The following is a 70,470-nucleotide window of genomic DNA, read 5'->3' as shown; positions in this document are numbered from 1 at the left end:
CAATTTTGTCTTGGCCTGTCATAGGTCTGTGACTCAATATACATCACAAGACTGTCTACGTAGACGAGAGGGTCGAATAGTTTTTTTTCTCTAAAGGAGTGCGATAGGTGATTCCCGAGAAACTGAAAGAAGTGAATAAAAGCCTCTTTATGTGTTTTACGGCCCCTGTTATAAGGTCACAGGCTCAGAGTAGTCACAGCTCAGTAACGGTTTGACACGGTTGATTTCAGGGATCTGATTGATGCTCTGCAGTAATGATCCCCATATCCCACACTCTGAGGTGTGAGCTTCACTAATTATTAAACAGAATGAAATATGGGTTTGTACTTTAGCAGTAGCATTAGAGGCTTTTGACCTGGGCCCACATGTTTGTTGTTTTAATTAATTTTCTGCTTTTGCAGAGGCTCTGCCTCATTGCATAAAGGTGTAAAAATTGGATTTTTATTGGTGTTACTCCGTTCTCAGATAATAATGTATTTCACAAATATAGGAAGCATTTTTATTAGGGGATGCTCCCCTTACTTACTCGTCAGCAAACATAATGCTTTGCCTTAACTGGGTGTAGAAGAAATTTGATTGATCGTGTGTGTGGGTGGAAAGAGGAAGATAATGAATTCATCAAAGCATTTTTGGCTGTCAGCTCCAAACTTCCTTGACATGTGTGAGAAAATGTCATAAAGTCTGGGTAAGGTCACATACACGCTCACTCACACACAGAACACACTTACGAATAAAATAACATAAAATACACACTTTTGTATAAAAGTTTTTTACTTAAGCTACATGATTGATGACCGTTCATGCATTTTTTTCTTAATTGTGACGAATGCTTCTTTAAATGGGAATTAATGAGCTCTGCTTTTCTTGCATACATGCACCTAAATGGCAATTTGCACCCATAATGCCTCGTTTGAAAATGAAGATATTTAATGGCAGCTGTCAAAAAATCCCAGAAGAAGCATGTGTCTGCCTTTGCTTGTGGTTTCCCTTTGCAGCATTAGAAATAAACAGTAAAATGCAATGTTTTTATAATTCTGTGGATTAGCATCACTGTTCCATTTTCATTGTTAATTTACATTTACAGGAAAGAAAATATTAGATGCAAGGAAAGTCCATATGAAACACACCCAGCAGATACAGATATACACATCTCTATCTTCTCCTGTCTCTGGCATGGTCGTGCTGCCTTTGCTTTGTGCTCTAAACATCTTCCCATCCTCAAAGAAAGCCTCTGATGGGCCTCTTTGACATGCATTGTTTGTGCAAGAAAATTTAGACCCCTAGCTCCTGGCCTTGGCCCTCATCTGCAATCCAGTAATAGGCGGGGCCGCCACTGTGACTAATGCCTAATAGATCAGCCTCTTTGAGTGTGTGCGTGCATACATGTTCGTGTGTGTGCCCGAGAAAGAGAGTAAGTGTGACTAATGTCTAGAGAATGGTATTTATACATTAGGGGGCCATTAGTGGCTTAGACTCCTGGGTGGAACAGCAAGGGGTGAGACAGGCATTGTCGCGGCCCCCATCACCCCTATCACACCCACTGCTATCCTTGCGGCACCCACAGCCATTTTTAGGATGTTGGAGAAACAAACAACAGCTGCCTAAGCACTGGCACATACTAAATGAACATCCAGACAAGCACTTAGATGTTTAATCCGATTTTAGTTCAGAGTCTTCAACTGAAGAGTCTTTTACATGGATTACATGTTCCAGTACTACGCTTACGTCACAATTTTATTCATTTTAAGCTCTTCTTTTTCTCAGAAACATCCATAGAAGATGAAAACTTAATTCATTCATTGCAAAGAGTTTTCTTTCCCTCCAATTCTGGGGAAAAAATTACACTATCAGAAAGACCAAAATAGAAATATTACTAAAACACAAGCTAAACAAAGATTTTAAATCTTGTCAAGCAAGCAACATAACATTTTAAATGTGAGCAAGCAAACCTGTGTTTTCAGGTCTTTTCCCCCATGATATAGCGTGAGTAACACCACAGAAAGTAATGTAGCTAAAGTTAGCTAGATAGCTAGGGCTAGCAAGCTGACCCTGCTGCTGTAAAACTAACATGCAGAGACGAGAAGATTAGTTTGTGCACTTAAATAACTTTTTTCTATGACTAAAGTAAACACCCTTCTTTTATGATGTTTATTTTATAAAGTATAGTCCTCATTAAGCCCAAAAAGGAGGACAACGCAGGGTAATCTTTATAGGCCAACCCTGGGCTTGTGACGTCTAATTCGAAAATGTCAAGATGGCATAAAGGACGATGCTCAGCTTGATGCTTCAAGGTTCTGCACCATCACACAGTATGCTGCCTTAATTTTTTATGTTTAGTTTGTGCCTTCATTGAATGCTTTTGGACACAATTACAAATAGAAAGAGTTACTGATGGCTGCTCCCTTTCCACGAGGTCACCGGACTGGGTAGCTCTGCATGTTTTTGATTTGAAAGTTTTACACTGGATGTCCTTCCTGACACAAACCTAATGGGGATTTGTATCTCCAGCTAGAATCAAACCAGCGACCTTTCGCTTGCAAAGCAAAGGTCTTACACACATTTACGCAATTGGAAACATGTTACAGAGAGCTTTTTTTTTTTTTAAACTTCCTGTAAAAGAGAGTAAATTGGAATAACTAAGACTGTCTACTTTTCAGAAACACACAAAGCTGCATGCTAATATAAAAGTGCTCCAAGTTACACTTCCTCTATATAGCATTCATGCATAAAAAAAGATCTTAGTTTCTTACTGTATTACCCGAGAAGAAAAGTTTTATGTATTGTTATTTCTTTTCATCGTGTTTTTGCAGTCCATACTAGTTGTCACAAAAAATATTATCATTCAAGGGAAGGAAAGGCCAGCAGTTCAAAATACTCCAATAGGTGCATCCAGATAAGGAGTTTGTGTAACACAGGAAGTCAGTAATTCCCCAGTGAAGCTTGGTTATGGTGGTGAAAAGCTGTGTACACTGATAACAGAAAAGAACAGAAAAATGTTGAATGATAGTATAAATGAAAAAACACAAGGAGGCAAAAGAACACAATATTAAAAAAAATAAATTTGTGCTTAAAATGAACATGGCTTCCTGTTTTAATTCTAAAATAAATAAAGCAATAGTTGCTGGCCTGACTCACAATAGACATCAGTTTGATCAGTTAACAGAACTCAGCACATCTGTGTTATTTCTTATCGCATCGCTGCATTATATTTGACTGTTTGCTGCCATAGACTGGCTACTGGACTGGTAATGGATGATAAGGTTGTTGCTCAAAAAGTTAATCTATTACAGATTACATGGTATTTTTTTGAACTGCATTGCATTACTTAATTATGCCCCAGAGAAGGTAATTTGTTACTTTACTTTTGTGTTACTCTGTAACATGTCCTAAAATGTCTGTCACATAGTTACCAGTTAACAATATAAGCCTTGGGCTTCAAACACACTGACATAAACCTTTGTCCTAAAGTGGATGCATCCTTAATGTTTAAGTTTAAATGCAAAAATTAAACAACAAATCGAACTTTAGAAGCTGCTAAAAGAGGCCTCAAAGGGATTCTATTGTAGAAATATATGTAGGTATGGATGGAGGCTACAATGAATGCTCAAAACTGCCTTTATTACCTGCTGACTGTTGGAGCCAGTTTTGTGGCATCATCTTGTCTGGGCAGATGTTTCCAAAAGAGCGAACATCTGCACAGACAGCATGATATGTTGATGTTGTGCTAACATTATAAAGCAGTTGCTTCTGTTCTGAAAGTTAGTAAATTTCATATCTCTGGTCCTCTGAAGTTATAACCTCTCCACCACGTTCCTTCCCCCTGCATACAAACTGAAACCAGCCGATTGTAGTCCAAGTATGCGAAAAGAAAAATCTGTTTGATGTTTTTTTTTTCATTCTATCTACTCACCATGCAGCTTATTGAAGAACTTTTGTAGCTCAAATAAATACATAATTATAACTGTAACATTATTGCCTTACTGAATCATGTGATTACTATGAGTCACTTTGTACCATTATGCCTGGTAATAATGGTGAAATTGGCTCTTTTTCATGGTGCCTTTCATCCAAGGGAGGGTCTGGACTGAATTGAGTGAGTGTGGCTTGTCCTTATCCTATCAGGATTAATGGCAGAGTTTACACATATATACTGGATGAGTTGAATTTAAAGTTGTCCATCCAAATGTAGAGTAGACTCATAAGATTTCTAAATTAGGACTTTTGTTTACCTTAAAAAGCTTGTTGTGGTGCTGGGCCCTGTCACTTGTCTTTATGTTTAATTGCAAAGACATTAGAGGATGTCTTAGAGTAGTATTATGCATTATGCACAGTGAGTTGAACTGGGTGGGCAGTGTTGGAAAACCCAAGTGTGTGTGTAAGAGTGAGGCAGTAATGAAAGGTGTAAAAATACCATCCCACTCCAAGATAAACCCTCTCTCCCACGGTCTGACATTTACAGAGCTCAGGATGGAGCGTGGGAGTACGTGAGGGGTTTGCCCTATGAGGGTGTGCCTGTGCTTGCTGTGCGTATACTTCTGTGTATGAGGTTTCCCTCCATCAGAGAGAAAAGGTCCATTGATGTAAGATGGTGCTGCTGATCCTGTGTCAAGTGCAGCTCAAGGTCAGATGGAAACTCTGGAATTTTCCACCGGTATATAGCTGTTTGTGTTTGTGTGTTTTCAGTGTTTGCATAGAAATGTATGACGTTTTAGAGTGTGTTTCATTCATAACTGAGAAGGGAAATCTGTTTTCATACTGCAGAGTTTTAGAAGCGGGGATGACGCTGCCTAGGAAACCCCGTGTTAGAGGAATGTGTCACAGCGATGCATACATAGTGAGATATACTGTATAACCGCTCTTACACAGATCTTAATGAATTTTAGAAAAATGTCAGTCATTGCAGCTTCTCACTGGTGTTTTGATGAAACCTCCACCAGTGTCTGTCTTAGGGAGTCAGAAAATGGGTTTTTCTAGTGACAGGAATTCCTGTGTAAAGACAGGAAAGTTGCAGCCAGCTGTTTAGCAGTGAAATGTGGACTTTGATTGTAATCACTCTTACTTACACCTTCACATCTGCTCATGTGATAAAAGTGTCTATAAAAAGCAAACATGCATATGTGTACATATTATGTATTTGAATTGCTTCTTGGAAGTCTCATTCCAGCCACTTGCACTTGACCACTATGGATCTCGAAATTCTGTAAGCACGAAGAATCACTAAATGAGTTAAATGGACCCAACCTTCATGTAGTGGTTCATTTAGGGCCCCTGTTACATCCCAGAGACCAAACAGCAGTCCACAATTTCAGAGCTAATGACAGAACATCAGCTGTTTGCTAAGCAGCATGCTTGTCCATTTTTTTTTTTACATTCCCTGGGATTTTGTGCTGTGAATTCATCCCAAATTTTTATAGCAATTTGGGGAAACAACCCTTTGCTGTGGGCAGTGGCTCATCCACAGCAAATTGAAAAGGCTGGAATTTTCCCTCTTGCACTGTTGTCTCCCGCCTAAAGTGAAATTCAAGTTAAAGGGCTGCCTTTTCTGCAAAGTGTCAGGAATCCAGTGCACATCGTGTATGCTAAAGTGCAAGCAGTCAGTGCAAAAATAGCAGTGATCCCAACGGCTGAGGTGCAAAAGGAGATGCACCAACATGTTCAGTAGTTCACCTTATAATGATTGTCAACAAAAAATACCTCTGGCCCCATGTCAGATTTCTTTTTCTTTGAATTGCATTCATTTTTAAGAAACACTCTAATGCAACGAATTAGACACACTAGAAGCAAAAATGGACAATAAATGCTGATTATGAAATGGAGTTTACCTTTGCTAACACAGGATTTTTGAGGAGCTTGAGTGTATCAAAAAGCAGAAACGGAAAAAAAAAGCCCAGAAAGACCTTGTTGGTTTCCTTCTCTCAAACGGCCATGTTTGACATTTTCATGTCAAGCACAAACAGCCTTTAACCATCAACCTTTGCTCCAACACTGCAACCCACACAGAAGACCCACAAACGCAAACTCACCAGAGACCTGTCAGGTCACTAAAATATGACCTTTGGCATGATACATCTGATAAAGTTCCCCACTTTACACGCTGACAGCCTTTGCTGAAGTAATTTACTGGGCTTCAATAAAGGAGCACTCAGCTCTTTTGCCTCTTTTGGCTCAGTGGTTTGTGACAGGCGGGCAAGTGGAGGAGCAGCCCATTCAGTGACCCGCCATAGTTGATGTTCATCACAGTGACACTGACCTACTTAACTGCCATCTCCTCTTGAATGTCAAAGAAATCACTGCTTGACATTTGGAGGAAAGCTTGGTCAGTATTAGCCAGGAAGGACAAATAATAGCCTGCACACCCTCTGATAACGACTACTGGCAGAAAGGAGAAAAGAATGACTTTTTAGTGGGTAGCTGCATTGTTTGCGTGTGATTGGTGTTATATTTCAGAAGCTAGGTTAATTTGCCTGGAAAGTGCGCTCAGAGCATAAACACAGGCTTAGGAGAGGCCATCACCGCTAACGTCTCAACTCGAATCAGACACAGATTGATGGTGGTGAGGCAAAAAAGGCTCCTCTGCTGCGTATTTAGCAAGCGGCGAATGTGGGAAGCAGTGACCCGAAGCAGAGGTCTCATCAGTGCCTGTCCCTGTCTGAGCCCCCTCTGCCTGTCAAAGTCACATTTTAATCGCAAACATAATTTGAATTTACACTAATGAATACAAATGACTCCCAGGACTCCACAAGCTGAAAGTAATAAATTATTATCGATGCTAACAATCGCATTTCTGAAGCCCTTTTTCAATTAGCCGCCCCTGTGGAGACGATCGTGGAGGGCCCACTCAAATGAAGATAAACGATGCCCCTCGTATCGCCGTGCGCCTGCTTCCCTGATTTAATAGCTTTCTAATTCAGTAACATCTTCGACGTGACGAGGCATGAGGCTCTTTCCCAACCAAAGCTTGATGAGAAAGTCACTTAATTGAAAGCAGGTGTTAATCAACCTTGCTCTGATGTGGCGTGTGATTTAGGAGGGAGTTTGACAAAGAGAACATCGTCCTTGCCACTCATTGACACAGACCATCCAGTTCACAAAGGGCCCTTTTTGCTACACTTAACAGCTTTTGGAGTATATCCTGCGCCATTTAACCAAATATCCCATTATCACTGACTAAGACGTTTAAATGTGACCATTCAAATATTTGCAAACTTTATTTAGTAGATTATAAATTCATTTATTTTTGGCTACACAAGTAGCCCCCTAAAATTGCACTAAATTGTAATGTACTTTTAATTTCTTGTGGCACATATGTACCGTTGTTCCTTCTGGTAAAGCTCATCAACAAAACCAAAGTTTATGTCCACTGACAGGTGCTCGTTTACTCTGGCTGCTTGGAGAGGGTGCATGATAATTACGGCAAATTATGGTTGTGGAAAAAGGTCTTTGCTGAGCTCTGTTGATGGACTCGGGACTTGCTGCTCCAGAACATACAAACCAACATCAAGAATGCAAAATTATTCACCTCCTTTAGCCTATAAGGACTGCTATGGCTATGTTGTGGTTTGCTTCTAATGTAGCTGTGTGGCTAAAACAAAAAAGACACTGTTCATGCTTTATTTTAGACAAAATACTCCACAATGCTCTGTGCCCATTTCCTAAAATTCAAATCACCTGGACCTTATTCCAGAATTATCCAGCAATTTTACATGGATCAGTGGCCCTTGTGATATTGGAGACTAACTTTGCTTTCTTCACTACATAAAAGAACTGTACATTGTACAATAAGTCTTATAACAGCGTCTTACAACTTCAAGCCTTTTATAACTATGCTTTTGTGTTGTCTTCTTGACTAGATGTGTCATTTTTCTCAAAAGAAATACATTCTGTAAAGCTGTTAGGAAATTCCCTGCTCATTTTATTAACTGGGCACATGAACCACAAGAAAACGGAGACCAAGCTGTAATTGTATTTAGTTTGTCTTTTGTTGTATGTTTGTTGTTTTCACATTTAACAGGCACAATAGAACGGAGCAGGAAATGAAACAAAATTTACTGGATTCCTCAGTGAATTAGATCATTTGCACAAAGCACCATAGGGTGTAATTATAGACCCCACTTGCAAGTCAAAACAGAAAACCTAATGACGAGCCCAGCTTACCCATTACCTAACCAACTTAAAAGGGGTCCCTTAATCATAATCATCTTCCTTTGACAAGTCTGTGGTTTTTGAAAATCTTGAAAGCCACAAAAGTGACAATCTGCTCCGAGAGCGGATGAATGGCTCTCTGTGTCTCTGTCAGTGGGCCGTCATCACAGTGGAGCCTATGGGGTCGACTCGCAAAAGGGCATGGTCAACAGCAAATCAGAAAATCACATTAGTGCGCATTTATTTAGCCTGAAAATGAATTAAATGCCAGGTTTTGAAGTCCAGAAAGAGCTCAGATTTCTTCTGTGATGGTAGCGTGTGACAGCTGATATCTGTAATGTGGGATAGCATATTAGGTTGTTTCACTGCATTGATGACAATGAGTCATCTGCTGTAGCACACACATAGATAAACATTCGTTTTCTTTTCAATGCTCTCACTCAGCACATGGCTATTCAACAGAAACAAGTAAAAGTGACAGTCAGAGAGGAAGTGTCAGGGATGGCCGCAGATGTAACCTGAATTTTTTATATCATTATAGTAACGACTGCCCGGTCCTTTCAGCTCTGCAACTCTTTGTGGCATCTTTTTGATGACAAGTGCCGGTGTTAGGTCACTTATCACTTGCAGAGCATTCTTCTTGGGTTCAAAGGGCAGCTGTTTTCAACCAGTTAGATTCAGTATGTTTTCATTATTCAGAGCAGAGGCAGTACAATGAAATTTGCTGCATCAATCAGGGCAGCACAGCACAACAACTAGCACTCAGAAGACAGAAGGCTAACTGCACTACAGTACAATACCATAGAACATGAACAGTTTAAAGATAATGTGTCAAATAGGTTTATTATTCATCTGTTATCATCATTGATAAATTGGTGGTGCGTGTCAGTCATCATGTTACTCCATAACATCAAAGACAATACAATATTTTTTTCCTCTCATTTTTGCTCAGTGCTTGTTTGTTATCAGTTATTCTTCCTTCCAGCATACACAAGGATGTCATTAAGTCTTCCAGAACCACATTCAACCATTGCGTCTTGACTCAAGCTACTCAGGAAAAGAGATAAGGTGAATATGCAAAACCATGCCAGATTTTTTTTTTCCATATCATGCAAAAATATCCATCTAGTGTTCTTGAATTTCAGGACAGGACACGGTGAGTGTTATTCCTGTTTTAGGGACACTGTGAAAGCTGAAACTTTCATATCATTTGTTCTGGTCTAGCAGTCAGGGATAGTTACACTCTGATGATTTTCTTCTGCAGTACTGTAACACACCTCATTTCTTCACCTCAGTGTTTACAACAAGTTTCCTGATTTGTGGCTGCGGCTCAGGTGGTGGAGTGGGCAGAGGGTCAGTGGACTGATCCCCTGGCTCCTTCTATCCTTGTGTCAAAGTATCCCTGGTCAAGATAAGAACCCCAGTTATTTCCCTGGCACAGCTATCAGAGTGTGAATATTAGGAAAATGCACTTGGGCAGAGATAAAAGCACTGTAGGAATGACACCTGCAGTAGGAGGTGCTTTGAGTGTTCAACTTGAGTAGAAAGGTGCTATAGAAGTAATACTGCATTTTCCAAGTAAGATCTTTTGTTTTTTGTAAAAATGCATTCATTCTTTTAAGAGACCACATGTGGTGTATTTAAATGTTTCTGAGCAAAAAAAGTTCGAGTTTTTTGTGAGCTGAGCTCTGAATCTAAACAAACACTTAAAAAATCCAGTGGACATCTACATCATTTATAGTAAAAATTATGACTTTACACTTCTATTTAATCTATGTTTGTGTGTAAATTGTTTATTAGATTTAAAAAAAAATCATATTACTTAAAGTGATGCATCATCCATTAAATGCCTTGATTTAAGGTTTTCACCCCATGTAATGTGTGAAGAGATACACAGAGGTGAAATATGAGGCGACAGCGAAGCTTTAAAGGAGGATGGTTAAGTGTGTCTGTGTGTGTATATGTGCTGCAGTACATAACTTATGTCCATTTAAAAAAAAATGCTACACAGGTGGAAAGTGAACTGGCTTGTTTCCGTGTTACACTGTGAGAACACAAGATTTACCGTTTTCTTCAAATTTTTATGCCTTTTAAACACATTTTCTGACTCATTGCCTCTGTTAAGAATTTACTACCATTTTTGTTCCCAGTTTGAAATGTCTGTATTGTCAAACTCTTAAGAAGTGTTCCATAAAATATATCCCACTTTGATCCTTGGCCCTTTTTCTTGAACTCATCTGTTTTCACAATGACAATAGGACCCAGCAGCTTTATTTTAATGGCAGTGTTGAGTCCTTGAGCCTGTCAGTAATTCCTGCCTTGTGTTGTGGTTTGAATTTGAAACTGACTATTTAATAAAATGACACACACTGAATTGAGTTGCTGGTGTTTTTGCTATAACTCATAGCAATAAGAAGGTCTGAGCTGGGGAGTGAAAAGAAATAGGAGGAATGGGGGTGGGTAACTGGGGGATTGTATGTGTGTGTGTGAGTGGATCTGGTATAGATATCGTACACAAGAGCAGCGGCTGAGAAAGTGGAGAGAGGGCGAGCAAGTAAATCTGCTCTGTGGCTTCCCCAGCATCAGGTTTAAACGTGCGCAGAGTGTGCAGTGTTTTCCGAGGGATTTCCATGCTGTCACAAAAGACCCCTGTGAGACCAGCTTATTTACTCTGCAGTAAAACTCGAGAGGGAGTAAACCGTGCAGTAAAAGTAGAAAAAGGGGCACAGTGAAGTTAGATTTAGGGTTGCCTCCGCCTCTCTGTTCTGTGTGTGCCATCAGGGAAAACCCAATCTGCTGCCCTTGTTCCGTTATTTGAGTTGAATTATGTTGTGTTTGGAGTCAAGGGGTAAAATGTGTTGTATAACACACAAACAAGCTTCAGAATAGCTTTTAATTAAAGAGAGAGGTATTACATTGTTCTCAGTTATTGGTTACATAGTGGCTGGTACAGTGACAAGATATTAATTCAGCATAAATAAGCAGTTGTGCAATCAGAGGTTATTATATTTCACAATGCTACGCATAAGCACTTGCTTAACTGTACAAGATGCATTTTCACAGATGAATGCAAAATGTGCTTTTCTTTTGTTCTTTCAAGAATAACCATTTTCAAATATATCAACGAGTTTCAAATAGAACGCGAACTTGCACATAACAGAGGGTTAGCTATCGTTGGAAACCAACCAACCAGCGTGGAGTGAAAAGATGTTTCATACACAGTACAGAGGCTGATGGCTCTGCATGGCCATCCACATGGCAAAAGTACAGTACTGCATATGTCTAACCAACATGCTCCAAACAGTTTGGAAAACTGGGTAACCGATCCAGACATTCAGTTTCCCTCCTCCTCAGGAGTATTGCTTTGTTACATTCCACATTTTGATCATGTTCAAGTCATTTTGTCAAACTCCAGGCTGTACTGTAAGAGTCTGCATGCAATAAGAGAGCTGGTGTGTGTTTGTTAGCAGCTACAGGAACAAAGCTCACAAGCAGTGACATCCAAAGGTTGAGGTTCAAACCAGCAGCTAGAAATCATTTTAGATTTGACTTTGACCGTTGCTTTGTACAATATCTAAAGTGGCAAAATGGAAAGTTTGTAAACCTGGGAATATTTTTTGCATTTTTGGCTGAGTTTGTATTAAAATAGCCAAAGAATACAGAGAAACGATGCTATCACGTAACAACTTACATGTAATAGCCCAGCAACTAATAATTTAAATTACATCTAAATCATTTTTGTACATTTTACAAAAAAAAGGGAATATTTAGAGTTCAAATTTTAGCAAAATAGTGAATTGAAAATTTATGAATTTTCAAAAATTTGTTATGTGGGGTCATTCTTTATCTGTATTTGGGATGAGCAAGTTGTGATAATGTTTAATAAAATGTTCTTTGTGATAGATATTGTATAAAATGAGCACACAAATTAAAAAGAAAAAAAGACTGGAAGGCAGTGTGCGAACACCACACTGTTTCAGAGTTACAACTTAACAAAAAGGTGAGATGTAATGTTCCTCTGGTTTGAATTAACCAAAGTCCACCTTACAAACAGACCAAAAGCTGCTCGTTCACTCCAACCACTATCAGCTGCTCTCAAATCTGTTTCTTGTCCTCCGTCCCTGACCGCTTCAGACAAGTGGGCTGGGGTCAGTATGGAGCAAGTGATGCGTATCTTTCCAAGGCACTTAATGCTTTTCATTCCCTTAGATGATTAATTAAAGACAATCAATAATGTTCTTTTGCTAATACCCTTTTCTGCAGGGTACAAATGCACTTAAATGAAATGATAACACAACCTTGAATCAAACGCTAGTCATCGAGGTTTGAAACAGACACTAACTTTGGTATGATGATCTTACACTTGTGCACTTTGATGACATTACTGCCAAGATGTAAATATTACCGGATTTAAAATAACATGCAACATAAAAATGTAAAGAACATGGAGAAAAAAGATTAGATTTAAAAAAAACACAATGTTTGAGACAGAAGGCAAATCACTAAACCTGAAAAGGCAAAACAACCTCAGTGATCTAAAATAACGTGAGATAATCACAGCACCAAGAACACATACACAGACAAAGTCAGTTGAAATCATTGTAGCAAAGCTGAGAAGTACAGATTGCATATTATAGCCAGCTAAACTAAAGGAAGCCAAAGAAAACTGTATCATCAACGTATCGCTCTGCTGGGCGCGACTGCACGCGGTCGAACATTCACAGCTTGTTTCTTACAGGTATGGTGGAAACATTCTCAAACTACTTTGTGGTCTCTTGGGTCTTCTGGTTGCCACTGGCTGCCGTGAAGCTGTAAAATCCCCTGTAAAACCTCCAACCAGACTTTGTAGCAGAAAAGGTATTGCTCCTGAAATAAGGGGGACAAAGGACACGTCTAATTTTGCTCACCATCTATTCCAAAGCCTGAATTTTAACCCTTCTGCTGGCACTGACCTTGGTTTGAATCATCCCGTGCCGCTGAAGTCTCATCTCTTTCACAATGTTGCTTACGTTAATCTAAAGGTAAAAAAAGAAAACTGTTAAGTACAGATGAAAATGCATGCATGTTTTATTTCAAATAACAGTGATTAATGAAGTGGCTGCAACCATGTTAGTGCTGCTGGGTCGCACTTTGGCACAGCGGTGGTTTAAGAATAGCCAGTTATAGTAGGATCTGCCCCTGCTGACCTATGTGAAAAATTTCACAGCAGTCTATCCGATAATTGTTTTTTATTTTTCCGGAATGTGATAGAACTGTGCCAGTTGCATGACTAAAACCACTAAATGCCAATGAAAACCCATCAAAGTGGATTCCACTCACAGGCAAATCATTCTCGATGAGGCTAAGGATGATGTCAGTACAAATAAGAACTCCTGTACGTCCTATGCCAGCGCTGCAGTGCACAGTGACAGGCCCTTTATGGTGCACCGCCCTCAGGTAGCGGATGAAGCGAACCAGCTGCTCGGAGGAGTGCGGCACGCCGTGGTCAGGCCAGTGTGTGAACTTCAGGTGTCGAACAAAATGTGTTTCGGCAGTCTGGAATGGCAATTCATCAAAAATTTGCACAAAACTTGTATTTATTCATTTTTTACAGTAAGTCAGAAAAGAAAGTGCCCCTCTCTCACCTCACTCTCCACCATACGGATGATCTTGATGTGGAAGTATTCCAGGTACTGTTGGTTCTCGAGGTGAAGCTGGTACCTGCCTACATCCAAAGGCACACCCAGCTTCTCTGGCCAGTATTTGTGACATTTAATCCTTCCCCGCTCTACTTCCTGGGTCATCATGGAAACGACATCGGATTTATTTTCCCAGATCATCTGCCAGAAGGTTTGCACAGTAGAAGGTAAAGGGCCCTGACAGGAGATGTAGAAGAACTCTTCATCGCCAACTTGCATGCGGATGTAGCTGGCATTGATATAGTCCTGATTCTCTCCAACCACAACACGAGTTTTGTCGTCTAAAGGAAGAAAGAGCAAAAATAACACGCAAAAATAGTCTCGGTGTGTTTTTGAGTTTGAGCCACAGCCACTCAGTGGTTAATGAAGCCTTGACTTGAGCATTTTTATCACCAGCATCTCGATGTTTTGAAACCAGACGTGATGAGCGAGCGGTGCATCTGACTTAGAAGTCGAAGACACTGTGAGTTTATGAGGTAGTGATTAATTCTATCACAAATCAGACAGCAAACCTCTGGAATTCATGGTGATAACACAGCTTGTAATATTATTTGTTCCTGATGCTCCTTCATTTATTAAAAATATAAATCCTAGATAATTACAACATCACATACTTGGCAGACTCAGAGAAAATTATAAGTGTGGTACCAGTGAGTTATTGAGAAATAATTTGTTCTGTGTAAATTAAATTGCTTAACTGTTGTACACAAACATCTTCACTCCCTTCTTTTTTAGAGTCAGCTTAAAGTGAGACAATGAAACAATGGAATGCCAAGTCCCTGAGTATCCATTTTTACGAGCTTTAAACCATCAACGAGAAAGATGGAACCCCTAAAAAAGGGAACATAAAAAGTGCAAGGTTTGAATAAATAATAACATTAAATTTTTACACTCAACTTACAGGGTAGGATGTCTCTGTAGCGGTTCTTGTCTCTGTTCTCAGGAGCTTTTCCCACTAGGCAGTTGTCAGAAGGCTTCAGATGCTCCAGAGCCTTAAGTATAAACATGGACATAATAACCACAATAACTTAAGATAATGCATTTTATTTATTTTAATAAACGCTGATTTTCTACAGCATGGATGTTTGTCTGCCGCTTCACAGTGGAACCCATATTGTAGTAAGTTACATAATAACTTCCTTTTTATGAATCCAGTAGTTCACACAAACCATGAACTCTTTGACCAGTTCCTGCTGGTCCAGTTGATGCTGGAGAATCTGGATGAGAGCTTTGACTCTGGAGCCTGAGTACTGGCTGGTCTTTGCAGGGGTAATAAGAGCTAGACTGGCCAGTTCCTCCTCTGATACTATGGGAGGGCCTGAGAAAAATATAGATTAAAAGAAGTGGAGAAAAGGGTCACTTTAACCCTTTAATGCAAACATTTATCTATTTTAACTCAGACTTGTCATTACAGTACTACAGAAACAGGCACCTGTTTGGGATGAGGCCATTTCCTGACCTTTGGTGCTGAATACATCGTCGTCATCATCTTCACTGCTCCAGCCGTCTGACTGGGGTTTCCGGATGTCTTTGCAGGAGTGGTCCAAAAGTTTGCTCACAATTTGTTTCCTGGGGGAGTCAGGGGGCAGGGCAGGGGTGAGACCAGACCATTTTTAGTCTTCGGTAGGAGGGGATGAAATCATGCAAGGCTGAGCTTCCTTTCCCTGCGCCTTTTCCACCTAAAATACAGTATAAACAAAAGGCTAAAATATATTTTTACTACTGCTGTACCTTTCTTTTTTTAAGCCTGCATGGAATAGTACTATACACTTCCTAGCTGTTACACTAACTGACATTTTCTTCTAATGGGGATCACAGTTTACAAGCGTCAACGTTTATCCCACAGTCATCTTTTATTTATTGCTCTTTGCTGCCTCCTTATGGATAATGCTGGTACTCCAGCATACAAAGATGCAGGAGGAGGGGGGTTGAAGAAGAGGACACGAAATATGTAGACAATACAAGAGAGTAGTACTACCTGTCAGAAGCTCCATGCAACATGTCAGTGACATTGAGGGATGGGCAGCAAGCTTGATGAGAAGGGGTGCTGTTACAGCTCTCCTGTTCCACAGACAAAAAGCCAGAGGAGGCAACAGAGGGAAGGAGCAAGATGTTAGCAGCAGATGTTAGTAAAGATGTAAAGAAGGGTACGATTTAATTTTAATAGTTAATAATGTTGCAGTTAGTTTATATACAGTACTGTACAAAAGTCTTGGGCTGTCTTTTCTTTTTATTTTACTAGGAAAATGAGAAATAGGTGTAGTCGGGTATTGAAACATGAGCAACCACACATGGAAAATGCTGCATACAAGACAAAAACAGAGTTTGTACAACTGTAATGAGCTTGAAAGTCAATATTTGGTATCACCACTTTTATTCTTTAACACAGCCTGAACTCTCTCTGTTTTTGGGATAATGGTCATGCTGAAAAAGAAAGCCTTTCCCAATCAGACGCTTTCCAGGTAGTATTAAATGGTAATGCATTGTACGTCCCCCAACACCCCCAAAGCTGAAATGCAGCCACAATGACAGGACCTTTACCACGTTTTACAGTTGGCCGTAAACCTCTGCTGTGCTTCTTTCCTGACCTCCTTTGTACACACTGATAAAGTTTTGAATCAAAACGTTCAAATTTGCACTCATCATGTCATAAGACCTGTTGCCACAGATTTTCAGTCCACTTCTTGTGTAATTTTCCAAAGCTCTGACTCTTCTCCCTGTTCCCTTTCCTCAAGAATGGGTGAGTGACACTTATTCTTCCTTGAAGACGATTTCTAGGCAAGTTTCAGCAAACAGTAGACAGATCAACTGAGATGTATCTCTCATGTTAACCTTGATTAGGTACCTTTTTAAGGTTCACAGGTCAGGGTTAAATGACTTAACATGCAAAAAACATCCCGCTGAACATGATCAGGTACAGGGACTGGAGCGAAAATGAGTAAAAAAGCAGCCAATGTCCAAAGAAATCTCTGATAGGCCTTCAGAAAGCTGGAGAACGATTGCTCAAGACCACTTTAAGAATTACAAGAAAGTCTGGCTACTTTGAAGCAAAGTTTAAAGAAATGAGAAGTTGCTCAAGACTTTTGCACACTTCTGTATGCTTGTTAGTGTCCACATTACCTGTTTACCTGTAGTCTCATCGGTTACAACTGTCAGTAGGTGAGGTGAGGGAGGGGGCGATGTTAGAACAACATCTGCTTCATTAACCACAGGGTCTGACATTGCCTCTAAAACAGCAAATGTAGACAAAATGTCAACAAATAACAAGATTAAAATAATCACGCTTTTTGTTAATGAAATATTACAAATCTCTCTGAGTCTACAGCTTGTTTTAAACATCTGCTTTCTACAAATCCTAATAATAAGAAGGGGCCACACTTTATTTTAGAGTAAACTAATAAGACATAAGAGGCTGTATTTGTATCAAATTACACAGAGCTAGAAATAATGTTTTTATTAGGCAAATTTTACAAGCCATACCTTCATTAGGCATTATTCAAGACTTTGCATGAGCTTATTTGACACTACAGTTGTGCTGTAATGTGTTGCCAATAACCCTCTAAGAAAGTGTGAGCCTCTAATAATAGGAGTTAACGAGGGATTTGACTTTATGTCTCAATATAGAGTTGTAATGACAACATAGTAGCTATCATAGCCTGGTATTAGGGGATTGGAAAGTGGCATGATATTTTTAAAAACGTGTGAGAGTAGACTGTCAACAAAGTACCACCTACACGTTGTAAAAGTCTGGACACCATCAAGATTTTAAGGGATGACTGAACATGTGATCCACTATGCTTTAGATTTCTTCTAATGACCAACGAATGATCCAGTAGTAAGGTGAAAGTCAGAGACAATTTGTAAGTATATCTTACGGCACTAAATCTGGTTTTCAAAGCGATCTTAATGTATATGTAAGGCACTATAAACATACTATTTCTAATTCTAGTTATGCCTAATTAGACACAAAATATGGATTTTTACATCTTTTACCATAAAATTTAGCGCAGCTTAGGAAATGTATTTGTCAGAGAGCATACCAGGGGGACGGTCCACTGGCCTGTTCAGCATGAGGTCAGGTGAAGAGCAATTATCAGGGTTGGACACAAGAGCAGGCTGCTCAGCTAAAATAGCTTCAGTTTGAGCTGACATGTTGGGCGGTGTAGGTGACTCGGAGTAGGTCAGGGGCAGGACGTCTCTGCAGATGGTGAGCTGCACAGTCCCTTCAGCTTTGCGCAGGATTTCCACCACCTTACTGTGGCTCAGTCCAGACACAATCACACCATTCACCTAGCATGGGCACAAAGAAAATCAAAGCCTCCCCCTGACTATGGAGGTAAAAAAAAATTATTTGCATTACATACGTTGTGTTGTTACCTCTAACAGAATATCTCCCACTCTCAGGCGACCGTCCTGCTCAGCTACTCCACCTGAGCAAATTTCTCTCACCCTGAGCATGCTGCCATTTGTTCCCCCGACCAATGCAAAACCGAGACCTCCTCCTTCTGGTTTAGTGAACTCCACTTGCATGATGCAATTCTAAGAAGACAAGAATTGAGAAATAAGGAAACAGATTCTCTTATCAGTTTTATAGCTGTGTATTTACAAGGCCAGATTGTATTCTACATTAATAAATTGCCACTGTGTCGTGTACATAAATGAAGAGTAAAGAATGCTTGTCAAACACACAGATAGAGAATACATTAACAGATTGACACTCAGCAGACTCATGTTACAGTGTCCCCTTAGACGGACAATTGTTTAAGCAAAGCAGAAGGTGTACAGGAGAAAAGACCAGGCTAGTGGACAGAAAATACATTTGTTAGTAAACTTACATCCTGTTCTTGGCCGAGAGAGAGACATCTGAATTGTCCAGCAGTCTGATACACAGCTTCAGCTGAAAAAAAAGCCCATTCAGACAAAAAAAAGAGTTAACATGTATATTATTATGCTTTTAGAAAACATCAAGCAAGTTTAACAAAGGGAACTCCTGGAGTTTGGCTCTAAACCAGCAGTGGAACTTTCCTTCTCTACCGATTTGCATCCATGCCACCTTCTGCATCAAAATAAATTTCAAAACAAGACACTTGGAGAAAAAACAGCAACACACACCAACCTCCCACCTCTTCGGACATTTTGAAAGAGAAGTGTTGAGCGGTGTATTTCTTCTATGACAGCAAAACAAAGCTGATCTTTTCAGACTGACCCTCTCCACTTTATACACCGTCACCAGGCAACTGAGATACCTGCCCTATAGACCACTGGCTGTATGGTTCTGACTCTGTGTGCATGTGTGTGCGACGCCTTTGGCCTTGCAGTCCAATACGCCAGTGGAGGGCCAGAGGCTCGCTAATTATTAATCCTGCTGTGAGAGCCCAGGATCTGTCTGTCAGCATTCAGATCACACACATGTAAACGCACACACAGCTGCAAAGAGAGCTATCTGTCAGCACCAAGCTCATGCTTCACCCTGACAATGGGACAGCCGTCAAAGGGATGAATGGTAACTAGTTACTGTGCTGATGATGAAAAGAGTTTGGAAGAAGCAAAAAGAGAAATAAATGAATGCGAGAAAGAAAAAAACTCACCATCTTCAGTAGGAGAGTCTTTCTCTGGGGATACTGGCTCTTCAAAACGAGCAAAGGACTTCCTGTCCTTTTTCCAGTCAAACAGACCTGTCGAAGAAAACAAAGAGATCAAACACTAAAAAATACCTTTGCATTACACACAAGTAATTGTTTTGCTTCCCAGAATTTTAAGGTTTTCTGGTAATGATTGAACCTAAATTATCATTGTTGAGCGCAAACATATTTGGTTTCTAAGCAATGCATCATTGCATATACTGCATAGAAACCAAACTATCCTGTTTAGCTGTCCTTGGAGTCCCGATCAAGTGAAGTCATGCCATAAATTCTTTGGAAGCACTTACCGTTCCACTTACCCCTGGGGGTCACTGGCTGCTCTTCTCTGTAACAGACACAAGAACAGACTCATTCAAAGAAAGAGAGGCAAACACTAAAAACATTATCTCTCGAACCATTAATACCTGATGACTTTTAGTTTCACTTTACGTGGAGCGATCTCACAAGCTTTGACTGCATCCTCTAGTGTCATTCCCAGCGTGCACCTTCCACAGATGTACAGGATCTTGTCATTGGGTTGGACACTACCCTCCTCGCTGGCAGGGGAACCTGGCACCACCTCCAGACAGTAGATGCCCTGCCATTTACTACCAATGCCACCTGTCAGCTTTATTCCTGGAAAGGGCACGCACAGAGATTAATTCAAATAATATATGACTGATGTGCTTCTATGCCGTAAGTCGAAGTTTATATAAAGTCCCACCCAGCTGTCCTGAAGGTGTCTTGTGTAGGACAATATCAGGCAGGCTGTCACAAGAGGGTGGAGCCACCAGGTTGCTCACTGCTCTCCCTATTGTCATACTCAGTCTCCTTGGAGATGACCTGAGAATAGTCATGGCAACGTCATCTGCCACACTGGTAACATCGTGGCCATTTACCTGGTAAAAGATGACAGACAAAGAACAGTTGTCATATCAACAGGACACGCTTAATGATTACTTTAAATGTGCAGGCGCAAGTTTTGGTGCATACTGTGACGAGCCTGTCTCCTGCCCTGAGTCGTCCATCTGCCTTGGCTGGATTGTCCAATATTTCCTGTATGTAGTAGCAGTTGTCTAGTTTGCTTCGAGTGATGGTGAACCCAAAGCTTCCACTTCTGGACTTAGTCAGAACCACTGACAGCTCAAATTCTTTAACCAATCCCTGTGAGAATAGAAATTAGAAGGTCATGATTTTAAGAAGAAAACAAGAAATTTTTTAATTTGATGGCAGTGGCAAAAGTTTGTGTGGGGGATATAAAAAGCTTCAAAAGTCAGTGGTCCTAAAAAGAAACACCTGGAGGAACATTTGACACTAATAAGGTTCATTAGCACCAGGTCAGTAACATGTATATAAAAAGTATATAAAGATAATCTTAGAGATGCAGAGGTTCAGAGAATCTGTGGCGACGCTTTTTATATTTTAATGTTTTTTGGAGATTTTTATCACAATTTCTTCTGATAATGAGTAGGTGGCACTCACAGGGATCTTTTTCTTTGGAAGAAGAATCATATGATCCATGCCTTTTAGGTTGGTCAGATGCTGCCAACACCAGCCCTTTGATTTTAACATAGAGGGGAGACCCTGGGTTAACTTAGCCAGTCGATAAACAGCGTGATGTAACTGCTTATCCTGATTGCCAATGTTAGTGAATCCAGAATGGAAAGATACCCGGGGTATGTCAAACTGTCTTCATAGTATAGGGCAGAGTAGCACTGCATTAAAAACAGAGCTGACTGTCGTTCCTGTTTTTAATGCAGCCTGCTCCATAGGCTCAGGAACGCTTCCAGAAATCATCCTCTGTGAATCCAGAATGTAAATTCAAGCTTACATATATGAACATGATACAGAAACACCACCATCTCCTCTAGATGTCTTATGAGGGACCATACAGCTTGTTATTGGCACTGAGTTCAAAAGCCTGCATCTCCGTTGGTTTAGGGTTACATTAGTGCCTATGGAACTGGCACCTTGCATATTTGGAAAGGCACCATCAATGCTGAAAGGTATATACAGATTTTAGAGCAACATACGATCCCATCCAGAACACCTCTTTATTAGGGAAGACCCTGCATATTTCAGCAAGACGATGCTAAACACCATACTGCAGCTATTATAACAGTAGAAGAACCGAGGCGCTGAACCGGCCTGACCTTTCACCAGTTGAAAAAATGAACAACATAAGACATAAAAATACAAAATAAGACTCTGGACTGTTGAGCAGCTAGCTATTAGACAAGAATGGGAAAACATTAATCTCTCAAAAGTCCAGTGATGGTTCTCTTCAAAAAACCTAATGGAAAACTAGCAGGCAAACTAATATTGATGAAAACACAGCTAAATTTAAGCAGTGGCATAAAAATAGAACATCATCGACTTGCCTTTCTTCGACTCTCTTCCTCTTCCTCATCATATTCGTCATCATCATAATCTTTGTATTCCTTTTCTTTCTTTTCTGGTTCTTCTCTAAATTGGATTGGAGCAGCCGGGGGCAGCAGTGTGGGGGGCAGCACTGGGGGAGGTGGACTAGGACAGGGAGCCACAGAGATAATCTGAGCTGTGATAGGGGTCAGTGGTGGAGGTTGAGGTGGGGGCACCATGGGGCGGCTGATCTTGGACATGGCTTTGTAGTGACTTGGAAGAAGCCCCTGCTGGATTGGGTGGTGCTTGGTTTTAGGGGGCTGTGTTGTGAGTGGCTGGGAGGGATGTGCCAGGGAACAAGTGGTGGGGGTGTCAGATAAGAGGTTGAGGGCCAAGGTGGTGGGGTTGGGGTGTGGATACTGCAAGCTACTTGATGTTTGAGAGCTAAAGTTGGCTGTTTGAGTGCTAGCGGTGGGAAGCATGTGAGGAGGCTCCAGTGTGGAGCTGATGGTCAGGTACTCTTCATCTGCCATGATAGTGAGTCCATTTCCCATGAGGCAATAGGTGACACTTCCATCTGCCTCCTCTCTGACTCCACTGCCGATTAAAAAAACATTTATTTTGTAGTCTACTTAAAATTAAGCCAAATGTTCATGTTCATCCTAACAATAAAACTCTGTCCTGATAAAAGACATCTGCACGAGTTTTGAAAATAACCACACAACATGCACATCAACACATGACAGCTGGCATCTGAAACATTACCTGGTATACACAGAGTTGGAGCCAGTCTTAGGACAGACATCAATAAGCATCACAGTAGAGCTTGAGGTTGTTGCGTCCTCCTCCTCCACATCTTTGCTCTTCTTTTCTGCTTCTGCTTCCTTTTGTTGCTCGAGCTTCCCAGCAGCTAGTTGGGCCTCTGTTGGAGCAGGTGGAGACCCAGAGCCAGGCGAGGTAGGTGAGGCAGGTGATGCTGGCGAGACTGGTGAAGGAGGAGATGTAGGTGATGTTGGTGAAGGAGGTGAGCGAGGGGAAGATGGTGGAGTCTGTTGTGTCTGCACTTCTGCCTTGAGATCCTCCTGGCTCTCTGGGAGTTGTGAAGCTGCAGGAAGTTCTGAGTTTTTCTCTGTTTTGCTGGTCGGCTCCTCCTCCTGGTTGGAGGGCTTTTTGAGGAGCTCGCTGTAGTCCTCCCCCAACCTGATGTCCAGAGACCGCGATCGAGCATCACGGAGGGATGTAAGAGTCTGTAGAGTCAGACAGAAAGTACAATGGTTTGTCTAAAAATGTCTGCCTTGGGACTGGATTTACAGTGATTCATGAGTATATTAGCTCACCAGTGAGTTATTATCTCCATCATTCAGTGCTCCTGGTCCAGGTCGGCAGATCAGCAGATGAACCTCAGAAGGAGCACCACGTAGCAAAAGCAAAACCCTCTGAGACAAACAGAAAAGAAACTTTGAATTGGTTAAAAATGAGACAGACTTACACTCAACAAAAATATAAACACAACACCTTTGTTACTGCTCCCATTCCCCATGGGATGGACGTAGAGACCTAAAATTCATTCCAGATACACAATATAACCATCCCTCCCAAACAGTGGTCACAAATCAGTCCAAATGTGTGGTAGTGGGCACATCTGCTATATTGAGATAATCCATCCCACCTCACAGGTGTGCCACATCAGGATGCTGATCTGACATCATGAGTAGTGCACAGGTGTACCTCAGACTGCCCACAACAAAAGGCCACCCTGGAATGTGCAGTTTTGTCTCACAGCAAAATGCCACAGATGCCACAAGCAATGAGGGAGCGTGCAATTGGCATGCTGACAGCAGGAATGTCAACCAGATCTGTCGCTCGTGCATTGAATGTTCATTTCTCAACCATAAGCCGTCTCCACAGGCGTTTCAGAGAATATGGCAGCACATCCAACCGGCCTCACAACCGCAGACCTCGTGTAACCACACCAGCCCAGGACCTCCACATCCAGCAGGTTCACCTCCAAGATCGTCTGAGACCAGCCACCCAGACAGCTGCTGGAACAATTGGTTTGCACAACCAAACAATTTCTGCACAAACTGTCAGAAACCGTCTCAGGGACGCTCAACTGCATGCCCGTCGTCCTCATCGGGGTCTTGACCTGACTCCAGCTCGTCGCCGTAACAGACTTGTGTGGGCAAATGCTCACATTCGATGGCGTCTGGCACGTTGGAGAGGTGTGCGCTTCACGGATGAATCATGGTTCACATTGTTCAGGGCAGATGGCAGCTGAGAATGTCCCAGTTCTTGGACTGATTTGTGACCACTGTTTGGGAGGGATGGTTATATTGTGTATCTGGAATGAATTTTAGGTCTCTACGTCCATCCCGTGGGGAATGGGAGCAGTAACAAAGGTGTTGCGTTTATATTTTTGTTGAGTGTAAAATGTGCACAGATATCTGACCAACATATGTGTAAAAGCAACGCTGCTAATACCATTGTAACTTCTTGGCAGTACAGAGAAGATTAAATGACACAAGCACAATGACACAAACTGCTTTCTATTTCAAGTGGTACAAGATTAAAGGATTAGTGAAACAATGAAGTGAATGAGACTTGAGAGAGAACAAGGTCACTTGTGTTACTTATACACTCGGCAGTCCATTCATGATTATCCATTGTTCTTCCACAGGTTTACACAGTTTTAAGGCTACATTGGCTATTTTGCAAACAGGTTTATTTTGCTTTTTAGCTTCTTATGGTCCAATTGTCCACACACATTCTTGTCCTCTTATAAATATAAGAAATAAAAAACAAACTAAACAAAAAATACACTATCTGATATAAACATATAAATTCTACCTGATAGGGAAGATTCTTGAGAGGCTCTTTGTTGACAGTCAGGATGATGTCTCCTTCCCGCAGCAGGCCACTTTCCTGCGCTGGCTGACCTGGGAACAGACGTTTGATGCGGACCACGCTGCTGCGGTCTGGTCCTGAGTGCAGCTGGGAGATATAAAAGCTGAAGCCGAGGCCAGACAAGCTCTTCCTCAGCACCACCTCACGTGTGTTTTCTAGGAACGAGATGAAAGGAAACACTTGAGCATTAACATGTGAATTATGATCTTTAGCAACGTGCTAAGAACATTTTTCAATTCAGTGTCACAAATGCATGTATATTTCTTTTCTGTAATTATTATTTGGTAATACATTTTTCCCAATTTATTTGACTTTTTTTCCTACTATTACCAGTAAAGAAGGGAAGGCTACGTGCCAGCGAACAGGAAGCTTTAAGGTTTCAGTGGATGCAATCCCAAGGGACTGAGGCGGCATCAGCCCTAGATGACTCTGACAGCAACCACAATGTAGCTGTCAGATGACTCACAGTCACCTCTGGGCCATGTGTGCATGAGTGTGTGTCCCTGACACTGTCTATCTTTTCTTTTTTATTACGAGGGTAAATGCCCCTTCGTCTCCCCTCTCACCATCCGTTACAAAGCTGTAGTCCTTGGCTCGACCACTCAAGGTCGTTTCCATGGAGACTTCAGTCCTGAGGGGCTGTGTGTGTGATGCACTGTGGACCAAGGTAGGGCAGGGCGAGTCAGGTCTAGGCTCCAGAATTACTGTGGGCTCCCTCTCGAGCAGCAGGCTCACCACCTATAGGGAGCAGATGACGCACATACTTCCCCTTAATATGCTTGATAAATTTAATTGAACAAATAGCGTCACAGCGGGAACAGAGAATAATGTGTAGCAGCACTGGTTCCTGCCATTTTTTCACTGTGAATAACGCTTCCTTAAAAAAGGTTATGGTGGAAAGGTCTAAAGAGTCAGGTCAAGTCCTTGTAATAGTGAATTCAATAGTTTGGACTTTAGTGCTTTTGTCATTATGTTAACCTTTATGGTTTTATATTTAAGTTAATTTAACTAAAACAGACTCATTAGGGAAGGATTATCATCATGGATCACGAAAACATGGATTTAAAGAGATGAAGAAATACGTAACCTCTGTGAAGGACAGTCACTTAGCACTGATATTAATGTAATCATATCAGCAAACGAGAACATTTGTGTGTGTGATTGTGTTTCATTGCATGAGCAAGTGTTCATGCCCGTGTATGTATACCTCCCCAGTCCTCTTCAGGAACTCGACAGCTTGATGGTGAGTCACGCCCCTCAGGTTGGACCTGTCAACCTCCAGCAGTCTGTCACCTGTCATACGCACAAACACAAACCTCATCATCATTAGCAGCATCCGAACCGAAACGGTTTGCGATGTGTGTGCGTGTGTGTGTATATGTGTGATGACATATCACCAAACTTTAAAGTCTCTCCTGCTCACTGAGGCACGAAACAAGTCACAGCACAGAGGTTTACAAAATGTAAATAACAGCAACAGCAAATGTTTTATAATATAATTTCTCAAATACATTTTTATGATCTTTGGGGTTTAGACTTTTATTATCTTACTGTTCAATACACAATCACTTATGTAATATGCTGCATATGGAAGCTTAAGAACTTTTGTGTCAGATTCATACTTTATAATGCTGCGATGATGATGATGATGTTAGGGGGACTGTTATTAAGGATATAATTACAATGTAACAACTGATAAACTTAGAATTTATCCAGAATTTAGAAGTTTGATATGGATCCTGCACATTTTAATCATTTATTTTTTTTATAACCCTTTACCTTTTTCAACACCTGATCATATCTTCTACTTCCAAATTAAAAGATTACCAATTTGAATGCGACCATCCTGCTCAGCAGCACCTCCAGGCACCAGACTCTTGATGTAAATGCCTCCATCATGCACATTAGTGTTAATTCCTCCCTTTGGCAAGACAGAAAAAAGAGGAAATTCATTTGGCTGACAGTAAAGCAGTGATCTTACAAAGTTTATATGATTCATATCAATTCAAATTCAGTAAGTCAAGATAAAGTATTTGACATCATATCAAGAACATATTGTATTTTTACAGCTTCCTTATCCAAAATGATTTTTCTTCAAAAATGATTCCGTAAAGAAACCAAACTCTACTTTCTTTTACAACTAGAGAAAATGAGGAAAGCACTCTTCATTAAAACATTTCACTCACAGCAACACTGATGCCAAGGCTTCCACTGCTTTTCTTCAGCTCCACTACAAACCGCTCGCCTGTTTTAAGGCTCAAGATAGAGGGCGACCGAGAGTAAATGTCCTGAAAAAGACGCAGAACAGAGGATTAATGTTAGATTACAAGAAATGATTTCATGAAAAATTACATACAGTAACATGAAAATGTATTGTAATGTTTAGAGGTTATTTCTGCAAGTAAAATGTGAAATTAAAAAACATTTTGATTTAGAGTGTTCGTACTTGTTACTTGAGACTTTTGCAAAATGTGGCAGTTATTCAAAACAATTCTGTAAATGTATGCAAGTTTAAATTAAGTGTCTGCAGCCTATAATATTATAGGTAACAGTGTAAATGTTGCAGTTATAATGACTTTGAAATAATTTAACATCTGTACTGAACTGAAAATAAATAGATCGTTAAAGTGTTCCTAAAAAAGAAAGGAATGAATGAGGGCATATCTTTGGGACACTTCTGAATCCTGTGAATGACGACATCTCTTAGTTTTATCCAATTAATGTGAGCACTTAATCTGTTTATCAGTTGGCATTGGACTCTAATATCAGCTTTGACAGCACTGCTTCTTTTAAAAACAGTAAAGTCAATCGTCTCTAACCGCTGTCTTCTGAGCACTGGTTCTAACCTGGGCATCGTGTATTCGCACCACAGGAATGTGAAGCTTCCTGTTGCGTTTTGGAGTTGCCATGCTGGACAATGTGATGACATCCTCGAGTTCCTCCACTCCGGGACGGTACTCTGTGCTACTCAGGGTAGTCTGTGACCCAAAGTTCCTCTCCAACGCTAATCCAAGAGTACTCTGACTCAAAGAACTTTGTCTGTCCTTCAGTGACTCTGAGAGGAAAACAACCAGGTGGCATTAAAACCATGAAATAACTACTACTCTGCACAGTATGATCTGATAATAATTTATAAATATTTGAAGGATGGACGGAGAAAGCAGTGGGCCGATCTTACGCTTAGGCTGGGACACAATGAGCTCCACTTCATCGGGGCTGCTCTGTAAGATGGCAGCAGCATCACTGAATGTCACTCCTTCCAAACTAGTCTTATTTAGTGAGATGAGACGTCCACCTGGAAAAATCAGCAAATCACCTTCAAGTCCTTATGACAGATCACGTCCAATCTAATTGTGTATCTTGCTCTAGATATTTTATTATACATTTTCATCCCGTATCTATATTTTTAATCTGCATCGTTTGAACTTTGCACCTGGTTTAATTCGTCCATCTTTCTCTGCAGGGCCATCAGGCACAATGGAAGCAATGAAGATCCCAAGGTCAAGTTTGCCTGTATTGTCCTCTCCCACTATCACAAAGCCTGAAACAGGAGCAGAGAATATGAAGACTTTTACTAAAGAATCACTTGTTGTTGCTGTTGTTGTTATACCAGGAATTTTATCTCTCTCAGCTAAATCTGAGCTAATAAACTCACCAAAGCCCAGTTTGGGATCTTTCTTCAGGGTCACGCAGACTATCTCTCTCTCTGGTGGGGTCCGGGTTGGTGTATCAACTGCAAAACGTATGTTTTTAATATGATAAACAGGCAGCAGTAAACTATTTATATACTTTGTTTGCCTCGTTATTGTGCACTGGGTCACAGGGGCAGGTCAAATGTATGGTGTGGGTTTAGGTCATAAACAGACCAAAACATTAAGACTTGTACGCACTTTAGAAATGTTCAAATCAACATATCTGGAATTAGATCTAAACACATGAAGAAAACATGTGGACTCCACATAGGAGAGCCCCTACTGAAAAGAAGAAGAACTATTGTTGTGAGGGGACAATGTCAGCCAGACAACCAGACTGTCACTCTACTTTAACTCTGTGACCATCAAATTTCAAAAACCTAATATGACTTAGAGGCTACCAAACAGATGTCAGGTGCTCCATGCTGATTTAGTGTGTTACTCAAAGACTTGTTGTATTTATATTTTATTTGTCAGCTCACCTCGAATGGAGGATGAGGCATCAGAGTCCTGCTTCTGTAGTGACATACTGGACATCATCCTGGGAAGAAGCTCTGGCGTACTACAACATATGTTCACGGTAACATTTAGCTAAATCCACCTATATTTTTGTGATAATAACATGAAACTCATTATTAAGGGCTACCTCCAACACTGTCGCTCTTTTACATCCCTGAGGTCTCCCGTTTCGGGCAGATCCTTGTTCAGCTCTCTACTCATCTCTCTCCTCATCTCTCTCTGTTGGCGGAGCCGAGCCTCCAATTTGGCAGTCAGGTCGTCACAGGACTTGGACAGGGAGTCTGGTTGACCGGGCGCCAATCCTACATGGTTCAACATGCCCTCTGAGCAGGATATCCGCCTTAAGTTCAGGTTACGACCCCTGTAGGCGGATATGTACTTTTCCATGTTTTCATCTGGAGAAACAAAGTAGAATCAGGTGCTGCTTGCTCTTTGTTATACTTGGTTAAAACCTTTTTTTTAATATTAGCACTGCTAAACCCTGAAACAATATTTTTTGCTCACAGTACTCATTTCTTTCTCCATTTAGGAATAAATATGATCAGTTTTTCCTACCAATCCCATCTCCAGAAGAAATGAGAAAACAATCAATCAATCTAAGACAAGTTATCCTATCCAGTGAGAGAAGAAAAAACAAACACATTTTAAAGTCTTAATTGGGATCAGGCTGGACAGAGAAGAGCTCTTAGTCTGATTTCTCTTTTTTTTTTGTGCAGTTTAAATTTTAAACAATCAAAATATTCCCACCTGGGATTAAGGTGTGGTTTAGCTGTCGTGACGTCATCTCACTGTGAAACTTGTGCTGTGCTGAGCAAAGGTTCAGGAGGTATTGTGCTATTTTTGAGCTTTCCGTTACAAAACCATGCTTTTTCCCACTGGGGCCACCACACTCTATAATCAGTTTACGCCGCTGAAAGACATAAATCATTATTTAGTTCCTCTGAGCTTCATAGCAATACTACCTCTGCAAAGTAATGTCTTACACAGCTTAGCAAAGTCTGACTGAAAGGCCATATTTTTTTACCCCAGTGGATATGGAGTCAGTTTCCCTCCAGAGGAAGCGTCTGGTAACAGTCCGGACGTGGTTCTTCATCTCGTACACGATGATTCCTTTGGCACAGACTCCCAAGACCAACTCTCCAACCACCGACCTTTTCTCTCGCCCCACACGGTGGAACATAACTCCATACTCTGGTAGCTGCTGTGCAATCTGATGTGCACATGGTTTTCAGATTTTGTGGGACTCAAAATCTGGGAGTTTAGCTCTTGATCCTAACTCTCATATATACATGTATTTATAAACTAAGCAGGACAGTAAAACTGTCAAATTTAAAAAAAAAAATAGTAGTAGTAATAAAAAAGTTCACCGAGACTTATGACTATAGCATACATACAGTAACTAAAGGACAATATAAGCTACTTTTTAAACGAGTCTGTGTACATGTGTGGGAATAAATGCATTATTAGTGTGGTTACCTTTAGGTACTCCATTTCTGCCTCTTCTGGCAGCATCTGTGCATGACTTGCATGTAGTCTTGGCAACTCTTCCTTGACGCTGGGCAGGGCAAGCTTCTCAAGCATCCTCTTGGACACATAGTGCTCTGGTTGGTAATAGTTCTTGCCATATAACTAAAAAAGAGACACAAAAAGGATGAGGATACACACTGACAGATAATGCTGCTCCTTAAAGACATGCTGCAAACATGATTGTTATGTCCTCTGTACCTCTGACATGTAATCACCAAACTCAGCCTGCAGCGCAAGAGCAGCCAGGAATAAGCCTGTCTCCTCATTACAGTAAAGCCTGTCCTCCAAGATATCCTTACGCAGCTGTAAGTAGTACTGGTGACGAGTCAGTTTGTGCCTAGGAAGGAGGAACAAAAAAAGAAGAAAAAAGGCAACAGTGGGTTTAACTAAATACATTTCTGAAAATGAGCTTCCTGCATATGAGTTAATCGTGAAACCACTGCAGCACTTACAGAATGAAGGAGATATCATCAACAAAAAATTTGACTCGAAGAAACACCAAAAAGGATGATATCTGCCCTTTTTTCCAACTGTCAGGGGCAACTTTGGAGATTTTTGTTTCATGTTCCAAAAAGAAATATTCATCATCTGCAGAATGCCAAAGAAAAGCTTCTTTAGCCACATTTGTCTGAAGTGACTAAAACATCCAGTTGCGGAAAGACAGATTCAAAGTCATTTCAGTTTTTTCTGGAAAGGTATTCAGATAAATTACATATTCAAATATTTTTTTTACTGTCAATCCTTTCTCACAACCAGTGCACTCAAGATAGATCAGGTCCTATTTATTATGGGCTCTTACCATCTAGGAAGGCAAGACCAAAGTAAAAGTGTTCCACCAAGTTTGCGTGCGCGACCACCATGTCAAACACATCTCTTGCTCTGGACTTAATATCACAGCGAACCACCATGTACTGTCCATTAGGCATCACAACAGTCACTTCTCTCTGAGACGAACATGAACGGCCCTTTCTGGACTGTGGCGTGTACACACAAAACACACAGACACACACGTACATGTACATACATATACAAATACTATACATGCAATTATGCAAATAGACACAGTTCAGCATGCGAGAAAGGAAAAGCTAAAAGAATAGGAGCAAACAGAAGTGTAAACCGAAATTGCTTATGGGCAAGTGAGCCGAGATTATTCATTTACCACAATAGATCCTGGAAGCTCAAGAACAATTTGTTGCTCATCTGGCATTCTGACGAACTCGGGACCCAATGCCTGGAAAATAAAATTAATTAAACAAAAAAAAATAATATGTATATATTATTAGCTGGAATACATCTGACAGGTTGTCATTCCTCACTAAATGATCAACTGTATACAGAGATTTTAGTTCACCTGCACTGACTACTCTACAGTTCACTGTCATTCTAATACAGCTACATGCACACAGATCCACAGCATGCACGTTTACTCCGTGCCCTGCAAAAACATTTCACTTGACTTATGTCACTGATACATTCAAGTTCGTTTCTGAGCTTACCTTAGATTTTCTCTGGCTCAGACTAAGCGAGGAGTCGCTGAATGTGATGGAAGGACTGTGAGATCTGCCTGATGTCTTCGGAGAGATGTCGTGATGGGGACTCCTACCGAGCCAACTGCAATTGCTGTCCCTGTGACGAACCCCACGAGGGATTCTGAAGGGAGAGAGGTGGGTGGGGAAGGACAGATTGTGTAATAGTTGTGCAGGCGAGTTGGAAAAGTCAAACAACGAGAAAATGTCAGATCCCCTCAAATGGTAAATGGTAAATGGCCTGTATTTATATAGCGCTTTACTAGTCCCTAAGGACCCCAAAGCGCTTTACATATCCAGTCATCCACCCATTCACACACACATTCACACACTGGTGATGGCAAGCTACATTGTAGCCACAGCCACCCTGGGGCGCACTGACAGAGGCGAGGCTGCTGGACACTGGCGCCACCGGGCCCTCTGACCACCACCAGTAGGCAAAGTCAGTACAGACAATAAGGACGGGGGAAATGAGGAGCGGAAAGATTTATCTGTGCTGACATGAATGCACAGATAGCATCCTTCTACACTCTTGGTAGAAGGTCCAGTGATGGTGTGTATATATGCATGCATATATACATGCCTTTCTAAAGAAGATTGGTACAACGATGTGGGAGAGCTTCTCGGTCTTTGTCTCCATGGTCTTTGAGGTAAACTCCCTATAAAACATATTAAAAATGTTGTTGTTTTTTAAATAGTACACATATATATGTTCTGACTGTAAAATGCATTAAACAAAAATAGATACAAAACATAAAAGCATGCATAATTCAAGGATTACATCCAGACACTAAAGTGATGCATTTTGACATGAAACAAACTTCTTTGAAAGACATCCTGTGACTTCTGTTCAGGATTTGGTTTCAGCCAAACGAAACGCATACCTGACTTTGAGTCAGAGTCCGTTGAATATCTTCTACCTTCAGCACTTCCTTCGCTGAAGTCTGAAAATGGCCCTCTCTTTCCTGTCATCCAGGTAAGAAATAAAAGATGACAGCAATGTTTAATCTGGTTCTTTGTCTCTGCTGCCCTGAGACACTAAGATGTTTGGACAGACCTGCAGGAGGTTTTAGCTTGGAGCATCTCGCTCAGTATCTGATTACTGGCTCTCGCAGGATCCTAATCCTGGGCTTGCTTTAGGTTAAGATTTTAATCCTGTTGTCCGGTGTTCAGTCTTGAGTCAAACCAACAGTGACTGCAGCTACGTCCAGGAAATATGTAGATGACACCTCTTAAAGGTCAAATTTATTTAGGACGCATTAGGATTATTTAGAAATTAAATGAAATGACTCAGCTTTTTATGTGTGTGTTGTATGGACCTAGTTTAAATCAAACATTTATCTCAACTGTATCACGCTCACCATGAAGTCTTTCTCTGATCATCAGACTTCTGCCGCTCAGAGGGACATTGCTGTCTGGCAGAGATGTCTGGTCCATCTGGAGGAAAAAGAACCCCTGCTATTCACAGACACTTTCTTTTTTTTTTCATTAGTGCACAGTATGGCATTAATTTCACACACAGAATAGGCTGATGAGAACATAAAATATCATCAGACATGACCTTAGTGTAGAAAGTCTTTTTTTTCCGACTCACTGATTCATGAAAAACCTCCTCCACCAGCTGCCTGATGACTTTGGCGGGGGGCAGCAGGATGGAGGCTTTGAGCTGGGATTCGCAGGCTTCCAGGATGGAGTTGAGGTTTACCCGGCGGTGAGACAGGTCCTCACACATGCTGAGGAGGAGGCTGTTTAGATGGTCACTCAACTGAACCGGCTGAAAGTGAGAATTTAAATAATAATTACAACAGCTGAGTTGTGATGGTTAATGAGAAAATAACTGATGATTTTATATAAGGGGCTACTACCTGATTTTGAGGTAGGTGAAAATCAACTGACCAGTAGAGAGTCATACCCAGTGAATACACCAGCATCTATGCAACAGATAAAACCAGGTTTACTTTTGCATTCCTTCATAATGTGTTATAATAGTGACGATACTTATATATGAATGAGAGTGAAGTTTTTCCAGTAAGAAGCAAGTAAGAGTAAGAACAAGATAGATACAGTAGATCAACGTGAGCTGGTTTGCACAGAGAATCTTTAAAACAATAAAAATAAATCTATTTCAAGCATGATTGATTAAATCGGGGGTATGCCATATACTGGATGTATAAAATAGAAATGCAGATTACTGAAGCAAAAGGGAGCAGGCAACAACACATTGTGCTTTCTTTTTTGGAGTTTTAAGGCATATTTCTTGAACATGAATTCTATATAGTGGTTTTTCAAATACGAAATATTGTTATATAAATGTATGATCATTTTCACATTATAATTTGTTTTTAATAGTTACTTTTTTGGACAATGTACACACGTAAGGCTCACAAGTGCAGATTTCAGGTCGTGATTCTCTTTCTTCAGCCACTAGATGGCGCACTTACACCTTATTCGACCTTCAGCTCCAGACATCCTAAGATTTTCCACTCAATGAAAGAGACACATCAGTTTATGTCTGGATTGATTCTTAACGTCGCGAAGTCACTGCAGAGTTTAAAGTTGCTAATAAGCTGTAAAGCTACAGGCTCTAGTACTCTGCACTATTTGAGAAATCTGCCTTCCACTTTCACGTGAGATACGGGTACGAAAACACGCGCACTGACCCTCTCTGTGGCAGGTTTGGTTGAGCTGGCACGGCCCTGCAGCATCTCCGGAGCGGCGAATGTGGAAACCTCATCTGATAGGCCACAGTTCTTAAATGCTAAGGTACCAGTGGCTGACAGCAGCAAGGAGGTGGGGCTTATGATACTGCACATATTGTTTTGACCTGAAAAAAAGGAAACATTTATGTACTATCGGCTTTACTGTAGTTTTACACTAAAGTCCCACTGAGGGAAGCAAGAATGCACGATATGTTTAAATAGTTTCATAGATTTTCCACTGGCGCAACATGATAGTATGGTCGTGGCGTTATAAGGCATGATGTATGTGAGGCTAAAATAACAGGGAGTGAGGTGGGGAGGGTCCTAAATGCTTTACCCTTATAAGAGACATCCACTAAAGACTCTGCAGTGCCCAGCAGCAAGGACCAGACCTCCTCCTCCAGCAGAGGTCCCCCTCGTGCCTCCAGTACTTCAGCTAATGTAACAAACGTGCTGCTCATTCTGCACACACTCCACGTATGCACCTGAGGGGGAATGCACACGGAGAACATATGCATAATACACATCGTTACATATGCAAATTGCGACTCATTAGAGGCATTTTTGATAGTAATATTCTAAAGAGAGGGTTAATTTTCCTCGCTTTACATGCAAATCAGGTATGTACAAGAGGCTGTATGTGAAAGTAAGACATGCACACATGACACTTAGTTGTTATTCTTTATGCCAGACTTATTATATATTTCCCTCAATATTTTTGACTTTAGAGGGAGAGCTGTAAGAGATTCTGGGACATTTCATAAACACAAAAATCCTTTTCACTGATTCAGACTACTTTAGTGCTTTGATCTTACTGCCTGTCACTTTCTCTGCCACTCCCATCTACTAATTGGCTTTTCTCTGACCTGGGGGCAGTCCTGAGGAAGCTTTCATTCTTGCACCAAAGCAAGTGTGTCATTATCCCAAGTTAGTTTGTTACATACTATGCAGTTACCACATCTATATACAGCACTTTGAGTGCTGCATATAGATGTATTTTTCTTACTTTGAGCATTATGGTGGTTGCTGAGCAGTTTACTATTTTATATAGATGAACATCCAGTTGGACTGGACCTAAACTTGCCATTGTTTGGGACGACTGTGATAAAAACAAGTAATGACGCTTATGGGTGGTCTCAAATGGATAAACAGTCTTACTTGCTTTCTATGAAAACATGAGGAATAACACTGTGAGTAAAACAGACATGTTGATTTTCCCAAAGCTAAAGGTTAAACTGAGTTTTCTCAGTGGCCAATGGCAGAATCTGGTTGTTATTGGTGAATGATTAAGTCCAGTATAACCTGATCACCCGGCCTCTTATTCTACCAGATCGATTGGTTTTATTGTGACTCTAAGTTAGTCTAAATCTTTCAAAGCAGTAATATAATAGGCTTGTTTCTACAGATACAAACCAACCTAATTACTTTAGACCTGATTAAATCTCCCTCTTAAACTGAACTTATCCTTGGCTTACAAGATTAAATTCGGTAGCAAAAAACAAATACTCTAATCAAATTGTAAGGCTATGAGGTTTAAAATCTAAAATGATACAACTGTAAAATTACATCGATGAGATCATAGAATCATCCTGCTGCAGATTACAGAAGGGTGCTTTGAATGAACCTTAAAAGTATGAAATTTGTCTGTACCCCCACCGATCTAGTCTTCAGTAAAAGTTCAGCAACTGTGCTTCTGTAGAGCTATTAGAGTAACGTTTGTAAAGAGGCACACTGCTACTGGAGCCTGAAGAAAAACCTGGTTATTGGATGGTAGTTATAGCAACAATAGTTTTATGTGTTACTAAATTTGTGAGGAAACTGTAAGGGAATCATGCTGTACATACAACAACATGGATCTGCTGATGGTCTAGGTCAAGTATGTGAACTCACCATCAACATCAAACTTTCAGTTTCTATTAGAACATCTATATTCCCGTGCAGACAATGATAATTACATTATAATTGTAGAACATATAGACATTCATTTAAACTCATTATAATTGGAGCGTGCAAACACAGTGTTTTGTCCTTCATACATTATGTTTGGACTAAGATACGGAACATACTATGATTTAATGAACCACTAGATGACTAGCCTTCCTACACTGTTAGTAAAACATTCTTACTTAATCATGAAGCAGACAGACACTTGATGTAGATTCACATCCAAATGCTGCGATATATTCTGGGGAATTTAGGACATCACGCTTCTTCAAGGATCTAGGTCTCATGCAACCTTCTTTCTGGCTACAAGGTGAGAATAAACCCTACCTTCCAGTAATGTGAATCGAAAGTATGATACAGTGGGCGTAAAGCTATCATGGTGAGTGATTGTTTGTTGTGATTACAGCATAAGCAGTCTATAACATACAACCATTTTCACCCAGACCATTTTTGTCCTTACAGGCCTCAACATCACAGCTACACATTTTATAGTTCGTTCTCTTTACAGTCTTGTGGCTGTATCTCTGGGGTTTGTGCCTAAAGCAGATTAGATATCTTCTCAAATCTGCAATCAATAAAATGTAATTAAAATATGAAGACACCAGTGTCACACATGTGGCAAACAGCAGTGTAAAATGAATTGATAAAGAGCGTTACCTGGTACCATATGTAACCTGTGTCAGCGGTCTGATCCTTAGTATTATCTTCAATACTCCCAGGGATTCAAAGTAATCCCCGTGATCATCGCATTGTTGTTTTGATGTCCTCGCTGTGAAGGCTGCTCGGTTCTGGCAGGCAATTCATCAATGACATTAACTATACATGGTGCCCCATTCATTTGCACTATTACCACACTCACCACGCTGAAGATCTGAAACTTTTTACTGTAATTGGCGCTATTCTTGGCGTCTCGTCTTTAAACACTTGATTGGATTAGCCCCGCGGTTTGACAACGACGGGTCAGAGCCACCAATAGCCGGTGGGGTGAGATCAGCTACACCGATTTAACTAATCCGTCTGACGCCCAAAGGTGCGGTGGATCCCCGGTGTTGGTGCGCTACAGAGAAGCCCGGGTAGAACGGACGATCTCGGCCACGCCAGTGGGCAGGAGCTCGCTGCTGTGGGGCTGCTCCTCAACAATGATCATAACACTGCGGGCTCTCTTCGAACAGGGGGTAAGAAACCGTAGTAGCCTCGTCTTGCTGCGGGAGTCTGTACTGGGACGTTTATCCATCGCTGTCCAGGTCGGGGGTTTTTTTTTGCGCGCAGCTTGTCTCTGCAGGGTCTGTACCTACGCAGGGACAAAGATGAATAACGACCGTCCAGGGTTGTGAGGTGGGCGCTGGGAGAATTTAAACTACTCAGCGCTAAGTTAACATAATTTTATCTCATGTCCTTACTCAGTCACATGCCTTCGCAGGCTCCGTGCAGCGTACGCTGGTGTAGTGTACGCCGGTGTGGGTGAAGGAAGGAACTGATGGATGGACTGTAGATGGTACCCTTTTTCATAATATGCTGTGGATTTCTGCAGAGCATTCATCCTTTACAAATTACCCAACAGCTTACAGGGGATAATAAATATTGACTTCGATTCAATATTATATCTTCTGTTCCGCTACATCAGTGACTATTCCGGGAAAATACGAGTCCAACTTTGAAATAATTTTATTGAAACCACTGTAATATAGCATATATATGATAAATACTGACAGTTTAACTAAGGTAAAATAGAAATTTAAACTAGCATCATTGATGTAAGAAACCCATCATTTACTACGTTGAAAAATGGATAGATAGATAGATAGATAGATAGATAGATAGATAGATAGATAGATAGATAGATAGATAGATAGATAGATAGATAGATAGATAGATAGATAGATAGATAGATAGATAGATAGATAGATAGATAGATAGATAGATTAAAGGAAATATCTTCAGTTCTAGACTATTAAAAATATCCGAATAACCTAACAGACTTGACAAAGGAGGGAAAACAGTATAAAAAACTATGAATTCCCTTTGCTTGAAGCTGTTCCAGAGCTTCACTTCATACCTTCACGTCATACCCCTGTGAAGGATTTGCAACAAGGTCAGTTTTAGGAAGAGGTTGGGATCTGTTTCCAAGGTGTTTTGTTTTGGACACTATTCTGTCTGACCTGTGTGTTCAGTGATCCACACAGCCTGGAACTTCCACTGTCTTTATGGCTGTGTGGGTAAATTGTATGACATTCACTTTGATTATTCACTTTTCATTACAAACTGAAAGCTGGAAATCACATTTCTGCATTGCTGAGCTTTGTTGACTGGAAGTATGATCATTATTTTTAGGGCTCTGATTAATTTCCCTTAACAATAGAATATTTATTAATTTTCGGCACTGCCACTGTGTTCATAACGAGTATAAAGCATGCAGAATAAATATATTTTTCAAACGGAAGTTGGCCAAAACTATTTTTAAATAGCTGGATACATAAGCGGAAGCGAGGATGGATGTAGGAGGAGGAGGTGGGTGTGTCTCTGTGCACGAGTGACGTCTTGTTGGTGGGACGCATGCCCCGTGCGCACTGCGCGTCCCGGCCTGTCAGTGGCAGTCAGATGGAAACGTAGGCAATAAATTTGGTGAGGTCATGTATTTTTAAGCCGCGCAGCCGAATAAATGATCATTCAGCGGCGGCATAAACAAATAGCCCGCAGCCCCGGAACGTTTCACCGCTGAACGAGCAGCCGGGGGATCGATAGTTTGATGATTTGATGACAGAGGTAAGAGGAGGATTCGCACCTCCGCTCCTCAGACGTGCTTATTGTTTGGTCGTGGGGGGAGGGTCACAAGTGGCTACGTTCACGCCGCTTCACCGAGCGGCTGTTGTGTTACATTGTAGCCTCACTGATTAACAGAATCCCTCTTGTTTGTTTTAAATGTCGTCAAAGTCTGATAGTCCGTGTACGGTTCGCTCACAGATTCAGGGAGAAGCCGACCGGTGTCATCACCGACTGTGTCAAAATCAGGGCCTGGCTGTCATATCGCGATGTGGCCGTTATTATCACCGTCAGCTATCTCTGCCATCGACTGGACAAGGCAGAGGGGTCGTGTGTCCAAGGTTAACACTCTGACATGGGTTGAAGATGAATAATAGCGGTCCTTCACTCGGTCTCTGTTATTAATGTGTATCGCTGAGGCGCAGCGCGGTCATTTTCTTCTTGTAGTCTTTTTCCGTACATTCTCTGCGCGTATGCGCTGGAAAGCAGGTTGTCTAAACTTTTGATTTAAGGTTGCTATATGACAAAAAGTGTCCACGAGGCAAACTCTAATAAACATGTACATGGCTGACATATCCCTTGTGTCTGTTGATGAGTGATGCATGTAAGCTGGGACAATGGGAGATTGTATTCTGCTGTGGTAAATTGCAAATGCTGGTTTTCTTGTGTTCATGTTTATATGTATCGCTAGGAGCTGACTGAATGAAGTATAGACTTTGGAAGCTATTTGTTAAATCGATAGAGTGAAGCAACTTTTTCTTTTTATAGAAAATAAATGGTGAATCATTAGAAGGCAGTGAACTCTGTGAATGACCTGCTGTATTTGTGCTTTTGCAGAAAGCCTGGGGCTGCTCGATGATTCGCAGCACTCTGCATGCCTTTAAATCCGTCCAAACTCCCAGCTTCTTGAGTGCTGCATGAGACTACTAATGTGGCTGCTGAAACCCTTATAAATACTGCAGCTGACACATAACTGCAATCTAGCAGTGAGGCAATTGATTTTAGGGGAATTTGCTGCTGCCACGTGCAGTTCTAGGCATCAATACCGGTTATTTCACATTAGGGACATTGATATTAACACAGTGTGTGACCAAGTATGAATATAGGGCACAAGAAGATATCAAGTGCAATTTCCTCACTGTAATAATCTGGCCCGAATTATCATCACAGATAGCCATTACTGCAAAAAATAATGGCTTAGATCATCCGTCATATGTGCAGCTAATAACTATTCATATCACGGCCATCGCTACATACCAACAGCGGTGCCGTTTAAGCCGTCATAACTTGGATGAGCACAATTGTCTTCCGGTCTGGAATATAAAAAGAAGCAGCATGTCTATTTTCATATTGTGAGGGAGGTGGATGTTATGGACGTCTTTGTGACGTTGGAGGAACAGAAGGAGAGCTGACTCACTTCATTCTGGCAATTATATCCCTCATATGGACTGTCTGTCGGAAGAGTGGAAGAATGAGAATGGGGAGGGTGATTATGTCACTTATGTAAGAACTGAAGAAAGTGAAAGGAAGCTGCTTAGTTTTTCTCCTTTTTTAGGTTTTAGGCGTTTCAGTTTGATGAACATCGTGCGCACCAGTCGGCATCCATGTGTTGTGTATTATCTGGGCTCGCAGTCTCATGGTGGAAACTGACCCAGTTAACATGTGCCCGTGGAGGACCTGCTTGTAGAACTGAGCTGGATTCCTGGGCTGGGGTCCAAACTCAGCGGAATTATCACCGGGCTTGATTTTCCATGTGATAGAGTCACTCTCTGAGTTGCTTCATATGATGAAGTAGACCTCCCCGCGGCCTGCTGTTCTGCCACCACGGCTGACGATATCAAATCTGCCGTCTTGGTGCGTTTCAGAGTTTGCTGAGATGAGGAATTGCCCGCAATGCTTTTAGTGTGAAATTCAGCACTCTCTTTTCTCCTTTACTCCTAATCTGCTTTCTCTGGAGCAGGGAAGGACAAGTGGGATATCTATTGTGTAGTTCTGGCTCTGCAAAATATTTAAACGCGTCTCCGTCTCCACAGAGGACATTTTTGGATGCACAGAAGGCAGTAATCAAAGATTTCACCATGAATAAAAACAAGAGAGAAAAGGAGTTCTACAGCGTCGATGTGGGGGACTCAACATTCACCGTGCTGAAGCGATACCAGAATTTAAGACCCATTGGATCAGGAGCACAGGGTATCGTCTGGTGAGTGGTTCAGCCTCATTCTTATTCAGTCAACAGCTGCTTGGAGAAATAGCGGTCACTCTTTCCATTAGTCCACGACAATCTAATTTAATGACACCTTCTGTTACTGATAAAACTAAAATTCAAGCCCACATCAGTTGTAAATTGTGCCACTTTATGTTACAAGCTCAGACCTCGAAGGTGTTGAACTTGAGTATCGTTATTTTTTTATCATGTCTTACACCCATTTATGCTGATTTATGTGCTCTTCAGCTCTGCTTACGACCAAATCCTTGAAAGAAATGTTGCCATCAAGAAGCTGAGCCGGCCGTTTCAAAATCAGACCCACGCCAAGAGGGCGTACAGAGAGCTAGTCCTAATGAAATGTGTCAATCACAAAAATGTAAGTGGGCTAAGTACTCAGATACTTTTCACCAGTAGGAGACATTGTAATGGTTTCAGTGTGTTTGAGTGTGCGTGCGACCCAAGTTGTATTTTATTTTGAAATGCCACGATTTTGATTAATGCAACTTTATACCCGCAGATCATTGGTCTGTTAAATGTATTTACACCACAAAAATCATTCGAAGAATTCCAAGATGTGTAAGTATCAAGTTACACAGGCAGTGTACAATCTAAATATAATAAATCCTGTCACGTGTTTTCTTGAAATGCCTCTTTAGCTTAAACTGTAAATGGTTTCCGCTCCGTCAGATACTTGGTGATGGAGCTGATGGATGCCAACCTGTGCCAGGTCATACAGATGGAGCTAGACCACGAGAGGCTCTCCTATCTGCTCTATCAGATGTTGTGCGGAATAAAACACCTCCATGCTGCCGGCATCATTCACAGGGTAAGCATCAGCTGGCCATGAACACACACACTAATGCCAGGGAGTGTTCTGACCTGTTAAACCTGCTGTGATACTTGACGCTGAGGTGTTAGGGCAAACGGTCATCCGGCACGCCTTTAAGTGGTGAATGCAGTCTTTCAATACAGTTTTAATGACTAAACCCCAACAGAAATCGGATTACTTCATAATTATATTGTTATTATAAAGCATATGTTGTTATAGCTACTAAATGACAGAGCAAACATTCCTAATAAAACATCTTTGAACAAAATCCTGATTTTCTATCCGTTCTTGTAAGCTGATACAGACTTCTCACCTCCTCTGACGATGGAAGCTGAATCATTTTCTCATATGGATCAGTGAGAAGCAGGTGTGAAATGAATGGGTGCGCTGTGATTTACAAGAGCAACGCATCAGTGCTGCAAGAAACATGCAGCCAAGTGTGCTTGTGGCACCGATACCTGACAATTGCCGCTTACTGACACGAGTATTGATCAAACATTGTTCAAGAAAGAAGCATTATTTTCTCCTTAGCATGAAACATCAGCCTGTTGCCATGAGATTTATGTGAAAGTGAGGAAAGCATCTCAGTAAACACGTCTGCCTTTTGTTGAAACGGAGAAGGAGGTTCTAAGCCTTTTTGCTTGTTTGCTCCTCTGTAGGACCTCAAACCCAGTAATATTGTCGTCAAGTCAGACTGCACACTAAAGATTTTAGACTTCGGCTTGGCTCGGACAGCTGCGACGGGCCTCCTGATGACACCGTATGTAGTTACACGGTACTACAGAGCACCTGAGGTTATCCTGGGCATGGGCTACCAAGCCAATGGTGGGTGATTTCCTTTGTGCTGTATCTTATTAGTCTACACCGTCTGCCTTTTTAGATTTTCAGTGTAAAAAAATGAACTTCCGTTGCACCATAGTATGAGGCTTTAGAGATAAATCTTGCTTGCTTTAAGCTGCATGCTTCTTTACACAAAGGGAAATTGCTTGCTAACTCACCTTTTATATATAACTAACCTGTTGCTGTGCATTCTCCTTACCTCTTATTGGCTTTGTTCAGTGGACATATGGTCAGTGGGCTGCATACTAGCGGAAATGGTTCGGCATAAAATCCTTTTCCCAGGAAGGGACTGTATCCTTGTGTCTTTTAAATTCTTCCTCGCCGTTTTTTTTAACAGTCTTTTATAAAGTTTCTGTCAGATTTTTCTCTGTTTCATCATCACGTCATTAACTGTCTGTTCAACAATGCTTTCTCCCACTCGAGCTCACCCACATCCGGCTGTCGCGGCTTCGCTTCTGTTCTAATCGCCGCACCTCTTCTGTTCCGTTTTACATTCTTCTCACTTTGTTTTATTTTTGTTCATTTGTGTCCTTTTTTTCCCTTCTCTTCACCGTTTTTGTTTGCATGTCCACCTCCCTGCCATCTAAATGTCCACCTCCAGTGGATGTATGGTCAGTGGGATGCATTGTGGCTGAGATGATCAGGGGAAGTGTGTTGTTCCCTGGCACTGATCGTATCCTTCCCCATCATTGATTTATCACTGTGTCATCACTTCATCTAGTGTGAAGAGATCCACCACCATCCCGAGAGTTTTTCACTCCGCCATTCCACCAACATTACCTCTGTCATTCCTTTGCTGCTTCCACATATCGAGATAAAATGCAGGCAAATCTAGATAATAAATGGTGGTAGCCGGCGAGAGAGTACACACTATAGTTATTTATTGGCTGAATAGAAAAGAAGTGAATAGCCATGCCACCATAGATCCTGTGTGCAGATATGTGAGTAGAGCTGTTAGTGTTTGCACCTCAAAGAAAGCTAAATGTCATGTTGCCCTTATGGTCTTTTGGAGCGTATGTATGTGGCCTTTTCCCTTAACATTTACGCTTCAGACATCGACCAGTGGAACAAGGTAATTGAGCAGCTAGGCACTCCATCTCAGGACTTTCTAATGAAGCTGAACCATTCAGTAAGAACGTACGTAGAAAACAGGCCCCGCTATGCTGGATACAGCTTTGAGAAACTCTTCCCAGATGTTCTCTTCCCTGCTGACTCTGATCACAACAAACTGAAAGGTGGTGTTTCTTGTCATGACTTAAACAACCAATAACTGATTCATCAAATGACATCCTTGTGATCAATAGCACGGGATCTTAATTGCCATCATTTTTTTTGTTAACCCCCACAGCAAGCCAAGCTAGAGATCTCTTATCCAAGATGTTAGTAATTGACGCCTCCAAGCGTATTTCGGTAGACGAGGCCCTGCAGCACCCCTATATTAACGTTTGGTATGATCCAGCTGAAGTGGAAGCGGTAAGTGGATCGCCGATACTGCGTGATTCTTGAATGTGTTACATGAGATTTTAATCACTTTCAGTGGAAACTTGGCATCACTCTTGTACCACCAATGTGCCATTTAAACCATTTTTTCGTTCTCAGCCCCCACCAAAGATCCCGGACAAACAACTGGATGAACGGGAGCACACCGTGGAAGAGTGGAAAGGTTAGACAGCTTCCTGTGAATGTAAATGTTTGACTCTTAATTTATTATTTACCTGCCAGACAGAAGCCACACAGAAGTGAACCAGAAAGCTATGATGTTTGAAAGTGATACTTAGTATGATGTGCACGCTGTGGCAAATTACCAGGTGGTCAGAGTTTGTGATAAGGATGTTATGAATGGTGACCTAATCAATTTCTATTAAAATAAAGCACAAAAAAACATATCCAAAGAGATCCAGTAGAGCAGGATTGACTGTATAAATGCAAAGAAACATCAGGTGAAGCTCTGCATCTTTGCCATGGCTGCCAGATGGTGTATTTAGTGACTTTAGACACCTTTTTAAAGCCTCTCAGTTAGTGTTTTCCACTGTGGGAAACCTGACTCTATTGGGCATGAGAGGACTTAAGATTGTGAGTAAATATCACTTTCAGTTATGCAGCAGGATGAGCTCATCCTTATCCCTGCCAGGTGATAATGACCCCTCAATCATTTTTAGAAGGGTCACACCAGCACAGCCAGTCCAAATTAGTAACATGTTGCTATTTGGACTGTACAGTATGCAGTACACTCCAGCTATACGGGAAAGCATATGATGATTCCTCTTTCCCTCCCACCAGATTGAATGAAAACAAATTTCCTTTTTTTTGCAGAGCTGATTTATAAGGAAGTGAGTGAATGGGAGGAATGGAAAAGGAACGGAGTTATAAGAGGCCAGCCGTCTCCTTTAGGTGAGTGATCTTGAGAACTTAGGGAGATAAGAAGGTGGAAAGGATTCATCTGCAATATTTTTTTTTCACATAATGTTTGTTTATCAGATAACAAGACAAGTTGTAGTTTCATAAGATTCAGACACCCACTCTCTGTGCATGACTGAGTAATGCACAAATGGTTTATTAGTAAAGCCAGTGAGACATCAGGATGGACTGCACTGATATATCTTGGCTTTCTAGTCTTACTGACCTCTTAGAGGGCTATACAGTACGAGCTGAAGAGAGTGGGATGACCCACTTAACCTCCCGAGCCAAAGTAAATGATGCACATCCTGCTTGCCCAGTCCCATCCTAATATAAATCATTTGTAGCAGAAAGTAGCTTATTTTCTTGTAAAAGACCAGAAAATATCACTAACCTGTGTATTTTTGACGAAACGTAGGCGTTGATGTGTGTTTTTCGCAGCACAGGTGCAGCAGTGATTGACAGCCCTCCTCAGCCCACATCTTCCTCTTCCTCTTCGGCCAACGACATCTCGTCCATGTCCACAGAGCCCACTGACCCAAGCAGTGACCCCACCATGACCTCGGAAACAGACAGCAGCTTAGACGGTCACACCTCTTTGGGCGCGCTGGCCTGCTGCAGATAACGTTAGACACGCGGTGCACATACACGCGAACAACGCGGAAATGTCCTTTCTCATCAGCGTGTGTGATGGGAGAGGGTTTAGGCCAATGAAACTTGTCATGTTAGTTTATAGAGCCGTGCTTTTTAATGTACAGATTGTCCCCCCATATAAAGCTGTAAATGACTGTGGTTTGTAATTGTATCATTATTACTGTATTTTTGCTGCAGAGAGTTTTGATGTGAAACTGTGATGTATGTTATGAAAGAGACGGATCTGATTTTTTTTTTCTTCTTTTTTTAGCTAGTACTACAAATTCAGATGCCATACCGTTAGCACTACCATTATGTTGAGTATATTTTTGTATAGTTTTTTCTTTTTGGGTGGGGGGTGGGTTGGGTGGGGCATTTGAATGAACACTAATTCTGTCTAACAGTAAACTATAGCACACTTGATCTTGGATCTTGATGCAAACCGATGATTTTATTTTGATATTGTTCCTCATCTTGTAGAAAGTGCCCCTTGCTGCATCCAAGTTAGCATATTTATAGCAAACAGTCTAACGGTCAATGCCCTGACACTGACCTTTTTTTTGTTACTATAGCGTACTGTAAACTGATTGTATTCTGACTAGTTCTTTTACTTAGATGTAATTTGTAGTTGACGGTCTGTTGGATGAGCAAGAGCTGGATGAAAAGAGAGCGAGTAGAAATGTAGAATGAGTCGATGATTACTGTGAGCGCTGTAACAACCCTACTGGCTAGATTGAGTGCTGTTTTGGGGACATCACCAGACACCAAGTCTAAATTAGTCACTTTATCCTACTGTCTGATATTATCTACAGCTGTCTGATATTTAAGATATTTAATTTAAGTGCCCTTACTCAATTCCATGATTTTTAGTTCTCTTCCATTGCCGATGCTCCTCTCTTCTGTGGTGCATCTTTCTGAGTTCTACCTCACACATGCACTCATTCAAACATGTTTGTGAAGAAACAGTATCTTGGCACACATCATTTTGAAAGAAATGCAAAAAAGTATATATTTTTTTCTGTATTGTTTTCTGTATTTATTTATTTATTTGTTTATTTCAAGCTAGGATGCATTGTATGTAATGTACATTTAATCCAGAAGCACTATTTATATGCATTTTGTTTTCTGTGCAGTATAGTTCATGGATTAGTAAAGTTAGTGACAGATCTGTACATTTTACTGTAGATTGCACTGTACTTATGCTTTCAGAGAGTTGGGAAACAGACATTTGCTTTTGCCAGGATAACTTTTTGTAAGGCTCAAATTCCCAAAATGTCCTTTTTGCCTGATTTTTTTTTTCATGGTAGGGCACTCCAGGCAGTAACCCCTAGCATCAGCTCCCAAAATGCACTTTGGGGAATGTGACGCTGTCCTGACTCTTGGCCACAATTCAACTTTTTATTTTTTTTTATTTTTTTGCTCCTCCTTCATTGTCCTTAGAAATAAAACCAATAGAAGAGACTAAGCAGGATTTTGCCTCTGAGTAAATCTGATATTAGTGCAGGTACACGTGGGGAAAAAAGAGCCATTCAGCACTACTGGTACAATGCATTCTTCTGATTGGCCAAACACTGTCAGCAACGAGTTAACCTTTTATGGTGTCTTTTGGGAAGGTCACTTGCCTCACTAACAGACCAAATATATACATCAGAAAATGGAAACTGTCAACCTTCAACTCCTGCAAATAAAAGAGTTGAATTTTAACGTCTCACATTATTCTTTCTTTTACTAAAAGCTTACCTTTCTTTCTAGAATATCAGCATCAACAATAACGTATCTATGTATTATGTACCTCATAATTTTTAGTAAGGCTTTTTCTGGTTTCTTACAAGGAAATTTCAATTGCTAATTAAATGACCTATGGTATATAACAGCAAGGAATGACAAATAAGAGGTGCTTGGTCCAGAGGAGTTCTTGTTTGGCACTGGCACTGGTCAGTGTAGGCACAAGAGAGCTGTACTAAAAGATGGCAATTAGTACTGCGCTAGAGGTATTTGGTCTTCAAAGCTTTGGGGCTGGTTGGGCGTCCCAGTAACTGAGCTCCTCCTCCACTGATGGACCAGATGAAGGCAGGCTGGTCTGGTCTATTTGGTCCGTGTTGCTCCTGTAGTTAGATCTCCGAGGGTTTTGAAGAATTCCTCCATCTCTTGCTGAAGGAGAATGTTGCGATTTTCTGCATCTTGATGAGCCCGCTCTGAGTTCCTGAGTCGGATCTCCAGCATGTGAAACTTCTTCTTCTCCTGGTCTAGCTCCTCCTCGAGGCGGTTTATCTGGGACTGGTAGTTGGAACAGGACTCTTCCAACCTCAAATGAAATAAATATAATTAATAATAAATATTACATGTATGAATAATAATGAATAAATAAATAATACATTTTGATTTTGAATGGCTATTCTAAACAGAATGACAAATGACTCATTCGTACTTGCGGATACGGACTTCATAGCTCGCCCTCTGTTTCTTCAGTTCCTGCTTGAGCTGGGCCACCTTGCTTGTGGCATCTTCATTTGTTTCTGCAAGATCATCATCTTCATTGCAGCTTGGACTGTGATCCAAAGTATTTGCACAGTCCTTCAACTGTGTGGGCCTCTCTTGACTCGGTTCTAATTTTGTTGCTTTATCACTCCCTTCTGGCTCAGACAATGAAATTTCGTAAGACGTCCAGATGGACGAAGTGTCAGCAGGTAGACTTAGACTGGAGGGGGCCACGTTGTCATAAGCAGACAGTCTGTGGGATTGGTGGAGAGCTCTGTGAGACAGGGATGTTCGAGAAGAATCTTCATCAGAGTCTCTGTGAGAGTCTTTAAGAGTAGTTTCTTTAAGGGAGAGGGTTGAATCCTTTAGCGATACAGTTGAGTCTTTTAGTCTCTCCCCAGATGAGGTGGTACGTCTGTGTGCTCGGAGGGATGACAGACCATTCATTAACCAGTTGCTCCCCCCGGCAGCCGACACGTCCCCTGCAGATCCCCCTATTTTCCCTCTTGGCCCACCTGAGGTTGCACTGCCCTTGAAGGTGGATCTCCAGGAAGGCAATGCTTTAGCCTGTTTGCTAGGGCTAACAGCTGCATCGCTTCCAACTTTTCCTTCAGTCTTGATGTCTTCCTCTGTCTTGCTTTTGCTCTTCCCTTCAGTCTGACTTTCCTCACCCTTGTCCAGTGTAACAGGGCTCACTGCTGTTACTTTAATGTCTGTAGAAGAAGTGGAAGGTTGGGCTTTTTCATTAGGCATTTTGGAGCTTGTCCCTGAGGGATGTGGGTGGTCAGGGTCTTCTTGTGAAAGCCATTCCACCTTGCACCTTTGGCTCTCCTGGCGCTGTATGGGAACTTTAATCTCTGTTTCTGGCTCCTCACGTTGGTAAAGTCGTGAGTGTTCACTAATCAGCACAGTCATTAGGTGCTGCACCTGCGTACTTCCTGTTTAGAATGGCAAACAAAAATACAACAAATTTCTCAAGTTATCTTGAAACTTTGTACACACTGATTGAAATTCATGCTTTTATTCACAAATTTGCATTAAATTAGCAAAGATCGATGTGCTCTCTAACCCTCCATCATGGTGACTGGATCCTCCACTCTGGGCCGAAGGATATTAGGTCCAAACACAGTGGCCAGGTTCTGAACACTCATCTTATTCTCATTGGAGTGAGACTGCACCTCATCCAGAAACCTGAACAGACACAACCAAAAGCAAAACTTATTTTCATATAATCATCAGTGCTAAGCTTTGCTAAAGCTGGCTTTAAAAAATAATCAGGTCGGATGATTGAGAGGTCTCATTGTGACTGGTGCGTGGGATTTTTTTTCCATAATGTAAGGAGTTAGAGAAGATATGCAATTATGCACAGTGATGTCACTTCCCCTGATGAAGACAATGTGGGTGTAATGAATGTCTCTGGTTTGATAAGCTGACAAATCATCAGTTGTGAAGCCGTGAAGGCAGAATAATGAGTCCCATCACAATGACATCAGCACTGATATATATATATAGGTGACAAGATACACTTTACGTACTTGCAGATGTACTCAAGGAGGTTGTAGTTGACCTGAGGAAGTGATTTCACCTGTTTGCCGAGCTCTGTAATACCCTTGGAAAAAAGTAGATGTTTATTGCTAAGAACAGATTTTGAAATGTACCAGTAAAGTCTTAAGTAGACAATTCAATACCATTTCTTTATCCTTGGTAAGAAGCTGAGCGCAAGAGAGAAACTGTGTGTATTTGGAGAATGGGATTATAGGCTCTGGCAGCTCTCGTATGTACAGCTTTAACAGTGATGCCACTGTGTGGACGTCTGTGGAACTGAAAGAGAAAAGGACTGCACAATATAGAGTACTATTCCATACAGATAATGGCTTAGCATACTGTTGTGGATAAAATTCCCCCTCCCACTGCCTCACCTGTCAAACACTGGCTTCTCACCGCGGTCAAAGGCATCCTGCAGTTCTCTAACATGATTGGTCTGTCCGGGGGCCCTGAAAAGGCCTTCCTCCTTGAGTCCATTTTCACGGATGAAGCATACACACTGCTCAACCAGCACAGGGACTAGTCTCTGAGGGCCACATTGGGATTCATACAACATTGTCTCCTCTAGGTGCTGCCCAAAGACACCTTCAGTCACAAAACCAAGAAATTCATGTGACTAATAGCTCAAAAATTTTCTTATGCAAACCCCGTATCCCTTTTTTAAGGCATGCAGACCCTTCTGTGTTCATGTGTGTCTATATAAGGACATTTTAAAGACTCAAACCTCCACCAAGTGGAGCCCATATAGCTCTACGTATGGCTCTGACCCATTCTTCCATGTCGCTCTGGGAGCTGGCCATCAGCAGGAATGATTCATGGCTTATACCAGTTCGATCCTTTTCTCCAGCCCCTGCTGAAAAGAAAGCCATGCTTCAATTTTGTCTTGGTCCCTATAGAATAATGACTAGCACATTTCAAATTCACTATTAATCATATGGAATCAAACACAAAACAGATAGCACCTCTGCAAATTAGATTGCAAGTGACTTTGCAGAATTACTTTGTTTACAGATCCAGCTGCTAACATCAATATCAGTATTCTCAATAACCTCATTAGCTCAAGCGCCCCTGTAAAGTACAAAGACACAATCATGCAGCTCTGCCTTTTCTTCCTCTGGGTGAACACAGCTTGATGCCACCCCGGATGACATTTCAGTTTGACATTTAGTTCATTTCAGCACAGCTTTGATTACCCTATGTGGAATTCTCTCCCGTTGTACCCCTTTGCCTTTGAAGAGGTGGAAATACTCAGCAGAGATAAAAGCATAAAACTTAACTCACATATTTTAGAAAAAGCAATACAAAACACAGGATTTGAAAAGTGGGTTTAGCAAGGATTGCACATGGCTCATTGTGGAGAATACATATTAGTACCCGCATTCATTGCTAAGTCCTGCACTGTGGTGCATAGTGTGTTGTGTGTGAGAGACAAACAACCCAGAAAGAGAAGGCTTCCCATGGGACACCAGCAACTGCAGCATGCTTTTCACTCTTTTCTCTCTCTGTCCTGGACCTTTCCTCACATGTGTTTTCACACTGTTTTTTTCAACTAGACAGTCTTTTCCTACAAGGTCACATGAGACTGAGGGCAGTGTATTTGCACATAATAAACCATTTATTACAAACTCTACATTTTTATTGCCAGCCATTTTCCTAAAATAAATGTGTTTTATATATTTCTGGAACAGCTTCCTAAATTGAATGTATGAGGGAAAAAAATCCACTTATATTCCAATGGAAATTTGATATTCATGCTTCTGTAAAAAGAAATGAAACAGCTGATTTTATGTAAGGTGGTAAATAAACAAAAGTAAAGTACTCCATAAAAAAATTAAAGTACATTTGGATATTAATATTCAAATCCATTGAGCAGCAGGAAGGTGTTCATGGTAAAAAGAAAGTACACCCCCTTTTAAATTGGGATTTTATGCATCTAGATATGATAAAAAAGAATCTGCATGTCTTAAAATTATGTAAATACAACCTCAGATGAACTACAAAACTGTGTTGTTATTTATTTAACACGTGCTAAGCCATAATGCAGAGGCAGTGTGTCAAAAATTAAGTGCACCCTTACTACTTTGATAGGAATTAAGGAGGTAAGTAAGAGCCAGGTACTGCTGATCAAATGTATTTAATTTCCTGATCATCAGACAGTGATCATCTAGAAAGTAGATGTTTGGCAGTTTGCTTCTGTGGAGGATTCAGATATTAACCAACACAATGCCTAGGAGGAAATATGTCACTAATGATCTTAGAGATGCAATTGTTGATTTTCAAACAATTTGAAGTCTATTATTTTACAGTTAGAAAGATTATTCCGAAGGGGAAAACGTTTAAGACCTTTGCCAGCCTTCCCCAGAAGTCGAAGTCCCAGTAAATTCACCCAATGGTCGGACCATGAAATACTCAGAGAAACTGAAAACAAACAAACAAAAACCTTAAGAGATAAGACTCTACAGGCCTCAGTTAGCATGTTAACAGTTAAAGTTCATGACAGTAGAATGACCTGTCCGAACAGTTGCCAATAAAAAGCATCTTATTTCCAAAAAGAGCATTGCAGCTTGACTTAGGAGGGTTAAAAACCTTCTTTGGACAGACAAAATCAAACACAGCATTTTAGCACAAACTGTCAAGCCCAGTGGTGGATTGTGATTTGGGCTTATTTTGCAGCCAGAGGACCTGAGGTCAAATGTGAGGTCATCAATCTGAAAGATAAAGCTTAGATGAAGCAGCAAATCTACAAGAAAATGGTTGAAAATAAAAAGAATCAAAGTGTGAAATGTCCCAGTCAAGGTCGAGACCTCAACCATGAAATACTGTGGAGGGATCTCAAGCATGCTGTGGACAAATGAATGCCCACAAACCTCGATGAGCTGAAGCAATGTTGTAAAGAAGAGTGGGACACAATTCTTTGACAATAATTTAGGACACTGATAAAATCATACAAGAAATAATAACGTGAAGTTATTATTGCTAAAAGTGGTTTTACAAGATCATGTCAATGTGAATCACATAGTTTTTATACACTGCTTTGGCATTTTGGATTCATTTTGGTTAAAGAAATAATCATGTAATATGTATGTGTTGTTGTTGTTCACTTCAGGTTGTATTGAAATGGTTTTAGACCTCGTTAAGGATCAGATTATTATTATTTTTATCACATCGTGATATATGAAGCCTTAGAATTAGCAAAGTAAAAACTGTAATATCTACATAGAGTACAGTGGCTCAAACATACACCTAGTGAATGCATTTAGCATTATCAGTATCAAAAGTAAAAGTGCTCACTGTGTACGAAAATGGCCCCAGTCCGGGATACATTATATTCTAATTACATTAATTATTAATGCATGCATTACTGGAGGATCTTGCTTTTACGTTTAGTTGCAGTGGGGCACATTTATTTACAGCTGGGTACTTTTATCTGTTAGAATTCATTGCACTTTAAGCTCATTGTAAGCATGATTTATGTATATCTATATATAGTGACATTTTGAACAATGACATCAGGGAGGCATCTTAATATCCTAAAATCATTCTTCACTGTGACCATCTAAAACTACCAGATGGTACAAGAGATACTTGGATCAGCACAGGTTAAACAGAGGTTTGCTGCATGTATAGTCTGATCACAATTTTAAGCAACACAGAGAAAAGTACCGCTAGGTAAAACATAAAGTTTGACTTAAAAATCTAAAGGGAGCCAAGTGCGAAGTTTTCTATTTGGCACTCAGTGCTAAACAGATTGTTCAGCATCTCTTGAACAAGGCTTATTTACTTACTTGTTTCCTTATATAACAGAACTGTCACTATGCCAACTCACCTGGAACTATTTCAAAAAGGTGGCGGCCAGGCTCGTCCTGATTGGCAGGCACCTCATTGACCTGACTACCCTGTAGAGGAATACAACCCTGCCGGAGAAAGGCGAGGAAGGTGTGAGATATCAGAGGTTCTGGACAAGGGCGTGTAGTGAATGTTAAATATTATGGAGCGCTGAGTACACGGGACTCTGGGCAATTGTCCAACAGAGGGAGGCAATGATGATGGAGGGAGGAATGACTCAGGGAAACATCTCTTCATCTACTTATCCTACTGGTGCTTCCTGATATACTAGCATTTTTGATCCTTTCAGCACAGATAGGGTCAAAGGTCAAAAGCTAAGTGCTTCAGACACAACCACAGGGTAGGTAGTTACCACATAATCAGTGTATGTGTCAGGGCAGTAACAACACGCTATGGCTTTAATGGAGACTGTGGGGAGGTCTTAATGGAGCTGATTTTCTGTGTTAAAGATAATGATATTTACCCAGCCATAGCTCGACACCAAGTATTTCATTTAGCAAACAGTTTTTAAAAAAAAAACACACGGTCACTTTTATTTCACTTGGCTATTTAAGAGAATGGAAAACACATTTGGTTTTATTTTAGTTGAAAAACACAGTCGAGTGATCAGTTTTGGGTTCTAAATACTAATCGGATCAGTTCAAGAAGTTGGCTCAGATGTTTCAGGGGGAATACGATGGAATATAACAGAGCAGCCTTGCAACAGGTGTCAATATCTCATATGTGCTATTTTGCAATACCTGTGCTTTGCTTTCATCCTGATCCTTGTAGAAATACAGAGCTTCGGTCCTCAGGACAAACCAGCGCAGCTGCCAGTTTTTCATGATACTCCGCTGTCTCTTGAGCCAGCCCGCCTTCAGCGCTTTCTCATGATCCAGAGGAGAACAGGGCCTGGAAACCCTTGTCAACTCTCCGAGAACCATGCTTTTGGACCGCGCTGCATGGGTACACACATTGAGATCAGAAAAAGAGTGACAGAGACAGTATTCCACAAAGACACGGGATAAGTAATTTTCTAAATCTTTCTTTGTAGTCTCCCTCGGGTACCGCTAAGCCCACAGCATGGGCCATGCATCAAGATTTCATCTGAATTCAGCCTACAAAGGGAATGCCTCCATTTCACTGCAAAGCCATCTTGTTTTAAGAAACCCGTCTATTTCTGTACATGTTTTAATTTGTTTCAGATATTAACAAGGGCATCCATTATTTCCAGTCTCATTGCTATACATAGACAGGTTTTGCTTTGGATCAGACTGTGCTTTGACTGCTACAGCCGGAATTAAAATATGGATTATATATTAGCATCTGTATGCCAAAGGAATGGAGCAAAAACTGTGACAGTAGAGCGATCCCTGGGGAGTCAACCAGCAAGAGAAAAGAGAGAGATAAACACAAGGCACAGGCAGAGGGGAGAAGAGAGAAATCAATGGCATCTTTTTTCCTTGTTAATTGCATTTTGCTTTCTGCTGAGGACAGCAGGGAAGGTATCTTTAAGGGCCTGGACAGAGATCTCTCTTTCCTTTCCCTCTCCTGTTTCTTCTCTTCATCTCTCTCTTCCTCTCCCTCCCTCTCTCTTTCTCTCGCTCTGTTATCAGCTCTCTGTCTGGACTCCTCATTTCTATTTCTCCCCTTGCTGGACATCCTTCCTTTGCAGAGTCATGATTGCTGAGAAGGAAGAAGAATGACTGTGTGAAGCAGTCATTTCCAAAATGACAGCTGAAGCAGGCTCATCAAGGTTTATAAATACAGCAGATATAATGTAACCGTGTCTCATACTTCTATATAAAAACAAAACAAAACAAAACACATAGAAAGTAAAGCTTAAAAATTGTATTACTGAAGTAAAGTACAGCATCTTCAGCAGTATTTGAGTGAATGTAAGCCTTGAACAGAACTATAGTCATACGTTCTGGTGCAAACATGACAGCTATACATCCGCCCACCGTAGTATCAAAAGTAAAAGGGCTCACGCTGGTTAAGATTATTAATGGTGCATTACTGTAGCGTTTTGCTGTTTGGTTTCATGTTTGGTTGCAGTGAAGCTGACTGAAACTATTTTATTCACCACTGAGTAGTTTGCAATTTAAGCCGATTGTAAGTGTTGTAAAGGTATATATAAACAGTTTAATCTAAAGTAACAAGGTCTCACTGTGGTGGTAGCAACAGTAGTGGTATTTGAATATATTCTATGAGGTTTTACCTTGTGGATAGCTGCTCCAACCTTTAAATGATTGAAATGTAAATTATTTATGTATTATTGAAATAATTCAGTTATTAATATAAAATGTATTATATGTCATTACCATTTGAATGAGATAAGGGTGCAATAATACATTTATTAGTGATGATGATAAACACAGCTCAGTTCACAATGGTTTTCCTCTCAATTTTGAATCTATGGTATCTCAAAAGGACCACATAATATTTGCTAAAGCCCTTATGTTATCCACTCAAATGTTTCAGTAATCATCCAACTATACAGATAATAGAGAAGCTTCATCTACATCATTCACAGTTTTGTAAATGTCTTCCAGCATAACAGAGTAGGATCCAGACCCAGCTCTGAGATGCTGTTTGAATTTGCCCTAAAAGATGCTGCATAAAAGGGTCAGTGGAGAGCAGAGCTGGGAATCTAATCAAAGGAGGATACCATTACAGCAAATGAGAGATGGCAAGCGCACAAGACATGGCAAGCAACTACAGCTACTGCACTCTCTGACTGTATTCGTGAAGGAGAAAGAGGAGGCACTTCTCCACCCCATCATCTTTTATGATCCGATTTTTACGGCTGGTCTAGAACAAGTGATCAGCTGCCAGGGGGGAAACGAAGGAACATCTTCGCCTACAGACACAGAAAAATGAAGCTTCACGAAGAAGATGTATCGGAACAGCAATTTCAATAATAATCATTTTTTCCTCAAATTAAGGTGGCAGCTGTCACAACTGCCCGTGGCACCTGCAACAGTGTGCCAAACTGTGTGTTATCTAGCAACCGCTTGCTATGAAGAGCACAGGAAGTATTTATACACTGCATCATGATGATCTCGGTGGCAGGAGCTGTTCCTCTGATTTACAGCTTCCATATTAATCTTCACAATATCATGTGAGAGGAACATATATTTGGTGTCCCAACTTCTGTGGTCACAAATGGATTTTACCCAGCATTAGAGGAACTATGTTTGAGAGTCAGCTGTTGGGATTTACAGGGGCAGAGAGTCACGCATTCCTCCCAATTGGATCTCTGTCACCTGCCAAAAACCCACAGCCGAATAGCTGGGGGAAACCTTGAACAGAGATACAGTCATGTGTTCAGGTGCACACGTCAGAATACAAGTGATTTTGAGACCGATAATTATCTTCCCAGCACCGATGCTTACTACAACGTGCCTCATCTCCATCAGAATTAAATCTTCTAGGAATAAGGGTAGTGTAATCACCTGAGGAAGACATGTCGGATTACATCACCCTATAGTAGAGCCTGTTAACACTCAGTGAGCTCTCCACAGAACAGCTGAAGCCACTACACTCAGGATCATGCAAGAAAATGAATCAAATTGCTAGTAAAATGCTCACTAGGATGCAAGGACACACTGCTCTGCATGTCATTATCAGTGAAAGCACTAATGACAATATTGATGATAGACAATGAAAAAGACAGCAGACTAAGCTCTGCAGCAGCAGCAAGTTAAATAAAAAAGGAAAAGAAAAAAGAAGCAGAAAGCAGCAAGAAAGGAAGGCAAGACAGAAAAATGAAGCCAGGATGAAGGATGGAGGAAAGGGAGGAGGGACTGTGCTTACCCCGGCGTGCCTGTTTTATCTTGGGGCTCAGCATGGTTACCGTTGCTATACTGCTCCTTCTCACAGAGACATGACCGCATCCCTCTGTTCACACACTATTCCTCACATACACGCTCTACCGGCTCCTCTCGCTGTTGCCTCGCCCTGTTACTCCTCATCCTCTTCGAGCATCTCTCTCCCTGGCTCACAGTCTTGCACTCTGTCTGATTTTACACTCACACACACATACACACACACTTAACCTCACACTCTCCTCTGGATCCCCTCTTTCCTTTACGTCTGACTCCCCCTCTCTGTCCCACTGGCCCAGTACGCTGTTGTTCCTTACATACCTAGAGCCCTGCCTACTCTCTCCCTCTCTTTCTCTTTGGTCTGTCTCTTTATCAGTCACTCTGCCTTCTGCTGCACACTCTCAGTATCAATTTCTCACCATCTATACATACGTCTGGCTTGGTGTCCTCTGTCTTGTCATCCTTTTCTGTGTTTTTAGCTTCGCTATTGCTCCACAGTCTTCACAATCCCCACAGCTGGTTGTGGAGATTTGATTATGGGCTCATGTGAACCCTGATGTACAACCTCAGATCAATATATTTGATTCCACTGACATCAGTCTCACCACTAAGTGTTATGATGCAGTGCAAGTAGATGTGACACCGCGATGTCGACGTATAGCTGTAAATCTCAGAAGTTTTGCTGATATCTTTAAATGGAATTAAATACATTCAACCCCTGTGACAAGCAGGCATTTAGAAATGTAACATTTATTCAGCTGTTTTAAGACTTTAGAATAGACATATAAAAAAACTGCAATGTATGTGAAAATGTCTGGATATCCTTCTAGTTCTAAATTCATCAACATCAACTTTTTTTCCTAAGGACATCTTCAGAACTTCACGATTTTTCTATTTCTTCAGACCTGAAGAAGCACCTACCGCTGACTCCCCTGAGGTCCTGAGTCAGCCGAGCACCTGGTGAGGATCTAAAAATGAAGCTTATTGATGCACAACAATCAGAGACAAGTTATAAAAAGGTTTCAATTTCCTCTGTCTGAAAATGTCATTAAAAATGTCACTTAGAGGAAGTCAAGACAAGAACTAGAAAGCCATTAATAACCTTTAGAAAAAACTGTCTGCTTGGGAGGAGAGATGGTGCATCATCCACAGCCACAAGTCAGTGTATGAAGTTTGTAAGGCAACATCTTGATCTGACAGCTATTATCAGATAAAGTAAAATTAAGTCACAATCACTCGGACTTTGGAGAAAAGTCCATTAGACTTTTCTAAAGCATTAGAGCAGTGGATCCACATAAAGTGGAAAACACTGAAATCCACTTAGAAAGCTTTTCCCCTGTCAGGAGATTAAACTGAGGCCAATCTTGCTGGGAGGCAACATCCCCATCCACTGGACCGCCCTAACATTAACATTTTAAAAGAATGTCTTTTTAAATCTCTGTGTTTTTTGTGTGTTTTTTTAAAGTATGTAAGCTTTGACCATATAATCCATCGCAGACATTTGGCAGAACAGATTTTGGGTGGACATATGTTCAAATCAAACAAAACTGTATTGTAAACACTCATATTAAGTATCCTGTTTCACTCAGGGTGAGATTTACAGTCGGACAGTAAATGCCAAACTACCTCAATCACTCAGTAATTTGTGTGGTAAAAACCAAAAGTCTCGAGGGTGTGATGTTCTTGTTCCTGTTCAGCTTGTTCTAAGGTTGTAGTCTGTTTAAAAGCCTCCAAATCATGAAATCAAGAGGGTGGATGAGACCAATATACATTACAGAGACGCTGTAAGAAGAAAGAGCTGACTGAGATTTCTGTAACAGTCCGTTATTTACAAATGACACCAAACGTTAGGACTTTATGAAGGAGAAGCATTTGTAATAACATAACTTTGGCCATAGAAACAGCTTAAACTCTCACAGGCAGTACAAGGATCACACAGATGGATACAGAAACACTGATGAAAAAGACAAAACAAAATTACTACTTAACTTCATTTGAGAGCTCAGATGAAGTTAAGCTTAAAATAAATAATCAGCTTGTATTATATGGTGACATTCAACACAAAACAAGTTAAAAACTGAGCTTTACCTGCTAGTTCCTTTGCTTTGTCACTGATATATGGAGTCCTGTTAGGATTCATGGCATTGAACTTGTGTGCACCGTAGGTATCCTTCTCCACCGGGGCCATCTCTAGAGCCATAACACAAGCAAGCAAGCACATTCAGGCTCTAAACAATGACAATACTGAAGTCTCAGTCCTCTGCTTAATAGCCAATCTCCAAGAAACAAATCAAATGACATTCACATGCTCACAGAAAAGGGACCACTATAGTTGCTATCAGTAACGCCTCTGACTTGTCTCTCAGGAATGCTGATGTGAACAGACGGTGATAGAGGGAAGGAAATAGAGACTGTCATGCGAGCATTACTTGCCATGTCGTCTTGGATGGATAGACCGGACGACTCTCTCTCTCTGGAGCCAGACTCTCCGTGCAGCGAAAAAAAAAAAAGTCACACTGTCTGAGGCATCTGCAGTGATAGGTACTGCTTTATAGGGAAATAACACACAGCTGTGGGGTTCTCCCACTGTCCTTGTCCTCATTTTTAGTCTGTCTCTCACTCAGGAAGTGAGCTGGCCCGATGAAGAAGTGAAAACTGCTGACTTGTGTACAAAAATAATATTAGTTTCTCCTTTAAATGGCATCACTGTACTGCTCGTATCACTAACAAGACAGCAAAATAAAGCGCTGTAAATGGTTTTCCAATATGTAAATCAAGGGGGTGATGTCAGGTCAGAAAATTGTGTGAAACATATTTTCTTACAGCATAAAAATATCGTCAGTATAAATAAAATAAATCGGGATATCAAGTGGCAACCAGCTGGAGATGAAATCAAGACAAGAGAATACAGAAGGTTAAAAAGCCTTTATGTGATCAACTTGATCACTCCATATGTACAAGCGGCAGTACAGCAGACACTGAATTATGTCACACGACATGGCCACTCACACAGACCAGACACACCAGCCTCTGGGGTGTGTGGAATATCATCTATAATCTAGAAATACAGTCCTGAGGGACACATAGGAAATGAGTGTGTGTAATTGAAGGCATGAAAAAAGCATATCCCATTAATGAGAGCAGAGGAAGTGTCATGGCACAAATGACTCGGAGCAGGTTAGAGAGGTAACGACATTAGGTTGGGAAGAAAGTCTTTTGGGTCGTCTGTTGTTAACCATTATCTCCAGCTAATCACTGGACTTGCTAATTTTATGAAAACACAGTAAACTTTGATCAGTTGTATGTTTTACAGTTTTACAAAAGTTTATTTAGAGCAGCAATAAAGAATGACATTTAAAAATGATTACTGGGATACAAAAACGAGTATAAACACAGGCTTTCATGTAGACGCTCGCTGCTAAAACACAGTGTCAAAAATATTGAGTACTTTACACAAACAATATAAAACAACGAGAAAATAAAAACACTGTTTCTTAAAGTATGAGTTTTCAGTGAGGTCTCTAAAAACTAGGCGAATGTCTACATTTGTGGTAGATACCCTGCAAGTCACTTTGTGAACTATTGTCCTGGCAAATCTACTCTATAGCCTATTTAATATCAAAATATATTAGATATACTAAAATCAAGTACCAGATATGGCATTAAAGTTACTGAATCTAAAAAGGACATTATCACAAACCACCTTACACAGAGGAACTAAGAGTGAGTATTTGTACTTGAGCAATACTGGAAATGTTTTCAAATAAGCTGCACAAAGGTCAGAGTGACAGTTTTAAATGTCTATGGCAGTTTTGTCCTCTCTGGCTTGTCTGCTGCCCACCCGTCTCCGACCCTCCATCAGAAATGACAGCACTATCACCCAGCGCTGTGCTAGTGACCGCTGTCGTGCAGCGCTTTCGCATTGTTTAAAGTAGGTGGTTGTTCCAGTGGCGACAGCATCAAACTGCTCAGTTAGAAGCCACACCTCCCAGATGAGTGTCAGTCCATTCATGATCATCATTACAACAACCCAGAAATCCTCACCTAACAATGTGAGCCACAATGAGAAGCTGTGGCTGCCTCCAGGCATCTTGCTGTACAGGTAACTTATTCCCGTGGCAACAAAAAGAAGGTGGGCAGCCACCATGGAGAGGATGAAGACCAGGAACAGGCGGTGGTTACCTCGGCCAATGCACCGGTTGAGGAAAAGGCAGTGATGGTCGTAGTCTTTAATGCACATTTCACACAGCTTGCAGTGTTTAGTGTAGTCAGGCTGAAAGAGCTGTGATGAAGACAGGAGAAGGTCATCAAAATATTAGAAAGAAGTAATGCATTTTTATGTATAGACTTTACCAAAAAAAATGGACAGGGCTTTAAACCTGCATTCTTTCTAATGACCCACATAAGGCCACTCAAAAAAATGTGTCTGCTTGGTAATATTCAACTAATTTACATTTTTCATCCCAGAAAAAAAATGTATATGTGTGACACAAGCTGTACGGAAGAAGGATGAGAATGAAGATGACAGATTAATTTCAAAGCAAGAACTTTGATTCAGCGAGCTAAATTTTATAATCTGGAAATTTAAATCTTGCATATAAAGTTCTATTTCATTTAATAGTTTTTAATCAGATATTGGCTCTTTACATGATGTGTTACTGAGGGGCTCAATAGAGCTGTGGTTACAGATTTGCCTAACAAGCAAAACATCCGCGGCTTGATCCCGGGAGGAGACACAAAGCCATTTTTGATTCCATCAAGAAGAGCATCTGGCATAGAAATCAAACATGTGGAGCTACCTGCTGTGGTGATATTTGTTAAAAAGGGAGCAGACGAAAATAGGCAAAAAAAACTGAAGTATACTAATACTACTACTACTAGTCAGTTTAGTCTTTCTAAACTAGATAGCTTCAGTACTGTGGTGAAGTTTACATCAATTTATGCTGTTGTAAGGAGACATCCAGAGCAGATGGTGATGATGCTGATTAAATTCACTTACTAAATTCTACCTTTTATACTAGCTTTAGGCTGTCTGAATCTGGAATCTATGTGCTAATGTATCTTGTTCAATTTTTTCTTTTTGCTAAATCCACAGGAAACAGTGAATACTTGAGTAGCAGTACATGTCACAGCCTGTAGACAAAGAAAAATATATCAGATCTCACAAATCAAGTCATTATGTGACTTATTACCAAGTGATTCTTTTCCTCTCACCTCACTGCAACATCAGATCTTAGGGTTCCCCCACCTACCAAATCCCTGCATATATTACCTGGCAGCTCTGATATCTGTGGTCTTAACACACGTGCGTGAAGACCTTTTCTAATGTGAGGGGAGTTACAATTAGCAGAAAGGCTATGCATAAATTTCAAGATCTAAACAGAAAGAGTGATAATTAGAAAAATAACTACATACAATATAAAGTGTGGCATGTAAAACAAGTTACCAACATGCCCATATGAATGTCTCACCTCACAGTATGGACAGAACCTTTGTGGGCTCTGGTTCTTCTCCACCAGATCAGCGATACAAGAGAACCGAGGATCTGATTCTGCTCTGTCTAGTGTCCCAGGGTCTTGTGTCAGAACCTTACAGAATAACCCAAGGAGTATGGAAAAGTGGACCATCGACACCTGGGTTAAACTACTGGTTGGCCACACACATTCACAACATTAAGGATAAAAATTTCAATAGCACACTTTACATACATTTAAACAGACTCGGTAGAATACCAAATAAACTAGCTGCAGTTTACATCAGTGTTTGCTGGAATTCATATAAAATTGTAAAATGTATATATATGAAAATGTGAAAAATGTAACAGTCAGTAACCAAAGATTAGTGTAACCAATTCAAAATGGTAAATATGGTTAAATTTTCATCTTTTCCCTTTCCTGAGTTACACCATTTTTTTTTGTTTTCGAGTGGTTTATAATGTTGCAGTGAAGTTGAGTTTTGACTTCTTCTTCGCCACACCTGCCTCCATATCACCATATCCCTATCCTCTTTTCCTTCAACCCTCTGCATGTCCTTCTTCGCTCCATCTGTGAATCTCTCCCATGGTCTTCCTCGCTGCCCATATTTAGCATCCTTCACCCAGTGTATCCACTATCCCTCCATCTCAGCCTTGTATCTCTAACTTTGTCTCCAAACTGCTCATACTCTTTTCTAACCCTGTCCCTCCTGGTCACTTGCACCAAACTCTTAGCATCTTCATCTCCCCCACCTGTATTTTTGTCAGCGCCACCATCCACAAATAATACATCACAGCAGGTCTCACTACCATCTTGTAAACCTTCCCTATGACTCCATCTGTCACAAATAACCCTGTTCACTTTGATTACACCCAATGCTTTGGATGGTTGACCCCCAGGTACTTAAACTTTCACTACCTCTACTCCTCGCATCTTCACTGTTACACCTGCCTCCCTCTCATTCACACATGTATTCTGTCTTGCTTCTAATTACTTCCATTCCTCTTCTCTCCAGAGCACATCCACAGCTCTTCAGACTCCAGACTCACAATCACAATATCGTCTGCAAACATCGTCGTCCACGGAGACTGCTGCCTGACCTTATCTGTCAACCTGTTCATCACCAGTGCAAAGGAGAAGGGGCTCAAAGCTGATCCCTGATGTAATCCCACCTCCATCTTCAACCCATCTGTCACTCCTACCACACACCTCAACAATGCCTTGCTCACTATTGTCCTCACTCTCTCCAAGATTAGATTAAACAAAGGTCCCCTCTATCCTACATATCTCCATATGTGACTATTTGAATATAAAATGTAGTCACTTCATCATACAGTGGCATTCTATTTTGTCATAAATAGTGTATGATTCTGATGTGTTCATCCATGCAGTTGAACAATTGTGCTGAACTCCTCCAAGACTCACAGCTCAGCTAACGTAGGTGTGTGAAAAGCTGAATTATCAAGAAATATGTATGAGCAAAAGACCTAGTATATGCTAGCTTTTCAAAAGGATATTAGGCATCATTTTTCCATAGAAGCAGAGCAGAGAATGGATCAAACCAGCAATGAGGGTTCCCAAGTAGATCGGGTTAGGTAACCTAGAAAGAAGACATATGCTATGTGATATAATAGCAGTAAAGGATGATTATTTACATGCACTGCAATTTTTGCCAAACCTTTGGTATGTGGTCATGCGGTGGTATTGTGTGAAAATGCTTCTGGCAAGCCATGGGAAGAGCAAACCACAGATTAAACCCCCATAGCCTCCCAACATGGCTGCAATCAGCAGGATGGCAGCTCCACTCAGCGATGGAAAAAACAGTGTCCAGTAGTATAAAACTGTTAAGAAAGAAGAACACAAAACACCCTTTTACCTGTTTATAAGATCACATTCAGCATAAAACATCTAAAAAAAAAAATCCAATTTCAGAGTTGTAACATGAACTGTTTTGCAATTATTATCTTTGTGTTTTTATTGTAAAATAAATGAATAGAGCTCATATACAGATCCAAATGTACCATGAGACTCTCTGGGCTTGTGGTGTATTGGCTCATTAATGTACCGACTCAGTAGTTTGGTGAGTTGCTGATGTCTAGAGAAAAAATACAGCAGAGTAATAATCAGCATCATAATCCCAAGAGAAAGATCGAATCAGGAAAAGCAAACATACTGGATATTTCATAGGTACCAAAGGATGCTAGAATGAAATGCAGCATCCTTCTAGTTTTATGAGGGGGGTGTCACATATTTCTGGAAGCAGCAGATTCACCTAAATGTTTTGCCCTGTTTGCTGAGCTCCAGTGGTGTCAGGCCGCTATGATTCTTCTGATGGAGCATCCCGCACCCTGTTCTCTGCAGTAGTATCCAGCACACTTCCACTCCACCCCTCTCTGCTGCGACGTGAAGCGCTGTCGCACCCTGCTGGTCAACTGCATCCACAGCACACCTCTGAAACATATTTACAAATCCCAGAAAATGTACATAATTTAAGCCTTAGTTTACATTTTAAACAGTTTAAAAGTGGAAAAGTAAAAAGAAGAAAAAACAAATATTTGCAAAAAAAGTGAAAAAGATAAAAACACCAACAGAATGCCTATTATTTTCAGACGCATTAAAACAGGTACAGGCATTGGTGGAAATCACTGCTCAGGCTCTTGAAAACAGTCAGTGACTACACTTCAATGCTCCATCCCCAAAATGCAAGTTGAAACCATGCATTCATCATGCAAATATATACTCTGTGTGCTACATGCAACACACAGAGTGAGAGACAACCAGTCACACTATTTACATTATTAATAATCCATACTCTAAATGTTTGGGTTAAAGAAGCACAAAGATCAAAAGTTGACTAAAGCATAAAGTCACAGTACATTTTTGTATGATGACGTTCGTCATCCCGGCAGCTTTTACACAATATATATTTGACTCAACATTGTTATTAAAACTTTTAGATTGGGCATTATCTTGTGTATTACTGTGTAATAATACTGTTGCACAACTAAAGAGGGTGAAAGAGGCAGACAGTGAAAACTGTATCATACCTGGTCCTTGAGCAAATACCGAATAACTTCTGTGTTTCCTGTGGATGCAGCCAGGTGAAGGGGAGTCACCTGGTACATGTCTGTGTCTGTGAATCTAAACATTCCTGTCTCCCACAAATAGTGCACTGCAATGCTGGGAAAAACAACTAACAGTTAGTGCATGCATAATACAGTACTTTGCAAAAGTCACCCCACATTTCTTTATACTTTCCTTCCAAGAAGCCAGACTTTCTTCTCATTTTTATAAATGTCTTGAGCAATAGTTCTCCAGGTTTTCTGGAGGGTTTTTGTTTTTGTTTTAATTGAATTTTGGCTGCTTTTGCACTCATTTTCTGTTCAGGACATACAGGAATGTTCTGTCTGTTAACCCCCTTAACGCTGACCTGGACTAAAAATCAGTCCAATAGTTTTTTGGGTTTTTTTTGGAGTGATCAATGCAAATTTGGAAATGTTGGTTCTATCTATTTATGTTCAAATCAGTATACATACAGTGAGTGTCTACAGCCATCTGTAAAACTGGCAGAGGCTCTTTCATGGCATGGGACTGCATTTCAGCCAGTGGTGCTGGGAATCGTGTAAAAAATTATGAATGCAGAAAAGTACGGTAGGATTTTCATCCACCATGCAATACCATCTGGACAGTAACTGACTGTCAACAGCTTCTTTTGTCATTGTGACAATGATCCCAAACACCCTGCCAGTGTAGTAAAAGCATACCTGGATAGAAACACATATAGTAAAAGACTATCAGTGGACTGGGTTCACCAAAGCCCGGACCTTCTTATTAAAGCGGTGTGGAATTATTTTGACAGAAAATGGGAGCAAAGGCAGACAAGATTTAAGGAAGAGCTTTGAATGTCCTTCAAGAAGCCTGAAGAACAATTCCTGAAGTCATCTTAAAGAAATTCAGTTCAGGCTGTGTTGAAGAATAAAGGAGATATTAATGACTTTGAAACTTATTAGAACTGTATATCCTCTATGTCAACCTTATATACTGTATTTCTATTTCTATTTATGTTTATACATGTATCAATAGATCACTGCACCTATTTCCCATTCTTATAGCAAAATATAAAGAAATTAGGAGTGGTTCAGGGCTTTTGCATAGCACTGTATATATAACTGTGTAGTAGCCCATGGCAAAAACGACTGTGATACAATGTTTCATCCACTTACATGCTCCCCCCAGTGACCGCATGGTGCAGTGATGTTTTTCCCTGTAGGTCTATGAGACATAAATCGGCCCCATACTGCATCATTTGATGTATGATGTAGATGTTCCCTTGCCTGATAGTAGTACAAAGTGCACAAGCTCAAATCAAGCTCTCACCTTGAAAATCCAGGCTTTAACTAAATATGCAGCTGCTGCTCACCTGCAGGCAAAATGAAAAGCTGTCTGTCCTGCATCACATGTCAGGTTAGGACCAGCTCCTGCACTAAGGAAAAGGTCGACCAAGGCTCGGTTACCATGCAGAGCAGCATAGTGGAGTGGGGTAAAGCCACCCCAACCTGAATGATGAGAAACGCATTTACATTACACAATCAAGCTTGATGACACTGACCTTCAACTCTGACTTTGACTAACAATATGAGACTGGCATAAATGCATCGACTGTCAGCCTGTTGACGCTGAAAGCCCTCTCAAGTTTGGGGGTTGGAGTAGTTCAGCACAATGTGACTTTGTGCTGTGTTGTCACTGGATCTGTCCATCTCTTCATCACAGGATCTGTGCCAGACCATCTCACAGAAGAGCTGCAGCAGAGTTAGGTTTCTTTTTGGCATTGTGGCAAAATCAAACCAAGAGAGACCAGAAAATGATCAAATATACAATAACATCCGGTAAAACTATAGTTAACTCCCAAACACATTTGCACATTATTCCAAAGTTCTAAAGCCAGGCATGGCAAACAGCATAAAGTGGGTATAAACGTTCTCTTTCTAACTAATGTTTCAGCAGTTTTCTCGCAATAAAATGAGGAAATTGAGAAATCCCGTCGCGATAAGGTTGAATAATGACCTTTTAAAAAAGCCAGATCTGAAGTTTGCACTGTATCTCTTCCTAGCTTACCTTTTTGCTTGAGTATAGATCGGTTACTCTGAACGAAGTGTATACACTCTTCAATATTTCCTCTCTGTATACAATCAAATATGTCCCCACCGCTGACGGAGGACACGGGCATCGGATGCATTATGATGGGTACACGGAGGCCACCTTCTAGTGTTACCACCGACAGAAACTGCAAAGGAAGCAAAATCAACTCCTGGGAAGCGGCGCTACAACATCATAAGGTAAAGTGAGAAGGGATCTCATGTATCGCTACAAAGCAACCGACATCTTTCATTGTGTCAAACTGATTGAGGCAATCCACGCCCTGGACACCGCATTGGTTGCAAGGTGTCACGTGGCCGCGCTTTGCCCAAAGCACGTGGTCGCTATAAATAACATGACGCCTCCAAAGTAAGCAGTAGCGCTTAGTGATGGGATTTCCGGCTCTTTTTAGAGAGCCGGCTCTTTCGGTTCGGCTCACTAAAAAGAGCCGGCTCTTTCGGCTCCGAACCGGCTCTTCAGGTTGTTTTGTTGCTTTAATTAATTTATTATTAACAATAATATAAAATTATGCACAAAAGGAATTACTAACATAAAAACAAGTGGTTTTATTTATATATGTTTATATATAAATATATGCGGTGGCCCCTAGAGACAAAACACGTACAAACTCCAAAACACATTTCTAGCATGAACTGAACTTCCAAAGCAGAGCTACTAGATCACTTAAATTACACAATTGAAAGCATGTGTGTATTGTTTGTGTATTTATACACAGGCACTCATATATATATTCAAATAATTTAAAAAAAAGTTCATTTACCTGTTACTACGACACACCAAATCCGGTCGTTGGTACTTGCTGGCTTGTGTAGCCACAAGATAACAAAGGCTCAACACTGCGCCCAGCATCCTGGAGCACTTCTGTTGTCTTTTGTACGTGTTTTGAGTTTTTATGTGCTTCTGAGTTTTTACGTGCTTCAGAGTTTGTACGTGTTTTTACGTGTTTTGGAGTTTGTACGTGTTTTTACATGTTTTGGAGTTTGTACATGCTTCAGAGTTCGTACGTGATTTGAAGTTTGTATGTGCTTTGTCTCTAGGGGCCACCGTAAATATACTTTTATTTATTCACTCCACATAAAATGTAATAAATAAATCATATAATATAAAAATCAACTATTCACATTTCAAGTTTTAACTATTTAAATTTTCAGCTTTTTCCTTTCACAAATTTAAAGTGAAAAGAACACAAAACACTGCAAACCACAACACAATTAAATATAAATTATAATATGAAAACTAAAAGAACATGCACATTCTCTGTCATATGGACCTGCATGAATAAACTTTCTCAATCCTTTATCATCTGCAACCGAAAATAGTTGTGGATGATTACTATACCTTTCTAATGTTGTTGTCCCTGCCTCTCTTTCTCTCTCTCTGGCTCTGTTCCTGTGCTACTGAGTGTAACTACCGCCCCTCCCCCCTCTGCCCAGCGTAAAGCACAAGGCTCGCGTGCAGAGTGAAGCGGAAAAAAAGTGCGAGAGAGAGGCTGAGAGAAAAAAAAAAAAAAACCACGTGACGGCTCGCGATAAGGAGCCGGCTCGCGTCGTTCACGTCAAAGAGTCGGCTCTAAGAGCCATTTCGTTCGCGAACGACCCATCACTAGTAGCGCTGTGCTGTGCCGCGATACCAACTATTACTAATACCAGTACCAATACTTTAAAAACATAATGACAGCTTATGTGGGGGAAGCAGAATGTCGTTTTGAAAATAAAACATAGATGATCCTATTTCACGATTTCTTAAAAAATAAATAAAAATAACAGTCAAAGTAGCCATTCATTTTTCCTGACTCTTTGAATACCCCCCTTCCTAATTATCTCCCTTCATCTATTTTCTTGTGTTAATTTAGTCTTTCTCCATCTCTTCCTCACTTCTCC

At 40.8% G+C, this 70,470-nt stretch overlaps 4 protein-coding genes across 13 annotated transcripts; 1 reads left to right on the top strand and 3 right to left on the bottom strand.

The window, feature by feature from the left end:
- Positions 1–11,038: 11,038 nt before the first annotated feature.
- On the bottom strand, positions 11,039–37,978 carry ptpn20 (protein tyrosine phosphatase non-receptor type 20). Its single transcript, XM_080868287.1, has 47 exons — positions 37,274–37,978; positions 35,010–35,157; positions 34,634–34,797; positions 33,839–33,904; positions 33,568–33,747; positions 33,335–33,410; positions 32,858–32,938; positions 32,557–32,632; positions 31,944–32,097; positions 31,607–31,678; positions 31,244–31,418; positions 30,897–31,032; positions 30,643–30,781; positions 30,394–30,546; positions 29,942–30,127; positions 29,665–29,827; positions 29,045–29,312; positions 28,881–28,960; positions 28,362–28,439; positions 28,140–28,247; positions 27,885–28,001; positions 27,553–27,761; positions 26,893–26,994; positions 26,534–26,627; positions 25,914–25,999; positions 25,273–25,444; positions 24,650–24,861; positions 23,140–23,238; positions 22,568–23,049; positions 21,823–22,399; positions 20,435–20,605; positions 20,166–20,340; positions 19,867–20,077; positions 19,750–19,787; positions 19,409–19,495; positions 18,656–18,717; positions 18,198–18,359; positions 17,861–18,110; positions 16,941–17,047; positions 15,799–15,881; positions 15,280–15,389; positions 14,990–15,138; positions 14,722–14,812; positions 13,767–14,101; positions 13,462–13,677; positions 13,095–13,157; positions 11,039–13,008 (listed from the first exon to the last, which is right to left on the bottom strand). Exons 2-47 carry the CDS (start codon positions 35,131–35,133, stop codon positions 12,898–12,900), a joined length of 7,050 nt encoding a protein of 2,349 aa, XP_080724413.1. The 5' UTR covers positions 35,134–35,157; positions 37,274–37,978; the 3' UTR covers positions 11,039–12,897.
- Positions 37,979–39,172: 1,194 nt separating this feature from the next.
- On the top strand, positions 39,173–47,960 carry mapk8a (mitogen-activated protein kinase 8a). Of its 6 annotated transcripts, none has more exons than XM_080868295.1 (12): positions 39,173–39,379; positions 41,410–41,576; positions 41,829–41,958; positions 42,100–42,158; positions 42,270–42,408; positions 43,071–43,236; positions 43,471–43,542; positions 44,304–44,486; positions 44,600–44,724; positions 44,851–44,914; positions 45,565–45,642; positions 46,095–47,960. In XM_080868295.1, exons 1-12 carry the CDS (start codon positions 39,371–39,373, stop codon positions 46,271–46,273), a joined length of 1,371 nt encoding a protein of 456 aa, XP_080724421.1. In that variant the 5' UTR covers positions 39,173–39,370; the 3' UTR covers positions 46,274–47,960. The 6 variants fall into 6 exon arrangements, 5 of the variants coding, with proteins under 5 accessions (XP_080724421.1, XP_080724420.1, XP_080724423.1 ...); XM_080868294.1 differs by lacking the exon at positions 43,471–43,542 and adding an exon at positions 43,853–43,924 and having other exon boundaries at positions 46,095–46,642; XM_080868297.1 differs by lacking the exon at positions 43,471–43,542 and adding an exon at positions 43,853–43,924 and having other exon boundaries at positions 46,090–46,255.
- A 238-nt stretch (positions 47,961–48,198) lies between these two features.
- arhgap22a (Rho GTPase activating protein 22a) lies at positions 48,199–60,200 on the bottom strand. 5 transcript variants are annotated; one of them, XM_080868288.1, is made up of 11 exons: positions 60,048–60,200; positions 54,891–55,087; positions 54,131–54,218; positions 52,648–52,722; positions 51,029–51,157; positions 50,679–50,889; positions 50,448–50,580; positions 50,295–50,368; positions 49,829–49,950; positions 48,710–49,697; positions 48,199–48,586 (listed from the first exon to the last, which is right to left on the bottom strand). In XM_080868288.1, the coding sequence occupies exons 1-11, from the start codon at positions 60,178–60,180 to the stop codon at positions 48,367–48,369; spliced, it is 2,370 nt and encodes a 789-aa protein (XP_080724414.1). In that variant the 5' UTR covers positions 60,181–60,200; the 3' UTR covers positions 48,199–48,366. The 5 variants fall into 5 exon arrangements, with proteins under 5 accessions (XP_080724414.1, XP_080724415.1, XP_080724416.1 ...); XM_080868289.1 differs by lacking the exon at positions 52,648–52,722 and having other exon boundaries at positions 60,048–60,190; XM_080868290.1 differs by lacking the exon at positions 52,648–52,722 and having other exon boundaries at positions 51,029–51,154; positions 60,048–60,190.
- A 1,057-nt stretch (positions 60,201–61,257) lies between these two features.
- On the bottom strand, positions 61,258–68,844 carry LOC308387914 (uncharacterized protein). The gene is made up of 10 exons (XM_080868293.1): positions 68,549–68,844; positions 67,854–67,989; positions 67,657–67,767; positions 66,481–66,613; positions 65,706–65,884; positions 65,455–65,528; positions 65,112–65,274; positions 64,951–65,033; positions 63,431–63,621; positions 61,258–62,241 (listed from the first exon to the last, which is right to left on the bottom strand). The coding sequence occupies exons 1-10, from the start codon at positions 68,667–68,669 to the stop codon at positions 61,753–61,755; spliced, it is 1,680 nt and encodes a 559-aa protein (XP_080724419.1). The 5' UTR covers positions 68,670–68,844; the 3' UTR covers positions 61,258–61,752.
- Positions 68,845–70,470: the final 1,626 nt, after the last annotated feature.

Source organism: Rhamphochromis sp. 'chilingali' (genome assembly GCF_963969265.1).
Source record: "Rhamphochromis sp. 'chilingali' genome assembly, chromosome: 20".
NCBI classification, from domain to species: domain Eukaryota; kingdom Metazoa; phylum Chordata; class Actinopteri; order Cichliformes; family Cichlidae; genus Rhamphochromis; species Rhamphochromis sp. 'chilingali'.
Note: the sequence above shows the minus strand (reverse complement) of the source record. Positions and strands in the feature narration are given on the sequence as shown.

Excerpts from the sequence above, each read along its gene's own strand:
- ptpn20 (XM_080868287.1), bottom strand. The coding sequence starts at position 35,133 with ATGAGCAGCACGTTTGTTACATTAGCTGAAGTACTGGAGGCACGAGGG. Across the intron at positions 34,798-35,009 it reads AGTGGATGTCTCTTATAAGG|GTCAAAACAATATGTGCAGT; the intron begins GTAAAGCATTTA and ends CCTTTTTTTCAG. Across the intron at positions 28,440-28,880 it reads TGCCTCATCCTCCATTCGAG|TTGATACACCAACCCGGACC; the intron begins GTGAGCTGACAA and ends TACGTTTTGCAG.
- mapk8a (XM_080868295.1), top strand. Across the intron at positions 43,237-43,470 it reads CATGGGCTACCAAGCCAATG|TGGACATATGGTCAGTGGGC; the intron begins GTGGGTGATTTC and ends GGCTTTGTTCAG. Across the intron at positions 44,725-44,850 it reads ATCCAGCTGAAGTGGAAGCG|CCCCCACCAAAGATCCCGGA; the intron begins GTAAGTGGATCG and ends TTTCGTTCTCAG.
- arhgap22a (XM_080868288.1), bottom strand. The coding sequence starts at position 60,180 with ATGTGCTTGCTTGCTTGTGTTATGGCTCTAGAGATGGCCCCGGTGGAG. Across the intron at positions 50,581-50,678 it reads GAGAAGCCAGTGTTTGACAG|TTCCACAGACGTCCACACAG; the intron begins GTGAGGCAGTGG and ends TTTCTCTTTCAG. Across the intron at positions 49,951-50,294 it reads CTCCTTGAGTACATCTGCAA|GTTTCTGGATGAGGTGCAGT; the intron begins GTACGTAAAGTG and ends GTGTCTGTTCAG.
- LOC308387914 (XM_080868293.1), bottom strand. The coding sequence starts at position 68,669 with ATGCATCCGATGCCCGTGTCCTCCGTCAGCGGTGGGGACATATTTGAT. Across the intron at positions 65,885-66,480 it reads GGTATTTGCTCAAGGACCAG|AGGTGTGCTGTGGATGCAGT; the intron begins GTATGATACAGT and ends AATATGTTTCAG. Across the intron at positions 65,529-65,705 it reads AAACAGGGCAAAACATTTAG|ACATCAGCAACTCACCAAAC; the intron begins GTGAATCTGCTG and ends TTTTTTCTCTAG.